The sequence below is a fragment of the Callithrix jacchus genome, chromosome 16 (assembly GCF_049354715.1).
Source record: "Callithrix jacchus isolate 240 chromosome 16, calJac240_pri, whole genome shotgun sequence".
Taxonomy (NCBI): domain Eukaryota; kingdom Metazoa; phylum Chordata; class Mammalia; order Primates; family Cebidae; genus Callithrix; species Callithrix jacchus.
Window position 1 is genome coordinate 54,595,483 of NC_133517.1, and position 70,289 is coordinate 54,665,771.

Below are 70,289 nucleotides of genomic sequence, written 5' to 3' on the forward strand. Positions count from 1 at the left end.
TTCCTGGAAGGCATGTAATGTTTTGTAAAAGCCTCAGGATAGAATTATGGCTGAAGACAGCCTAATCCCCTTTACTTTTAGTTGATAAAGAAAAGCAAATAACAAAGGAATGCAAGGGAATTTACCTAAATAGCTTGTTTACTCATACAGTCCTAAGACCTAACCTTCAATCTTTTGTGGACTGGATGGCTTTTTTGGGGGGAAGGCAGCCAGATTTATCAACCCACAAACAGTGTTTGATTTAGGCCTCAGAACCTGGCCTTTAATCTTTACACTCTAGTGGTGTTGACTCAAAGCTTTTGTCATTTAATGTATGCTGAATAAAGGCCACAGAGTCGGGGCCAGTGGCTGCTAACTCTTACAGCACCCTCCTCCAGTGTCTGTGAGTGGCCATGGACACCCCAGCCCACTTTCTCATGGTGTTCTATGCCTGAGTGAATTTATTCATCTGCTGTGGGGTCGGGGTGCCCCATGTGAGGAAACTTGTCAGTGGTGTCCCCTCTGAGGCTTCGCTATGATGAATCATGACAGAACCTCTGAAAACAAAGGAAAACGTGACCGTGTGGTTGGTAAGTCACGGGAGCCTGTTTGGGATATCCAAGTTTGGAGGGATTGTTCAGGTGAGGGCTTCAGCATGGGACAGCACGACGAAGGTGGTATGTAGAAGTACGGAAACGGCTGCTTAAAGCTAATGGAGGCTTGGCTTCCTTCACAGGCTCAATTAGGGACCTAATGCAAATTGTTGCTTCACTGAATCCACGGTTCCCAGCAGAAGGCATGTTAGCCCCAGAGCTCTGGGGACAGGTGGGAAGAGCTCTCCAGCAAAATTATGCACGAGGGCAATGGGACCCATTATCATCTTGAACGCTATGAGTGTTCGTGAGGGTGGGTCTAGTCCCACGCTACACAGAAGAGCCTAAGAAGGGGAAGGAGGGAGAATCAACACCTACCTTACCACCCCAGAGGCCCTCAGCCCCACTGTCACTGGGCCAAAATAGCAAGGAGGAAGTGAAGTTTTCGCCAGAGCCCCCTCCTCCAGTAAACAGAGAAAGGACAAGGGAGGCACTGCAGCTACGGGCCCCTGTCTTAGGCATGCGGCGTTAGAAAGGAGGGCTCCTGGCCTGCCCGGTAATGCAAGATCGACAGGGCAATCCCGCACATGAACCCGTTTCCTTTAACGCTTATGAAGAGCTAGAAAACGCATTAAAGAAAACGGAGCCACCAGCCCATTTACAAAAGGAAGGATCGAAGCCTTGGCAGGCGGCTTCCACGTGGCCCCATGGGACTGGTCAGTGCTAGCTGAAACCACTCTGGAGCCCAGCTTTCTCCAGAAGGCAGAATGTGATGAGTTGTGCGAGCAACAAGCCAACCAGAATCAGGTGGCTGGGCAAGACAGAAGAGCTCCGGGAGAGGGGCCCCCACGTCCCTGTGCAGCAACTGCTAGATTCTGATCCCCAGGCCTTTGCTCGAGTGTCTCTGTGTGCTCTCAGGGCTTGGGACTGAATTCCCGAAAGCAGAGGTCAGCAGGGATCTTTTGTAAATGTTCCACAAGGGCCTCAGGAGCCATTTGCCGAGCTTATTAACCCAGGCAATTAAGAGACAGACTAGTCATGCCCAGGCTGCTGATATCTTACTGTTGCAATGGGCTTGTGAAAAAGCTAAGGTGGATTGCCAGCAAGCAAGGCGGGCAATCAGAGGAAAGGCAGCCACAGTAGGGGGCTTATAGGAGCACGCCAGCTGGTGGGACCTGAGACACACAAGGCCAACATGCTGGCGATGGCATTAAGGCCCGCAGCTGTTAACGCCTTTGGGTGAGTGGCCACGGCCACCCTAGCCCTCTCTTCCACTGTATTCTGTGTCTGAGTGAATTTACTCATCCCTCGTGGGGTTGGGGTCTGTCGGTCCGACCCTGACATGAGAGAATGTACTTTTTAGGAAAAGCACCCAGGAAGTGCAGTTGATGAGATAAGTATAACATCGACTGAAAAAGTCAATTGGCAATTCTATGTTTCTAAATATCCACGGTCCCCTGAAGTTGACTGCCTGTGTACGTGCACTTAGAAAGTTACCTGTTCAGGAAACATTTTCTCTTTAGTTTCAAACACGGTATTTGATTAAACCTGTGGGATGTACTGAGTACTTCCTGGGCCAGTGCTGTTTCCTGTGCAGAGAGTCTCTTTTGTTTTGTTCTTCGGTGTTCACGTGGCACCTAGCTCAGCACGTCAAGTAGTTGGCAACGGAAAACAAACACAGAATGAACATTCTGGATGCGGCACTTCCTAGTTACAACAGATTCATAAGTAACGAGCTCACCATCCTCATTTTGATTCAGCTTTGACATGAAAACTACCTAGTTCCCTGTTTTCCGGACAGCATTGCTTACTGTGGGCATTTCTGCAGTGGATGCGTTTTCCAAAGCACTGAGTTACAGTGTGTGTTTGGATTTGCTTCAGAGTCCTGTGTTAAGAGATAAGAAACTGTTTGCATAAAGCATCAGCCGCCTGCTCTAATTAGATACAACACAGCATTGTACTCCATTGAATATTTGTGCTCTGAAGGAGTTTGCGCTGATCTGATCGTGCTGGCAGATGTACGGAATTGTTACTGTGGAACGGTTTGTTTTTCTCTTAGTCTCCTTATTTAATTAAGGTCACTGCTGCTGGATTCTCTTCAGGCTTTAAATATTCCTTAGTAGCCATTGCCCTGCGAAACTAGAAAAGAAAATTGGGCTGGTTCGCAGACGTTTTTAAAGGATGACTGTTGTTCAGGCTTAACCCTTGGCGTGTGAACAGAGAACTGAAACTGACGGTAGGCTCATGGGAGCGCTGTCTTTGCTGAAATGAAAACTACTTCTACAAAGTTTCATTTTCTGTATACTGGATATATTAATATGCTGATACTAAGATTTGAGGGCTGTAATTGCTCTGTTTGTACTGTTGATCCCATATACTTAAAACATCTGACACTGTATTATTCTAAAAAACAAAGAGAAAAAAAGAACAATCCAGAGAGAAATAATGCTTTAAAGAAGCAAAGTCTTTTAACCCCTGAGCATGACTCATATCTTCATTCACTTAGATCTTGACCAAGTGCAGTAACTTTTTGGTGGGTGCTTCCTTTACATCTCCCCCCCTGGTATTCGATGTTCATAACGTCTTGTATATGTGGTTTACATACACTAAAAATTTTCATTTCGTTCATTGTTAGTGGCTGGCACGCAGAAATGCAATTAATTTCTGTGTACTGATCTGTACCCAGCAAGTCCTCTGAACTCTCTTGCCAGTTCTGATTTCATATGAGGGTAGCTCTGTCCCACATCATTCTTCTGAGGAGCCCGACAGCTGCTGGGCGAATTTAAGCCTTTCATTGTAGAGGAGGCTAAGAGCTGTTCTCCCACAACTGGCTTCATGCTTGGTGGATCTGCCTGCTTTGCTGGAATGTTCTAGAACTCCACAGTTTGCTGCTCACAGCCTGCCCCACGTATTGCCATGGTGCCCACCCTGCGACCCTCCTCAAGCTCCTCCTTTTTGGCACAGCAGCAACTGTGCCTGGGCTTAGCCTCCAGGGGCCTTCCCAAATGCCTGCTCTGAGAAGGCCTCTCCTTCAGAGGGTGAAAAGAGGCCTGCTTAGACTGTGCAGTGCCCGCGAGGAGGCACTCCTGACGGGTGCTGCCTTCAGGGGTAGGACATGTCTTGAGTCAGCAGCCAACAGACAGTGCTAGCTGGTGAGAGTGCAGAGCCTGGGGCAGAGGTGGGGCTGCCTGTCCTCCCGGGGTCGCTGTGCAGCATCGCTGAGGCCTGGGGCCGGGTGGGATTGGGAGTCAAAATGCATGTTGGTCATGCTGCCTTTCATTCAACTTGGCACCAAGACCACCCGTGGCTATTTGGGGCTCCTCAAGACAGATAGACAAAGGCGGCACTGTCTGAGCCGGGGTATTTCCTAACACTCATGGGGACGGGGGCTGCAGCTCACACTGGGACACCCTCTCCCACACTCCTTTGCCCAACAGTCCCGGGCAAGTGTGGGAAAAGAAAGCCCACAATGCAGTGGTTTTGTCAGAGGCTCTACTGTGAAAGGAATAAACCTTGGCCTGAAACACTGAGCTGATGGGAAAAGGTGAGCTGAGAACTCCTCACGGCCCCTGCTCACGGAGATAGACATGTATCTGACTGCCTCCTTTGGGAGGCTAATCAGAAACTCAGAGGAGTGCAACCCTGGCTCTCACCTACTGCAACCTGGAAGCCTCTTCTTGCCTCAGGTCTTCCTGCCTCTGCTGCGTGCTGTCCCAGATGGAACTGACGTACTTCTTACACGTATTGCTTGATGTCTCACGTCTCCTTAGAATGTATAGAGCCAAGCTGTGTCCCGACCACCTTGGCAGATGTCAGGACTTCCTGAGGCGGTGTCACTGGCGCGTCCTCAACCTTGGCAAAATAAACCTAAATGAACTGGGACCTGTCTCGAATTTTTGGGGTTCACACTGCAAAGGGGCCGGGGGGCAGGCGGGGGTGGACCCTGGTCCCATGCACACCCGTGGAATTTGAGCTGTTGAACTTGGGCAGATCCTAAGAACGGCTGCACTGGGTTTCAACTCGACACCGGGCCTGATCACCAACCTCCTGGAGAGACAGCTGCACGGAGCAGGCTGGCCATCCGCCAGGACCGCCGCAAGCCACTTACCAGCCACCATCAGTCGTGGCTGTGCTGACACCTTCCAGGCGTGCCCACACGCAGAAAACCTGCCTATGCCCAGACCAACCTCACCTGGATGGAACGCAGTTCAGCCGCTCACTGATTCCCTCTCCAAAATCGCCACTTCTAAGATCCTGATTAAAATACCTTTTCTTTTTATTCTGCTCTACAGTGTTGATTTTCTTTGTTTTTAGTTGACAACAGCAGGTGGAGACACCTATGTAGGACAGCCACCCGGGACTGTGACACTGCGGGAAGGAGATCCAGGCAGGTGGAGGGGGACATGGGGAAGGAGCAGAGGGCGGCCCTGGCGCATCTGCCGGCACTCAGCTCAGAGCAGACGTGAAGCCTGTGGCTTCTGTGGAAGGGGCTTTCTCCCTTCTCCTCTCTTGTATGTGGCTGTGGTCATCGCTCTGGACTTTCTGTGGTGGGGGCCTGGACTTTCTGTTGCCCTGCGGAAGCCAAGATGAGGCTGAGGTCAGGTCTTTACCCCAGGCCCTGGTGTGCTGCGCTCCTCAGAGCCTCGTCCTGCTCCTGAAGGCTGAGGCCCGCCCTGGGGCTGGCAACTACCCTTCCTTCGGTGGCTCTCACTTTGCTTGGGGCTCCTAGCTCCTGTCAACCCCTGGGTGCTGCAGGTCACTTGTAAGCTCCTTGTAAGGCTGCCTGCACCTGCTCCTGGGATACCCACCTGTTTCTGGCCAGCGGCATCCTTTAGGATGCCCTCTTTCCCTCATTTCAGGAAGAAGCCTCCAAAGCAACCCCTCTCCCCATGTGCCTTAGGGCTCTCCCCGCCACGAGGCATCTAACTCCATGCATTGGCTCATGCTCCATCTCCCCCACAGTGTCCCTTCCACAGGGGCAGGGCTCGGCTCACTCTTTCCTTCATAGCTCCACCTGCCAGGTCTGGCCCATAAGTGCTGTGTGCACACGCACTAGGCAGCGAAGGAGTCACCCAATGCCTTCTGAGGTGTGAGCGCTTGCAAGAGACCCAGAGCCCAGGAGGAGTCAAGAACCATCTCCAGCCAGGCCCTGGTGAGCCCCAGAGCCAGGGTCAGCTCAGTGTGCTTTGGGGTTTGTCTCCAGGAAGGGACGTGGCTTGTCCTCTGACAGTAGCACCCCCCACAAGGCCACTGCTGGTGCCAAGAAATGAAGACGAGAAAGAGATTGGCAGCACAACTCCTTCTGGGTTAGAAAAGTGGGTGATAATTACAGAGTGGATTCACCAATGGAGGAAATACAGCTTGTGGTCTCAGGGTCACAAGAGGTGAAGACCGAGTGGGTTGTGGTGTGAGGTTGGCCACAGGGGACATAGATCTGCCGGGAGCAGTGCAGACACAGGACACAGAACCCAGGCCACGGGACATGGGGCATGGACATGGGATATCCAGAGGAACTGGAGCCAATGCAGGGTAGGGGTGTCCCTGGGCCTGTCCCAGAGCACTTGGGAGGCTGCCATCCTTGTACTTTGTGGGAAGTAGAAAAGTTCCTCTTCAAAGTTTCTGTTAAGAAAGGAAAAAAAAAAATGTTTTTTTCCAGCTCCACTCTGCCTCCTCTGTGACACTGTGTAGGCCACTCACAGCTATGGTCTTCATTTCCTGTCTCCTTGCATTTATGGCTAAAGTTGCACTATTGCAGAGAATTTTTCTATTTGGGTTTTTTTTGTTTAAGAAAAATTCATAAGTGTTAAAAATAATAGTTTGTTTTAAACACCTTCTTCAAAGCCTTCTTGCTTTTTGCTAGTAGCTCTTTGTGAAGCCCTATCCTTTGTAGCTGTGAGACATGCCGTGCTTACAGGCACGTAGTACATTCTATGTCCTTGTACTTTAATTGAGATACCTGTGCTGGACGTGCTCATAGGCGTGTCCCAGCTCTCCATTGCTTTAACCTGTTTAGAAAAGTTTTAAGTTGTTAGCCAATCGGGTTTTAGTTTAGATTGTGAGGTCTGGCTCCCACCAATGGGGATCAGACACAGCAGTAAGGACGACCCCAAATGCATAAGGAATAAATGTGTCTGTTTTCCTTTGTTCCTTGTTCTCTCGTGGCAAGATTGCTAATGGGGGTCTCCTTTCCACAGGAAGTAAAAGGAATTACTTTCCTGAGAGATCCTTTGTCCCGGAACTAATTTTTTCTTTGCAACTCCAAAAAGAAAAATTTTACATACAACATACTTGAAGATGGTGAGGATGAAATGCTAACCCTTCAATTAGCGAAGACTTTTTATAATTAAAATGCACAGTGAGAATGAGTGTGAGATGAAAGACTCTCCTTCGAACAGGGATGAGAATATAAATTGGTAAAGTTTGCTTGGAAAGTGATTTGGCAAGGCATGTCGGGGAGGCGGGAAAACAATCTTATCCTTTGTCCCAGTACTTGTGTCAATTAAATAAAATAAATCAGCCTTTTAAGGAATTAAAGTTTGTTTTCTTCAGAAGTCTCACTGAGGACCAGAGCCTGAGGCCTCCAGACCGGGAGCCCTCTGGAGAGGTTCTGCGATACGGCTGCACACAGTCTCATCCCACGGCTGGAATACAGTGGGGCTCAGTGTGTGTGAAATCACATCACACTTGTGCAGAAGTCACACTGAAGCAGAGTCACATGCAAGTCCGGGTGTAAGGGTGCATCTGGTTACCGACCCCAGAAGCACGGCCACTAACCCTGGCAGGTGTCCTCCTAGGCCCAAGAAAAGGCAAGGACTATGGTTGTTTCTGTTTTAAGGACTGTAGTGACTCAGGCAGAGACACAGGGGACCTGGTGCTCATCCTGTCCTGTTTCCAAAGTGTCCCTGTGGAGAGCCGCATGTGGCAGCCGCAGAGTCGGGGTTCCGTGAGGTTAGGGTGTGGGCAGAAGTGAGCACACATGGCTGCCGTGTTCATGGCTTCGCCTCCCAGCTGCAAGCCAAGGCTATTCTCTTCGGGAGGCGGGCTGCTCCTGAGGGCAGCGTCACCGACCCATCCAGGGCTTATCTAGCATGGCACCTCCCTCTTAGGAGGCAGTGTGCTAGCTACTCGGACGACTTCATTAAGAAAATTCTCTGCCACAGTGCAACTTCAGCCATAAATGCAAGGAGACAAGACATGAAGACCCTAAGCAGTGAGTGACCTACACAGTTTCACAGAGAGGAGGTGGGGTGGAGCTGGAGGCCGGGACACAGTGGGCGGGAGGCTGCACTCTTCAGGACGGTGGTCAGGCAGGGTCCCTGGAAAAGTTGCATTTGGGCAAAGACAGAAAAGGGTGTGAGGAATTGGTCATGGGGGAATTAGGTGCAGAGCATCCTGGAGAGGAAGAGAGAGTGGCCCTGCCGAATGTATCTGGAATGTTCCAGAACTGCGGAGGTGGGGGCTGGGTGTGAGGTGGTGCAGGTGTTGGTTGTCCCTGAAGAGAGGCCACCGTGGGCCTCGGAGGAAGGAGGGACAGGAGCTGTCTTCTGTCTCCAGAGCACCACTGTTGGGCCGCCAGGTGGGTACAGGGAGGTGATGGAGGAGGTTGTGACTTAACCCAGGGGCCAGCAGCTGCCAGGTGAGCAGTGGCTGTCTCCTGACACATGGAAGAAAAGTCAGCAGGAGTTTTCATTAACACTTCGGGAAAAGTAGGGGGTGGCTGAGGAAGCAACAGCCAGGGCGAGCCAACAATGGGACCTTCCACAGCGGAGCAGCTGAAGCGTCACCTTGAAGTGTTGTTTCCCACAAATATGGGTCATAGGGAAAATGGATTTGGAAATAAATGCTCGGTGCCATGAAGAAAAATCAGCCCTGAGACAAAGGATCTTCCAGCAACGCGGTCTTTACCTCCTGGGCTGCAGGAAGGGGACCTTGATAGCCATCTTGCCACCAGAGTACCATGAACAAAGGGAAACAGACACATTTGTTCCTTATGCATCTGGGGTCGTCCTTACTGCTGTGTCTGATCTCCATTGGCTGGAGCCAGACCTCACAATCTAAACTGAAACCCTATTGGCTAACAACTTACAACTTTTCTAAACAGGTGAAAGCAGTGGAGAGCTGGGACAGGCCTGTGAGCACATCCAGCACAGATATCCTGGTTAAAGCACAAGGAAGTAGAGTGTACTACATGCCTGTAACATGGCAGGTCTAACAGCTACATAGGATAGGGCTTCACAAAGAGTTATTAGCACACTTGTGATTTAACAAGAATGGAAACTTTAAAAAGGAACTTTTCTACTTCCCACAGCCTTTGCGTCTGTTCCATAGGGAGTGTGGGTGCACACACATACACTATGAATGCACACAGACCAGATGAACATGCTACCCAGGAGGGAGGGAGGCACCAGACCCCAGCCGGGGTGGGGGTGAGACGGCTGTGAAAGGAAATTACATTTTGGGACCCTAAACTCATTTAGCCAAAGGGAAAAGTCAAGCCGGGGACTGGGCCATGCACACCTGCCTTCCACTTTTTGATTCCTAAATAAGATGGCTGTGGGAGGAAAGCTACCCGCCTCCCCCGTATTTTATCCACAAGGAAATTCCTGGTGAGCTGTGAAAATGTCACTGCTGGCAATGCAAACTGATAGCTTCTCTTTACAGGTGTAGCCGCCCCCGACACAAATGCACATCTTCCCGCTCCCCACCTTATTTTGTCCGTGTTGTCTTATGTAAAAGGCAGACCCCACATTTTTCCTCTGCCCTTTTTGTTTATGCGAAGACGATGTGCTTCTCAATAGCCTGCCCTTTCTCCTTCAACTGTGGACCTCTCAAAATCATCTCCCCAGTGTGTCCTGAACTCCGGCAAATCTCCTAAGATGATTGAAACTTGTCTCATCAGCAGGTGGATACCTGCTGTCCTCCGGAGCCTTCCAGATTCTAGCTGCATCCTACCGGACAAAAAGAGTCAAACTCTAAAACATTTTAAGAGGTTTATTCTGAGCCAAATATGAGCAACCATGGCCTGTGACACAGCCCTCAGGAGGTCCTGAGAACATGTGCCCAAGGTGGTCGGGGTACAGCTCGGTTCTATATATTTTAGGGAGGCATGGGACATCACTCAAATACATTGAAGAAATACACTGGCTTGGTTCTGAAAGGTGGACAATTCAAAGTGGCAGGGGCACAGGGTGGCGGGAGGCATTTCCAGGCTATAGGTAAATATAAACATTTTCTGGTTGACAATTGGTTGCGTTTATCTGAAGACCTGGGATCAATGGAAAGGCATGTTCAGGTTAAGAGAAAGGATTGTGCAGAGGAATATCTCAGATAGTGGACTTCAGAGGTAGGGCAGGTTGTAAAATGTTTCTTATCAAACCTAAAAGGTTGCCTGGCTTTTAGTTCATTATCTCCTGAATCTGGAAAGAAAGGAGGGAAAAGAAAGGGGGAAGGGGATCCTCCATAGAACGCAGATTTTTCCCACAAGAGACTTTGCAGGGCAATTTCAAGGTATAGCAAGGAATATATTTTGGGATAAGACATTTTTATTTTTTCCCTTGTTTTGCCAGAGTCAGATTGAAAAGTAAGTCACAATATACAGGGTTAAATAAAACCCATCTGGGCTGGGCACGGTGGCTCACGCTTGTAATCCCAGCACTTTGGGAGGCCGAGGTGGAGTTCGAGACCAGCCTGCCCAACATGGTAATGGATACAATGAGTTCTAAATTTCTTCTGAAAGAATCAGTATGTCATTGTGTTCAGTATTTGTCCTCCGTTTTAAAGTTTAATTTCCTGTATTTCAGTAACCAACCTTCTCCACCAGTTCTAATCAGTGGCTTACATCTGTTCCCCAGCCCCCGGCTCCGTCCCGCTTCAGTCACCTGCTTTGACCTAGGTCACCCTGGCTACCTGCTCTACCTGCCTGTAACCGTCCTTCCCGCCAAACCACCCACCGTGCCACTGCTGCTAGGACCCCTGCTCTCTAAAATAGCCCATCGGGAGTAGTCTAGCTTGTGTGGTCTAAGCCCAGACACAGCGGTAGGGGAATAGGTTCCCCTCCTCCCCCCTGTCCAAACGTGCAGTCACCACCACTGCATCCGTGCACCGCACCCTTCTGTGGAAGTAAACGGCCTTGCTCAGAGGATTTGTCTTCAAGTGCTATTTCTTTTGTGGCATCGAAATTTTACTTATAACAATGGAGAAACCCCATCTCTACTAAAAATACAGAAAATTAGCCAGGCAAGGTGGCAGGTGCCTGTAATCCCAGCTACTCGGGAGACTGAGGAGAATCACTTGAACTTGGGAGGCGGAGGTTGCAGTGAGCAAAGGTCATGCCATTGCACTCCAGCCTTGGCGACAGAGCAAGACTCCATCTCAAAAACAAAAAACAAAAGAATGAAAAAAAACCATCTGATGAGAATTTATGGTTTGTAGGGCGGGGCCTCGGAGGAGGGAGGGTAGGTGGGAGCAGCAGGAGGAGCAGACCCCAGGGAGCTTCCTCTCCAGGTGCCAGAGCCCTGCCGGAGGGGAAACGACAGGGCTGGAGCTGGTGGGGTCTCCCTGATAGGAAACCGCCCCAGAGCCCAGGGAGGGCTCCTGGCCTCCAAAGCCAAGGCTAGGAAACTGAACTGGACCCCTGAGCACAGCGCAGAGCCACAGGGGACGCTGGCAAGGGCAGGGACATCCGTGTAACAAATGCTCTATTTTTGGCATTGAACAAAGTCTACCGGAGGCCACTGTTTTAGACTGAGCTCCTGCCCAGGGCCCAGGGACCAGACCCAACAAGGAAGGAGTGAGTCACTCAGGACAATGGAGCAACGGAGCTGAACCTGAGAAGAGCGTTTCCAGCAAACAGGAGATTCCGGTCAGCAATGAAAAACCGCCTCGATTTTTAACCCTGTAAGGGCAGTAACAGAAATAACTGCGCTTTTTGTTCTGTCTGCTGTCCTCAGCCCCCTCCTATGTAAGGCCAGCTTCCCCTGCTCAGCTCCTATCTTGCAGAGGGAGGGGCTGCCTGATTCTAGAATGCCAAAGAAATGCCACTTAGAATTTAAATGTGGGGTAATTTTGCCTTTTGACACTGGTAATGCTGAGGAGGGAGACCCTTAATCCTCTTCAGCTTCTCGGAGTCGTCCCCCTAGACTTCTACGATGCATCTGGAAAGGAGAAGTTAGAAGTCAGCTGGATTAAGGGTAAGAGCTGGCTGCTGAGCACAGTTGCATCTACAGATCACAGGTATGGTGTGGAGGAATCTTCCCGGAAGGCCTTGTTTTCACTGAAACACAATCGGACTCCACCTGTCACCTACCCCATGCCTATTCATGGGTCGAGAGCCGTTCACACGTCATTTCTAGAGCTGTAAGCCTTCAAAAGGGCCAGGGTTTTCTTTGCTGGGGAGCTCTGGTGTTAGGCGGCTGTGCTCGCGGCTGAATAAATCGCCCCTTCCCTCCCAGTTCGGCTCTGAGAGGTTTGTTTTGAGGCCTTTCCTGCTCCAATGGTAACGCGCTTCCATCTCTGGGCGTCTGCTTCACTTCCCAGGTGAGCTCACAGGTTTCTAAGTTTCAAACCACACTGAGACCCGGGCACAGTCATCCCCACGTTTCCCAGGAGACTGAGGACCAGAGGGAAGCCGCTGGCCCTCCTGGGATCTGGGACTGGGCCCAGCGCTCCCTCTGCTCTGGGTTTAGGCTGAGGTCAGAGGCAGCCCTGACCTCCTGCGCGGTGGGGACAGTGGTCCTGCTGGTTTCCTCTGCCCTGACCGCAGGTGGTTTCCGGGAGCAGAGGGAGGGAGCTGGTTAAGCCCTAGGCCTGGGGCAGAGGGGAGGAGCCCAGCGCGCTGAGTTTCAATTTCCTGAAGCCTGGGGGAGGGAGGCTGGGTGGTGAGAGATGCAATGGGGGAGGCCCTGCAGGGGAGGGGAGGGAGAGGAAGGGGAGGGAAGGAGCGGAGGCCCATCCCAGGGCTCTGGATCTGGGCCGCCTTGCCCATCCACAGCCTCTGCCCCCCCTTGACACCCCGCCCTCCGAGGGGCCTCGCAAGGGTGGCCAGCCTGTGGGTCCCGGACCTTCTCACACCTTGTCTGGTGGTGGAAACTCCGCAGCCACACCAGGCCTGGGTCTGTGGTGCCTCCACCCCTCCGCCCCCTCAGTCAACCTCCAGCAAGTCTTCCTGGGGGGCCGAGCCCCGAGGAGTTCGAGACCCTCCAGGCTGCTTCTGGCCCTCAGCTGGGGCTGAGCTTGATCCTGGCTGGAATGAGCACAGGCTGGGCTGCCTGGGGAAGGCCTTCCCATCTCTGAACCCCACCCTGGGGAATTTGCTGGGAACCCTTGAAGGCCACAGGCCAGAACGCCGAGGGTTAATAGCCGGTCAAAGTCCCTGGGCTGAACGCCCTTACTGTCCAGACAGCAGGCTCCGTGAGGGGGTTGCGGGGAGGAGGGCTGGGCTGAGGGCTGTTCTGGGCAACCACCCTGCTCTCCTCTAGTACTCAGCGGGGGGCAGCCACCCAGAAGGGGCTGGACTCACAGCAGGGCCCAGAGGAGGGGGCCCAGGCTGAGCAGGTGACCCACCCCCACTGCCTGTCCCTCCCCCTCACTGCCTCTCCCTCCCCCCACTGCCCCCCACGATCTCCCCCTCTACTGCCCTCTCTACTGCCTCCCCCCACTGCTTCCTCCTCCTGCTTCACTGTCCCCCTACTCCCCTACACTGCCACCCCCAACTGCCTCCTCCTCCCCCTCCACTGTCTCCCCCTCCCCCTCCCCATCCCCCAGCACTGCTTCCCCCTCCACTGCACTCTGCTCCCCCTTTCCCCTCCTCCTCTCTCTGCCTCCCCCTGGCTTCCCTCTGGTCCCCACCCCTTCCTTCTGAACTGGAACTGGGGCCCTTCTCTTCGGAGGCCAGTCTCACTTCCTCCCTCACCACCCCACTTCCTTTTGTTAGCACCTCCCCACCCAGGTCCCAGTCCAGTGAAACTGAATCAAACAGCCACAGAATTCACATCCTTTTCAAGTACGTGCAACATTTACACATATTGATCCTATAATGAGCCATAAAAAAGTGTCCACAAAGTTTAAAGAACTGAAATGATACAAAGCGGCTTCTGTACTCACAATGTAATTGTACTAGAAATAATTAACAAAAGCACAGACAGTCTTGCTCTTTTTGGAAATAAGGAAACAATAACTCTTTGTGAATGGCCCATGGATCACCTAAGAAATTAAAAGAAAAATCAGAAAACAAAAAGGAAATGATGAGAAATGGGCTCCCTGTCAGAGTTCACAGGTGCATTAGGGCAGTCCTGGAGGTGACTGCAGACCTCGCGTATTAGAGCAGAAGACGCTGGACTTTAATGAACTAAGTGTGCAGCACAAGAAGTTACAGCGTGAGCGGGAAAGTGCAAAGCGTAAGAGTGGAAATTAAAGAGAAGTTAATGATATGTAAAATATGTGTGCGTCAGATAAGATCAATAAATGAGCTGTTTCCCTGGAGTAGAGGGTACCGTGGAGAAGTCTGGTGAGACTAGCGTCAAAGCAAAGTGAAGTGGCCTGAGAAGGACTCCGTACTTCTGCACCTGAGTCCTGGTGGATGAACTGTAACCTGGCTTCATAGCCGGAATCGAAAACCCAACTTAGGAGTATTCACCTGTAACAATAACCGAATCTCGGTCAATCCCAGTGGCCGGACTCCAACCACTCACAGACTGCTGAGTGTTCCAGCTGTTCAAATCAGGCAGCACCAACTCTAACCCGCCATCTGTGCCGTCCCTCACTGCCGCTTCTGTACCTCATTTCCCTTTTCTGTCTATAAATCTTCTTCCAGCACGTGGCTGCACTGGGGTCTCTGCGAATCTGCTGTGATTCTGAGGGCTGCCGGATCTGCAGACCATTCATTGCTCAAACTTCTTTACATTTAATTTGGCTGAAGTTTTTCTTTTAACGCTAGTAAAGAGAAAAAAATGTAAAATAACTAGTATTGGCAATGGAAAAAAATCAAGGTCAACAGAGATTGTAAATGTGAGAAAATCTTACAACTTGATGCCAAAAAATTGGAAATTCGGCTAAATTGAATAAATTACTAATAAAAAGCTCACAAAAACTGACACAAGAAAAAAGTTTTCCATTTTTTTGTATGTCTACAAATAGCTCTGATTTTAGAAAACATTTTACTCTGAAATATTGACAGAAGAAAAACTGAAGCTGAATAACCTTTAATTGAGCAATGAACGATTTGAGAATCCAGCAACCTTCCAACCAGAGTAGACTCGGAGACTCCCTGGCAGCCGCAGGTGGAAGATTTATGGACAGAAAAAGGAAGTGACCTACAGAAACGGAACCGAGGCACAAGAATGCTCGAGGGCCGCATCTCGGCGTTTGCCTTATTTTAACATGGTTGGAACAGTTGGCTACATATGATTGGTCAGAACTCAGTGATTGGCGCAGTGCCAGCTATGGTCTGTCTACACTTCCACCTACTATAGTTCATGATGTACAGAAAAACCTTTAGGCCACACTTCAAATATGTAAGGAGGTGGCTCTAGGCTAAACTTGATTTGACGATTTCCGTGCAATCTCAGGTGTTACAGGAAAGGGGCCCCAATCCAGACCCCAAGAGCGGGTTCTTGGATCTAGAGCAAGAAAGAATTTGGGGTGAGTCCACAGTGCAAAATGAAAGCAAGTTTATGAAGAAAGTCAATGAATAAAGAATGGCTACTCCATAGACAGAGCAGCCCCGAGGGCCGCTGGCGGCCCATGTTTATGGTTATTTCTTGATGATATGCTAAGCAAGGGGTGGATTATTCATGCCTCCCCTTTTTTTAGACCATGCAGGGCAACTTCCTGACATTTCCGTGGCATTGGTAAACTGTCATGGCGCCGGTGGAGCACAGCAGTGAGGACAGCCGGAGGTCACTCTGGTGGCCACCTTGGTTTTGGTGAGTTTTGGCTGCTCCTTCACTGCAGCCTGTTTTATCAGCAAGGTCTTTATGACCTGTATTTTGTGATGACCTCGTATCTCATCCCGTGACTTAGCATGCCTTAACCATCTGGGAATGCAATAGGTTTTAGCCTCATTTTACCCAGCTCCTATTCAATATGGAGTTTCTCTGGTCCACATGCCGTTGGTGTTTCCCCCCTCCCTTTTATAAGAGAACCCTTAATCCTATTGCAGAGGGGCAGAGATCCATCTTCTGTACCTTGTTCAGGCTGAATAGGGGTGACGATATTCTTTCCTAACTATGAGGGTTTCTTGCCTTCAGGGTAGAGAGGAGCTCAGTCAGAAAGCAGCAGTATATGGTAAGGTTCATTCATAACTCTTGAGTTTTGACAGAAGGTGACATCTGCAAGATTAATAAGTGTTTAAGAAAGCATTCAGTAAGCTTGTCCTGTATTTCCATACAAAGAGTATAACAACAATATATTCCACAAGAGTGAAGCAAAATAAGTGAAGTCGTTCCAAGCAGACTTAGTCAGGAGGCATTTAATGAACTGGGCAACTGTTGGAACTAAGCTGGTAGGGGTTGTTAGCTGGTTGTAGTGTGCCCAGAATCAGAACCCTGATCCAGATTTTCCCATTGCGCATCCTTCTTGTTTCTGAGCAGCAGCCAGAGGTCACTTGTTGGTTCACAGGAGTAATCAGGGTTAGCCTAAATTGCAGAAACAAACTTAAAAACAACGCATGAAACTAGAATTTAATAACAAGTGCACCATAGTTCTTGAAACATAATATTTCTCCCCCCAGTTTCCCATTTTTACTAAAGATAAATTATGGTAAGACCAATTTTGCTTTATTATACTTGGCCTGATTATTTGTATAAAGTGCAGCAAGAACAATTATTTTTCACATAAGCTCTTTTTAAATTGGCTTTGATGGAACAGTGTTTCATAGGGACTCTCAGATAAGACGTTTTTAAAGGTGACTCCAGTCATGGGTTTGTACCTTTAAATACCTATGAGTTGGGTAAATGCTTTTCCTCCTGGGGCCGAGACAACTTGGGGCTCCTGGACCTGTCAGAAGGTGACATTGTCTACTCAGCACAGGTTGGAAACCCCGCACAGGGACTATTGCAGGCAAGGTAGGAGGCCAGTTATTGGCTCTATAAGTCAAGTTTCATTTCCTAATGAAAACACACTATTCCAGTCAAAGCCTTGACAAAATAACCAATTTCTCCAATTTTTGTCCTGGTACAAAAGAAAACCGATTCTTATTGCACCTATGCAAATGACTATTTGCCATAAGTTAAGAATACTCACAATCAGCTTCCAAATTCTGGAGAAATCAGGTATAAACAAATATGCTCCAAATCTTGTTTATAGGAGGATACATACTCAACTGTTAAAAGCTGTAAATAGCTCAAAATAAAAGTTTCCTTGACTTTGAAAAACAAAACAAAGGGTCAGCAATGTTTTAAGCAAAATTTAAAAGATTACTTTTAAACTAAAAGTAACCTTTACTACTTTTAGTGGGGCATGGTGGCACGTGCCTGTAATCCCAGCTACTCAGGAGTCTGAGGCAGGAGAATCACCTGAACCAGGGAGGCAGAGGTAGCAGTGAGCTGAGATCACACCACTAGCCTGGGCGACAGAGTGAGACTCCGTCCCAGAAAACAAACAAATAACAAAACAACAACAACAAAAACAACACATCCGTGTTAGAGTTCTATAATTGATTGTAAGCCACCTCTTAAAGAGGATTAAAACAAGGTAACAACTGACTGTGGCTGACAAAACGTTTTAGGGCAGCCATCCTTAAATGACTGACAAGGAAATTTTTTACCTCTGTGGGATACAATGATTTTACTTAACAATTATAATTATTGCTGATAATGTACACTAAGTCATATCAGAACTATAGGAGTTTCCCATAACTTTGGAATATATACCAGTAACACTTTATTCAAATACTTCCCAGAGAAAACCAAACACCATTGTATACAGGACAAAGCTTCCTGTAGGATTTTTGCATCCAATAAGCCAAATGTCACTGCTGCGTTAGTGCATTACTGATGTCAAACCCAATTCTTAATAAAGCCTGATAAACAAATCTGTCCAATCTTAATCAGTTTGACCATAAGGTAAGATTGTCATAAACCTTTTATAACCCTTTACAAGTTTTTGTTAAAGAGCAGATTATAAGCAGATTTTTGCTCTAAGGAAAACCTGTTGTGCTTTTATTTCAATGTTTAATTTATAGAAAAACTGAATAATACCACAATACACCTTTAATTTAACCAATGTCCACACACAGAATCTGTCTCTCTCTCTTTCCTTTTTTGTTTTTTAGATGAAGTCTTGTTCTGTCACCAGGCTGGAGTGCAGTGGTGCGACCTTGGCTCACTGAAACCTCCACCTCCTGGTTCAAGCTATTCTCCTGCCTCAGCCTCCCAAGTAGCTGGGATTACAGGTGTGCACCACCATGCCCAGCTAATTCTTGTGTTTTTAGTAGAGGCGGGGCTTCACCATGCTGACCAGGATGGTGTTGATCTCTTGACCTTGTGATCCTCCCACTTTAGCCTCCCAAAGTGCTGGGATTACAGGTGTGAGCCACCGTGCCCACCCGAATCTCTTTTACAATTAATTTTTTATAAACTTTCCACAACTCTTCAAACCTTTAGCTTTATTATATCTAATTTATGACAATTTTTTGTCCCTTTAGGCAAAAAAAAGTTCACATTCCCATGCCTTCTTGTAATTTTTTACCAAAAGTACATTCTATATTCCTTACATACCTTACAGGTAAAACTGTTTTTTCAATAGCCTCAATTCCATGTTACAATGTTTACTTTTATCGACTTTGACTTTTGGTGAAAACCCTGGTGAGTAAGCAATTTTAATTGTGTACTCGGTGTGGAGGCTGCCCTAGGGCACACCAGGCAGAAGAGCAGCTGAGGACGGACTCTGCGCGTAGCCAGGGGTGTGGTTAGCTCCACCCGGCCCAGGACTCACCTTACGGGAAGCAGGCAAATTGTACAGCACGAGTCACAGTCACATTTTATGAAGCATTAGGAAGCCTTGAATTGCACAGCATTTCTTGCATAAATTCCCTTTCACGCATTCCTTAACAGCGCGCACAGACCATCCCTTTCACACATTCCTTTACAGCTTACACAGACCCTCTGAGACATTCTTAGGCTTTGTGACTTGCTCCAAGCATCCCTCCTTTTACATACCAGTCCTTTTACTTTAGGACAATAATTTAGGTCCTTTCTTATATCAAATTTCCTTCCAATCTTTGGACAGCTAGGGAACTCGGTGATTCCGCATGTCCCCAGGCCTTATCTAGAATCTAATGGCTTTAATATGAGTAAATTGAACAATTTTTAAAAGTTGAAGAAGCAGTGTACGACCTTAAAGCATTTAGCCAACTTAATACCTGACCTGCGTGATTCAGAATGTTTTTAGTCTATCGACAGTTCATTAACAATTAACAATTATTAAAGCTGTTTGTGTTTCCCAAGGATTGCTAAAGTTACATGAACTAAAATACATTTCAGTTTTTATTTTGCTTTCAAAATATTTGATGTAAGTGCTTACTTTTGTTGAAACCAATTAATTAGTTTTTAATGTAAACATGACACACAACACATATGTAGCTACACAGAAAGGCAGAGTATTACTGCAGAAGCTCTAAGATTTTTAATTTGCCAGTTTTTAAGTTTTTTAAATTGAATTACTGGCTTTAGGGCGGAGCCCTTGGAAGAAAAGGGCCAGGAAGGGGGTCTCTGGTGCCTCCTGTTTTTCCCAGGGAGTGCAGGCTATTAGAATTTGAATAGCCACTTTTAATTAAACTGATTTTAACCATAGCACTCTTTATAAAGTCTTTATAGAATTTCTTATGCCCAATGGATGATATTTCTGGGTTTTGAACTTACCAAAGGTAACCTCCCAGGTGCTTAGAGAAAGGAAAATTTAAGACAGTCTGCAGAGATGAGAATAGACAGGTCACCCAGATATTAAACCAGAAATGAGTTACTTCCTATGGGAGAATCGAACCAGGACCACCACTGTGAAAGTAGAAACCTCGGCTCCTCAGCTACAGCAGGGGCGAGCCTCCATTTCTCTTCCCAGCAGGAGTCTAGAGTTAAAAGCTTACAAAGGCTTTTAACCGTTTAATATGATTTTTAGAGCTCACTGTGACAGGAACCCTGAGCTCCTGTTTCCTGAAGGCAAAGACCGGAAGTAAGTACACCACACGGTGACAAGATCAAGCTCTGGAGGACACAGAACGAGGTGGAGACTTTGTTCAGGTTTGGGGTCTGTTCCAGGGACCTGCAGCCAAGTTTGTCACTGACCGGCTGGCTGGGTCATCCTGGAAAGGAGGGTTACAGGTTTTCTAAGCCTGTGTTCTAGCCTAAAGTGCTCCTTGACACGGAAAATCAAATTCGTAGCACAAAATGCACCAGCTTAAGACTAGCCTTAGAATTCTTTTTTGCTCTAATCAAAACTTTACAGATGAGATAAACACTGACTATTTTTTCCCCATTCATTTAACCATTTGCACAGAGGGAGAAGCCAGAAATCTGACTGGCAAGAAATTCTTACCCTTTTGCCAGCACACCAGGCTTCTGGGGTCCCTTTCCCTGAGCGGCCCTAGTGACCCGCTTGCCACACACGGGTCTGGGGGCCAAGCTGCATCATAAAGGAAAATTGTCTTTTTTCGTTCTGGCCGGGGCAAAATACACGCCATAAAACATAGATATTAGGCATGCTGCGTAGCACCCAGCGTCAAACTGGCTTCAATTTGCCCCCAGATGGGCCCCTCATCTTTAATCCAGCCTCTGACTTGAGTTTCAGCACAAAGTCTCTGGGCAAGATGGTCGCCCTGAGAAATGGAAAGAAAGGGAAGGAGGGAGAGAAATGCGTTGCCCGTGGCCTGGCCGGGTGGGGAAGGCGAAGAGCTCACGGCGGCCAGAGACGGACCCTCCCACTGCAGGGACACTGAAAAGTTCAGGCAGCCGCTTTTTGGCAGCAAAGGGGTCTTTTCCAGCCGTCTCATCAGCTCTCAAGTTTCTCCTTTTAGGGAGAAAAAAGCCCCCATGTCGCAGGACCCTGCACATGCCTAATGCTGTCTCCCACAGCCGACAGCAGAGAGGGCAAGGCCGATTAATGCAAAGAGAGTAGCAGTGACCATCCCACAGGGCCCAGCCTGTTCTTAGCCGAGAGGGACTTTATCCAGAGGGCCTCTAACCCCCTAAATCTTAGAAGGGACTCTAACCCTCCTAGGCTGGGCCTCTAACCCAAGCTCAGTCACCCATCCTTGCTTTGTGTTAAGAGGGGCCTCTAACCCACTGTCTGAGGAGGGACTCGAACTTCCCTATCCCGTTCTTTACCCAGGTGCCTGCCTCTTACCGCAGCCATCCGATCAGTGCCGCAGCTGTTTCCTTTGGGTCGGGGTCTCCTCTGCATTGTCCCTTTTGTGGTTCTCCGGAAAGATGTTACCAGACCCCACCGCTTACTCGAAGTTAACCTTTGGGTTGGGAGTTTCTGCACTAGAGTCCCTTCCATGGTGGTCAGAAAGACGTTACAGGAAAGAGGTCCCGACCCAGACCCCAAGAGAGGGCTCTCGGACCTCGAGCAAGGAAGAATTCAGGGTGAGCCCACAGTGTCAAGTGAAAGCAAGTTTGTGAAGAAAGCAAAAGAACCAAAGAATGGCCACTCCATAGACAGGGCAGCCCCGAGGGCCGCTGGCGGCCCTTTTATGGTTATCGCTTGATAATATGCTAAACAAGGGGTGGATTCTTCATGCCGCCCCTTTTAGACCATGCAGGGCAACTTCCTGACATTGCCGTGGCATCTGTAAATGGTCATGGCACCGGTGGAGCGCAGCAGTGAGGACGGCCGGAGGTCAGTCTTGTGGCCACCTTGGTTTTGGTGGATTTTGGCTGCTCCTTCACTGCACCCTGTTTTATCAGCAAGGTCTTCATGGCCTGTAGTTCCGCCGGCCTCCCAGCTCATCCTGTGACTTAGAATGCCCTCACCGTCTGGCTTGTAGGTTTTAGCCTCATTTTACCCAGCTCCTATTCAAGATGGAGTTGCTCTGGTTCACATGCCTCTGACATAGGAAGTTGCAAAGACTGTAGAGAGATCCTAGTTCTCCCAGTGGTTACACCTTCCATTCTGCAGTACAACGTGACAATCAGGAAACCAACCTCGATTCAATGTGCCCTGAATTCCAGGAACTCTGCACCTGTGGACTGCTGCAGCCACCACCCGTGGGCTATGCAGAGCCCCTTCTGTCACCGCAGAACCTCCCCTGTGCTACGCCTTCGTGGACATGGCTGCCCTCCGCCGCACACCCCCAACTCTGGCAACTTCCCACTGTCCTCCATCACCACAGTTCTGTCAGGTTGGGAAGGTCACTGACACGGAGCCACAGTTTGTGCTATTTGAGACACTTTTCCCTCGGCATAAGCCTCCTGAGACCCGGTGAGTTTTGTCTTTGTGCTGTAGTTCTTCACCGCAGGGCTGGATCACACTTTGATGAATCATTTGCCCTTTTAAGAACAAATGAATTGTTTCCTTCTGTGGGTACTACAAATAAAGTTGCAATAAACAATCATGTCCATTTTTTAGGTGTGTACGTAAGTTTTAATTTCTCTTGGATAAAGTCCCAGGATTGTAATTGCTGGACTTTATGGTGAATCATATCCTTCTTTTTTTTGAGACGAAGTTTTGCTCTGTTGCCCAGGCTGGAGTGTAATGGCATGATCTCAGCTCACTGCAACCTCTGCCTCCTGGGTTCAAGTGATTCTCCTGCCTCAGCCTCCTGAGTAACTGGGATTACAGGCACCCACCACCGCAGCTGGCTAGGTTTTGTATTTTTAGTGCAGACTGGGCTTCATCATGTTGGCCAGGCTGGTCTGGAATCCCTGACCTCAAGTGATCCGCCCACCTTGGCCTCCCAAAGTGCTGGGATTACAGGTGTGAGCCACCGTGCCCGGCCTTTTGTTTTTAAAGAAAATGCCAAGCTGTTTTCCAGAGTAGTTGTACCAGCGATGAATGGGTCATCCAGTCTCTCCACTTCGCCAGCAGCATCCGATACGGGCGCTGCTTTATTTTGGCCGTTCTGCTAAGTGTGCAGGAGCGTCGTGTCGCAGCTCAGCTTGCCCTTCCCTAACAGCTGACTGCGCTGGACATCTCTTCCCGGGCGTGTTCTCCATAGTTCCTCTTCAGGGAAAAGTTTTCTCATGTTTCTTTTTCTGACAATTTTCTAACTGAATTGTTTGAGTTTTTTTTTTAACTCTTGAGTTTAGAATACAGAGCATGCTATGGTCTGAATACCTGTCCTCCCCAAACTCCTGCTGAAACTTAATCTCCATTGAGGCCGTGTGGAATTGTTTGAGTTTTTTTTTTTTAACTCTTGAGTTTAGAATACATACAGAGCATGCTGTGGTCTGAATACCTGTCCTCCCCAAAACTCCTGCTGAAACTTAATCTCCACTGGGGCTGTGTGGAGAGGTGGCACCTTTACCAGGTGGTTGGATCACAAGGAGTCTGCTCTCATGAATGGATTAACCCATTTGTGGGTTAATGGATTGATAGATTAATGGGTTAATGACTTAATGAGATATCGTGGGAATGGGACTGGTGGCTTCATAAGAAGGGGAAGAGAAAACAGCTAGCCTGGGAGCGCACCCAGCTCCCTCATCCTGAGACGTCCTGTGCTACCTCTGGACCCTAAGGAGAGTCCCCACCAGCCGGAGGTCCTCACCATATGCAGCCCTTAGACAGCTCAGCCTCCATAACCGTAAGAAAGGAATTATTTCTCTTTGTAAATTACCCTGTTTCAGGTATTCTGTTATAAACAACAGAAAACAGATGAAGACAGAGCTAGATTCTGGGTATAGTTCTTTGCCAGATATGCGGTTTGCAAATATTTCAATAGTTCAGCATTTTACATTGAAATCTATGAACCGTTTGAGTTAATTTTTGTATACGTCGTTTAGGTTGAGGTCACCTATGGATATCCAGTTCAGTACAATCGTCGAAGCAACTCTCCTTCCTCCATGAAGTTGCTTTTTACCTCTGCCAAGTACCCCCTGGCTGCCTCGTGTGGGCTGTTGTGAGGCTCTCTGTTCCGTTCCAGCCGTCGATGTGTCTGTTCCTGACGGGACCACAGTCTTCATTATGGAAGCCACACAGAAAGTCTTGAAACTGGATAGAACAATTTCTTCCATTTTAAAAAAAGTTGCTCTAACGATTCTGGTTCCTTTGCCTTTTCATCCACATTTTAGAATAATCTCGTGCGTATCTGGAAAAGCTCTTGCTGGGTTTTTGGTAGGCGTTGCATGAAGAGTATGTCGCGATGGGGGAGCCGACGTCTTTACGCAGCTGGGCCTTCCCATTCACTCAGTCAAGACCTCCATCGGTCTCGGTTTTTCTTTTGCTCATTTCAACAGCATTTTGCAAGTTTCGGTGTCCAGACACTGCACACGTTCTTTTATGTTTACGCTTCAGCCTTCACTGCTATTTCCTCATATAAAACAGAGTTGAGTTTTGTGTGTTAATCTTGTATCCTGTGACGCTGCTAGACTTGCTAGTTCTGAGAATTTTTTCTGTGGATTCATTGAAGCAGCAGGTCTGCCCGCACGCCCCCCACGCCTGCTCTCCCGCGGAAATTGTGGAAAACGGGCTGATTTGTCGCAGTGTTGTTGGAAAGGGCCACAGACAGAAAACCGCCAAAATGCCCGTCGGTAGGACGATCGTTAAATAAATTACCCTCAGCCCCGCGACGGGCAGCAGTGGAAGTAAGTTCTCCAAGCTGTGCTTTAACTGACCCACGTACATAACGGGTGAAACTGGGAGCAAAACTGAAAACAAGTTAGACTCCATATGCTGATGTGATTGCATTCCCGTAAAGGAACCTGGAACCGGTAAGAAGTCAGTAGGCTGGACCACTGGTGGCAGCTGTCCGAGAGTGCCTTTATTCCACCATTCGGAGCGTTAAGTCACCTGAGACAGGAAGGACGGAAGCCCCTGCCTGCAGGCCAGGCCCCCGCAGCCCTCCCACGGCCTGTCCCTTCTCTGCATACAGCCTGCCCTGCAGTCCTGGCCCCTCCCTATTCCACCTCCTGTGGGGACCAGCGGTTCCCACTCCACCGGAAACGTGGCCCTTCCCAGCTGTACTGAAGCCTCCTTGCTGCTGCGTGGAAGACCCAGACCAAAAAAATCAAAGGAGCACCTGGCTGGCTTCTGGAATGTTCCAGAGCTCTCTGAACGTGACTTCTTTCTGAGATGGTCCCCAGAGCTCTTGGGGGCCCACAGCTTCCCTCTTGGAGTTTTGGGGGTGGCACCCCGCAAGTTCCCACCCCAGACTCCTGGGTCAGGCCTACTCCCTGACGGCAGCCCACACGGGGTGAAGGTGCAGGCAGGGCAGGGGCCTGGTACCACCCTCGGACCCTGGTCAGAGGTCACAGGTGGGGCTTTCACCTGTGGCACCTTCCAGGTGGGGAATTCCTCCTGAGGCCTGGCCTCAGGATGACACCTGCTCTCAGGAATGGTCTCTTGACCTGGGATGAGGGATGGTGTTCCCTCCTCTGGGAGCTCCTGGATCAGGGATATGGGTCAATGAAAATGAAACAAACACTGTCTTCTATTTTTTTCCCCAAAAATACAGGTTTGCTGCCCATGTGACTGTAAAACATGAACCAGATGAACCTTCCTTTGTTAAAGTCCCCAGTGGCCTCTGCCTGTTCCCACAGCCTTGCCTATGTCTGCTCTCCTTCAAAGGCCTGAAGTCATCCTGTGGCCTTGGCACTAGCAGGGGAGTGAGACGCGGCTGTGCGCAGGGAGGTCGGTTCAGCCCCCCACAGAGGAAAAGCAAACCCCTGGGCCCCCGGACCTGGGCCTGAGGCAAAGGAGGCTCGGGCTGGGCGGGGCCGTCGGGGACTGGCCCAGGGAGAAGCCTGTGGGGTGGGGAGTGCGCCAGACGCAAAGCCAGAGTCCCACAGAGTCCCAGGGCTCTCTCTGCCTGTGTTAGAGTCTAACCTGCCCATTGAGGGGCTTTCAAGCCCTCTCCTGTGAGGGTGTAAGGACAGGGGTCCCTGATGGCCTCCCAGAGCCCTGCAGCATCAGACAGGGTGCCCAGGCAAAGCTGAATTTCATATGAACAACAAATAATCTTTAGTGCAATCATGTCTCATGCAATATTTTAGAAATTCAAAAGTAATGCGGAGCGTCCTCTTTCTTCACTTTTGGCAACTGTCTCTCTGCCTCTGCACCTGGGACAGGCCCACGGCCCGTCCAGTGAGTGGCGAAGGAGTCCCTCAGGGTCCCCCTGCCAGCTGCCGCTCCTGAGCATCACAGAGTGTCACCTTGCAGCTGGAGCTCTCTGCTGTGCTCTGGGGTGCACAGCACAGTTGGGCCACTGTGGGGATGGTGTGGCCACATCTACCCAAGACCAGCAGGTGCCTTCCGTGTCCAGCAATTCCGCCCCTAGGTCCACAGCCAGGGGAGGTGCAAGTGTGTGTCCACAAAGAGACTTTTGTGTGTTCATTCCCACTCTGGAAATGACACAGCTGCCCATTGACAGAAGACAAGATAGATAAATAAGTTGTGGATATTCATCAAATGCAATATCCTCAGCAACAGAAAAAGAACACAGCGCTGGCACGCACCCCAGAGCAGATGCAGCCCACAGGACGCTGAGCCTGCGGGGAGTGCACCCTGTGCAATTCCCTCGATACAAATTCAGGAGCAGAGAGGACCATTAGCCAGCAGTGGAAGTGAGACGGTGGCTGCTTCAGGTGGCGGAGGCACCAGGGACTTAGGACGGATCGCATAGGTGGATTCCCAGGCAAGAATTCAGGGAACTGCACACCCGAGGTGAGCGTGCTGCAGGTGCCACGCTGCTCAGGTGCGATGCGTCCCTTTAAAGTAGCTATAAACACACACCGCAGCAGCAGCAACAACAACGCCTCTAACAATGCACAGAGACAGAGAGAGGCCGGATGTGCGACACAACAACAACAACAACAACACACCCAAAACACACACAGTGACAGAGAGAGGCAGGATGTGTGACAGAACAACACACCCAAAACACACACAGAGACAGAGAGAGGCCGGATGTGTGACACAACAACACACCCAAAACACACACAGAGACAGAGGCCGGATGTGCGACACAACAACACACCCAAAACACACACAGGGACAGAGAGAGGCCGGATGTGTGACACAACAACACACCCAAAACACACACAGAGACAGAGAGAGGCCGGATGTGTGACACAACAACAACGACAACACACCCAAAACACACACAGAGGCAGAGGGAGGCCGGATGTGCGACACAACAACAACAACAACACACCCAAAACACACACAGAGACAGAGAGAGGCCGGATGTGTGACACAACAACAACAACAACACACCCAAAACACACACAGTGACAGAGAGAGGTAGGATGTGTGACAGAACAACACACCCAAAACACACACAGAGACAGAGGGAGGCCGGATGTGTGACACAACAACACACCCAAAACACACACAGAGACAGAGAGAGGCCGGATGTGTGACACAACAACAACGACAACACACCCAAAACACACACAGAGGCAGAGGGAGGCCGGATGTGCGACACAACAACAACAACAACACACCCAAAACACACACAGAGACAGAGAGAGGTAGGATGTGTGACAGAACAACACACCCAAAACACACACAGAGACAGAGGGAGGCCGGATGTGTGACACAACAACACACCCAAAACACACACAGAGACAGAGAGAGGCCGGATGTGTGACACAACAACAACGACAACACACCCAAAACACACACAGAGGCAGAGGGAGGCCGGATGTGCGACACAACAACAACAACAACACACCCAAAACACACACAGAGACAGAGAGAGGCCGGATGTGTGACACAACAACAACAACAACACACCCAAAACACACACAGTGACAGAGAGAGGTAGGATGTGTGACAGAACAACACACCCAAAACACACACAGAGACAGAGGGAGGCCGGATGTGTGACACAACAACACACCCAAAACACACACAGAGACAGAGGGAGGCCGGATGTGTGACACAACAACACACCCAAAACACACACAGAGACAGAGAGAGGCCGGATGTGCGACACAACAACACACCCAAAACACACACAGAGACAGAGAGAGGCCAGATATGTGACACAACAATACACCCAAAACACACACAGAGGCAGAGAGAGGCCGGATGTGTGACACAACAACAACAACAACACACCCAAAACACACACAGAGACACAGAGACAACCGGGGATAGGCAGGGCACTGGTCAGAAGGGAGGTGGGGGGTCCCGAGTCTGGGCAGAGGCAGCAGAGTGTGCAGGGGACAGCTGGGTCATGGGGTGCATTCAGGGCCAATTCATCCCCTGGAGGCTGTGGGGCTGTGGCACCAGAGGGTCCTGGCAGACAGTGGGCCCATGGTGAGATGCCAAGGGGATGCGGCTTGGAGCCGGAGAAAATTACAGCTGCTTTGGTTCAAGGTAGTTGGGCTGCATCCCGGAGGGAACGATTCAGGGACTTGGCTTGGGAGGCAGAGCAGGAGGACACGATGGCTGAGGGAAGTGACAGGGACTGGGGGTGACAGGAAGGGAACGGGCTTACCAGGGGGTGGAGGGAGAGTGAGAAGAGAGGGAAGGAGAGGTGAGGACGGGAGGAGAGAGCAGGCAGGTGCAAAGGCAAAGACAGAAGAGTCTACAGGAGGTCTTGGAGACAAACATAATCATAGCAACAAACACATCTTTATCACTGACTGAGCCAGGCTCTGTTCTTAGGACTTTGTAATATCCCATTGTTCCTCACAACTGCCCGTCAAAATAGAGACACTGTGGTTTTATCTCCATTTTGCAGATGAGGAGACAGAGGCAGAGAAAGCACACAGGCATTGGGTACTTGTGCCGCGGCTGACACCACGTCCTGCTTCTCAGCCTCTGCACGCCCTTTCTTTTCTAGGCAATGGGGCTGGACTGTGGAGAAGACAGTTAGAGCTCCAGGAAGGTCAGGGCTGCCTGGATGGGTGACTGGGAGTCACGGGGAACCTGGGGGATGGTGGCTCCCACGAAGGAGACAAGAGAGGAGCTTCCTAGCTGTGCAGGAGAAGCTGAGGCATACAGTGTGCTGCTGTGGCTTCAGGGCCCGTGGGCAGTGGTCTGGTGGCTGCCTCTCACTCCCCACCCCTGTCCACCCCCTCAGCCACAGGGAGAGGGACAGATTCTACTGCCGTGTCAATGGCTCCACTGCCTGGCCTGACTCTTCAGTGGCACTGCCAGGGTCCAGAGTCCTCTGGGTGTGCGCTCACACCTGGGTGCATAGCTGGGAGCCTGAGAATTAGGTGGCGTGCAGCCAGGCCTACTCAGCTCAGGGCCCAGCTGGTCTTGTGGAGAGGCTGTGACTCACTGGCCACTGGGGTGACTCAGGGGCCAAGGCTGTGCATTGCCATCACCGCCATGAAAACTCTTACGCTGGTCAGCCACGCTGTTGGAAGACTCCAGTGCGTCAGGCTGAAAGCACTCACCTGGACTTCAGGCACTCTGGATTCAGATTTTACTCTGCAGTCAGAGCAAAGGAATGAGGGCTTCAAAGAAGGCAGCATGACTAGAGTTTGATGTTATGTAGTGGGAAATGGAGCACCAGTGAAGGCTGTTAGCCAGGAGTGGCCTGAGCAAGTGTGGCTTGTAGGGTCGGCGTCTGCAGCCGGGGAACGGTGGTGCAGAGCAATGGAAGTAGGTGGCATCACTGGCCGGGGCAAGACCTGCACTGAGATGAGGCAGCAGGAAGAGTATACGGGGGAGATTCTGGATGGGAAGAACTTGAGAGACCAACTGGATGTACAGAGAAGGAGACAAGGAATCAAAGGGTTGCAGGGATGTTTGGCTAATGGGGGTGTTCTTGCTTGTACAGGACGTGGGGATGCAGGTTTTGGTAAGGACAGTCTCCGGGCAAAGAGAGCAGCTAAGTGGGCAAGTCTTCAGGACATACATCCCAGCTCTAACGGTTCTAATCCCAGCTCTGCCACTTTCTAGCTGTGTGACCTTGGGCAAGACATTTAACTTCTCTGTGCCTCAACATCATCCTTATCTGTCATTTGGGTCTCACAATAGCACCTACCTCTTAAGGAATGTGGGAGGCATTTAAAGGCATAAGTAGCCTTCGAATAGAGTCAGACAAAGGAGCATTATGGATGGAAGCTGTCTGACAGTGTCTCCAGGGAAAGGCATACAAAAGGAAAAGGGGCTCAGGTTGCTGGGAAGAGTGTCCTGGGTTGAGGCAGAAGGCAAAAGAAAGTGTATAAAGGTGGCAAATGGGTGGATTCTGACAAGGTCACAGAGCTAGAAGGGGACAGAAATAATGCAGGTCTGGAGACATCACACAGCCAGAAGGGATGGAAGTACGGATGGACTTGGGAGTCCACGATTCTGGGGAAGTCATTCATGTCGTTTCTAGGCTCAGCACATTGAGGCAGTTGTCAAATCCCCACATTCCCTTCATGTGAGTCCTGTGACTCCTGCTCCACTAATGAGGTGAGTGAGGCACACAGATGACTCATGTGGCTATGGTCATGCAGTAAGGGCTGGAGCTAAGAGTCAGGCCCAACTGTGTAGGATTCAGAAGGTTAGGCCTGTAGTCACAGCTTGTGACTGACTCATGGCAGGAAAAACTTCAACACACTCCTCCATTTCCTTCACCACCACTACTGCTAGCAAAACCACCACCGCCACTGTTATCCCCACCAATAGCACCATCATCAGCACCATCATTATCCCATATCACCATACCCATCACCATCATCATCATCATAACCACCACCACCACCACCACCATCACCACCACCACCCCATCGCCATCATCATAACCACCACCACCACCACCACCATCACTACCACCACTATCACCACCACCACCCCATCACCATCATCACCAACACCATCACTGCCATCACCATCACCACCACCACCATCACCATCATTACCCCCACAATCACCACCACCACCACCACCACCACTATCACCACCACCTCATCACCATCATCATAACCACCACCATCACCGCCATCACCACCATCACCACCACCGCTATCACCCCCACCATCACCAACACCATCACTACCACCACTATCACCACCACCACCCATCACCATCATCACCAACACCATCACTGCCATCACCACCACCACCACCACCATCACTACCACCACCATCACTACCACCAGCACCACCACCATCACTACCACCACCATCATCACCCCCACCATCACCAACACCATCACTACCACCACTGTCACCACCACCACCTCATTACCATCATCATAACCACCACCATCACTGTCATCACCATCACCACCACCACCACCACTATCACCATCATCATCACCCCCACCATCACCAACACCATCACTACCACCACTATCACCACCACCTCATCACCATCATCATAACCACCACCATCACTACCACCACCATCATCACCACCATCACTATCACCATCATCATCATCCCCACAATCACCACCACCACTATCACCATGATTATCACCCCCATCACCACCACCACCACTACCACCACTACCACCACCATCACCACCATCATCACCACCACCACCACCACCATAACCACCACTGTCAGCACCGTCACTACCATCACTGCCACCACCAACTTTACTGTCACCACCACCATTACCACCATCATCATCACAATCATCACCACCACCATTATCACCATTACCATCACCACCATTACTATTGTCACCATCCCCACCAACAGCCCCACCATCCTCGTTGTTCATTTTGTGTCACTGAAACAGAATGTTACAGACAGGGAAATTTGCAACAAGAAAAAGAAAGAAAGAGATAAATGTATTTCTCACAGTTCGAGAACTGGGAAGTCCAATATTGAGGTGTCAGCACTGGTGAGGGTCTTCCCTCAGTAAGTCCTCCCTATGGTGAAGGCAGAAGGAGAGAGCAGGAGAGGGCAGAACTTGCTTCTGTAACAAACCCACCCTCATGATAATGACACTAGTCCATTGATGAGTGTAGAGGTCTCACAACCTGAACACCTCCAGTTAGGTTTCCAACACACGAACGTTGAGGGACACATTCACACCATAGCATTCTGCCCTGACCGCCCGCCAAATTCATATTCTTCTCACAAAGTCAAATACATTGATTCCAGCCCAACAGTCTCCAAAGTCTCATCTTGTTCCAGCATCAACGCAAAGTCCAAAGTCCAAAGTCCAAAGCCTCATTTCAGTTGACATAGATGAGACTCAAGGCATGATTTATCCTGAGGCAAGTTCCTTCCTAGCTGTGGGCCTGTGAAGTCCAAAGAAGTGCTTCCAAAATACAGTGAGATGGCATAAAATAGACATTCCCATTCCAAAAGGGAAAACTATGTGAGAAGAAAGGACTAGTAGCACACAAGCAAATCTAAAATCCAGCATGACAGGAGTTAAGTCTGAAGACTCTAGAATGATCTTTCACTCTGGACATCACCTCCTGGGCATGCACGGGGGGCTGGGCAGCCTTGCCCTCGTGGCTTTGCAGGACTCAGCCCATTCAGCAGCCCTTTTGGGTTGGAGTCTCATGGCTGTGGGGAGCCCAGGCTTGCACTACACACTGTAGCTCCGCAGTTCTGGCATCCGGAGGTGGCAGCCCCAGTCTTATGGCTCCACCAGGCAATTATTCTGGTGAGGGCTACCTGGTGGCTTCATTCTCATGGCTCCACTGGGCACTGCTCCAGTGGGGACTCTCTGTAGCAGCTTTGCTCCTGTGGCAAGTCCCTGCCCGGCACCCAGGCTGTCCATGAGATCCTTTGAAATCTAGGTGGAGGCCGCCATGGCTCTGCAGTTTGTGCACTGCACATTCCTGCAGACCTAGCACCATGTGGGCACCACCAAGGTTTAAGGCCTGTTCCTTCTGAATTGGTGGGTTGAGCTATGCTTAACCTTGTTTGAGCAGAGGTGGAGTGGCTGAGGGGTACTGCACCAGAATTTGGGGAGCAGAGTCCTGATGCACAGAGCATCCCATGGGCACCTTTCTGGAAAGCTTGACCTCAGGGTCCTAGCTTGCCTCAAAGACCTCTAAAATGCCTTTGAGGCCATTTAATTTTTCCACATGGCCAGCCTGAGAGTTTTCTAAATGTTTCCATTCTGCTTCTCTTCTAATTACACAGCCCACCGTAAATCACTGGTGTCTTCTCAGTTTACTTTTAGCCACCTAAAGAGCACCTTGAATGCTTTGCTCCTACTTAGGTATTTCTTCTGCTCAGTATCCCAGTTCATTGCTTTTAAGTTCTGCCTTCCGCAAAGGACACAGACACAATTCTGCCAAATTCTTTGCAGCTGTAAAACCAGGATGGCCTTTACATCAGTGTCTCATACCGTGTTCTTCATTTCCATCTGAGACCTCATCAGAATAGCCTTTGCTGTCCATCTTTCTACCAACGCTCTAATCACGACCATTTCAGTCGTCTCTGTGAAGATCTGGGGTCTCCCTGCTGCTCTTGACTTCTGGGTCCTCACCAGAACTGCCCTTACTGCTTCATTCACAACACGTGAGGCTTTTACAGCCTCCTCCAGGTTATTCTAGACTCCCTCCAATTCCAAAACTACTTCCACATTTTCAGGTATTTGTTATACTAACAGTCCCACTCCTCCTTGACACCCATTTTCTGTCTTAGTTTGTGTTGCTATAACCACAGAGTCAGTAATTTGTGAATAAATTTATTTCTCACACTCTGGAGTCTGAAAAGCCCAAAATCAAGGTGCTGGCATCTGGCAAGGGCCTTCTTGGTGCATCATCCATGGCAGAAGAGCAAGAGAGTGTGAGACAGAGAGCAAAAGGGGGCTGAACTTGCTTTTATAACAAGTCCACTCTCATGATAACGAACTTACTTGTGATGACCAGGTTCGTGCATTCATGAGGGTGGAGGGCTCATGACCTAAACACTTGCCAGTCCCATCTCCTAATACTGATGCATTGGGGATTAAGTTTCCAACACACAAGCTTCAGGGAACACATTCAAATCATAGTACCCATTAACACCATCATTATCACTACCACCACCACCACCAGCATTATCACCACCATCACCATTACCACCATCACCTCCACTACCACCACCATCATTAACACCAATATGACTACCAATACCATTACCATTACCACCATCACCACCACCACCATCACCATTACCATTACCATCACCTCCACACCATCAACATCACCTCCACTACCACCACCTCCATCAACACCAATATGACTATCACTACCATCACCACCACCATCACCATTACCATCACCTCCACTACCACCACCATCATTAACACCAATATGACCATCACTACCATCACCATTACCACCATCACCATCACCTCCACACCATCACCTCCACTACCACCACCATCATTAACACCAATATGACTACCACTACCATTACCATTACCACTTTCACCACCACCAGCACCACCATTACCATTATCCCACCAGAACCATCAGCATTATAAACATTACTACCTTCACCATCTATACCATTGTCACCGCCTCTGGTATGGAGCAAGAGCCACCATTTGCAGAGTTGTTATCAGGAATAAATAAATTCATATAAGACACTTAGATATGGTTTGCTTGTTTATGGCTACCTCCAAGCTGAAGTAGCTTCCCTTACCTGGAGTTTCTTCCCCTCTCTTTTCCATATGCCCAAATTTCAGTCATCTCGTTTCAATTTTAAAACCTTGTTCTGGGAAGATGTCAGAGTAGAAATCACCAGAACTCTGTCTCCCCACCTAGACAGCAAGTGTAGCAGTCAAATCTGTCTGTAGCTATTTTGGAGCTCTGGTTTCTGCGGAAGGCTTGCAAGTTTCAGGCCCAGGCTTGGCTGGTTAATTTTGGTCAATTTTCTCTCTTGGCACCATGGCAGCTACCCATCCCTCAACTTGTACCCCTGGGGCATACAGCCTTACATGTGTTCCTGGAGCAGCTTCCACACAGCCGCCTGTGGGAGTCAGAGTGGGCAAGAAGAATGCTGATCTCTAAAATAGAAGATCTGTGTTTTGATTGCTCGTTGCTGCTTCTGAGCTTGGAGGTGCAGACACAGGGGTGGACAGCTGCTGTTACATCCCACTCCCAACTGTTGTGAGCCTTCTTCCGCAGGCTGAGTGAGCTTCCAGATTTAAAGAGCCAAGGTTCGTTCTGTTTTCTTTCTTTCCTTCTTTCTTTCTCTCTCTCTCTTTCTTTCTTTCTCTCTCTCTTTCTCTTTCTTTCTTTCTTTTTCTTTCTCTCTCTCTCTTTCTTTCTTTTCTTTTCTTTCTTCTCCTTTTTGGAGCCAGTCATTGAAAGACTAGGACATTCAAAAGCAATCATGTAAACAGGAGAATATAAAAAGTTACCATGCACACCCAGGGAGAGGCAGAGGCTCAGAAAAGACCTGAGAAGATCTTAAATTGACACCACAGAATGATCCCCAGCACATTAAAATGAAAAAAAGAACCTCCCAAAGCCCTGGGGAAGGGGGAGTATTATTTCCAGAGTGACCACATTTTAGATTGAAATATCCAATTTTCAACAAGAAAGATCAGAAGTCACTCAAAGAAACAAGTAGACGTGGTCCCATTTAAATGGAAAAGAAAAAGAATCGACCAACAGAAACCTCCTCTGAAAAATGCCAGGAAGCAAATACGCCAGACACAGCTTTTAAAACCAAAACCACCTCGTTAAAGATACTCAAAGAACCAAAGAGAGATGCGGAGGCAATACCAAAAAAATTAGGTATTAACTAAATGGAAATATCCATCAAGAGACAGAAAACCTACAAGGAAACCAAAAACAAATTCTGGAGCTGAAAAGTATAATAACTGAGATGTCAATGTCTGCTAGAGACTCAAATGTAGATTTGAAAAGGCAGAAGAAAGAGTCAGCAAGCTTCACAACAGGGCAATTGAAATTACTGAACCTGATGAACAAAGATTGAGGAAACGTGAACAGAGCCCAGGGGACCTGTGGGGCATCATCACGTGGGCCAATATATGAATCCAATGTAGGAGTCCATGAAGGATCGGAGAAAGGGCAGAGAGATTATTTAAAGAAATAATGAATAAAAACTTCCCAAATTTGGTAAAAAATGAATATAAACATCCAAGATGCTAAATGAGCTCTAAGACAAACTCAGAGGAACCCATGTCGTAACACGTTACAATCAAACTTCTGAAAGTAAAGTCAGAATCTTGAAAAGAGCAAGAGAGAAGCCTCTGAATACAAACAAATAATCCTCAGTAAAATTACCTGCAGATTTCTCTCACTGGACACTTTGGGAGTCAGAAGGCCGTGAGCTGACATAATCAAAGTACTCAAAGAAAGAAAATCCCCATCAACCAAGAATCTCATCTCCAGAAAAACAACTATCCTTATAAAGTGTGGCAGAAATTAAGACATTTCCTGATAAAGAAAAGCTGAGGAAAGTCAATGCCGTTAGATGTGCCGTGCAGGAAAAGCTTAGGGGAGTCCTGTGGGTTTAAGTGGAGGGACAGTGGACGGTGACTGAGGCTGCATGAGGAAATGAAGGTCTCATTAAAGGCAGACGCACAGGCTAAATGAAACCTAATATTGTAACAATGACATGAACTCCCATTTTTGTTTTCTACATTATTTAAGAAACTAATACACTTGAAACAACCCCCACAATTTCTAGCCTCCAGACTACTGCTGTGGTTTGAATGTGTCCCCAGGGTTCATGTGTTGGAACCTTAAGCCCCAGTGCAAAGTGGTGAGAGGCGGAATTTTAAAGAAGCAATTAGGTCACGGGGGCTCTGCCCTCATGAGTGATTAATGGACTAATGGCATTACCACAAACCTGGTGCTGTCCTCCAAACCTCACGTGAATATTTGATCCCAATGTTGGAGGTGGGGATCTCACGGGAGGCACTGGGTCATGGGGGTGAAAGCCTCGTGAATGGCTTCATCCTGTTCTTGAAGCAATGAATGGGTTATTGCTCTATTGGTTCCTGCAAACATTCCCCCAGGAGCTGGCATCTCTCCTCTCTCTTTCTCAGGTCCTCTCTCACCCTGTTATTTCTGCACATGCCGGCTCCTCTTTCCCGTCTGCCGTGGGTGGCGGCAGCCTGAAGCCCTCACCAGATGCAGATGTTGGCACCATGCTTCTTGTACAGTCCCCAGAACCATCAGCCTGATAAACCCCCAGTTATTCTTGAGAGCAACACAGATGAGCTAAGGGTTGGTCGCCGTGGGAGTGGGTTCCTGACAGAAGGATGAGTTTGTCCCCCTTCCCTCCCTCTCACCCTCTCTTTGCCCTTCAGTCATGTGACGGTGCATCAAGAAGACTCTTGCAGAAGCTGGACCCGTGATCGATGGACTTCCCATGCCCCAGAATCATGAGCCACATACATTTCTGTTCACTGTAAATGACCCATTCTGTGGTATTGTTATAGCAGCTTCTGAAACTTCGATGACTTGTGGCCTTTTTCCATCGTCAAAGTGGGTCACTCCAGTGTCTGTTCTGCCTCCACCTCACTGTCTTTGCCTCCTCTGACGCTCCTGCCTCCCTCTTGTAAAACCCTGTGATTACATTGAAGACCCACCTGGTTAACCCCCACCCCTCTCCCCTTCTCCAGATCCCACCTGCACAGTCCCCTCTGCTGTGTGGGCTAACATAGCCGCAGGTTCCTGGGGTGGGAGTGTGAACATCCTTGGGGCTGTTTACCTGTGGGACACAGAATAAAGTTCTGACCCACTGTTTAGCTCACCTGGAGAGACCAGCCTTAGTAACGAAAAAGACAACAAACAAACTTTCCTGGGGCCGGGATGTCAATGACTAGTCAAGGTGTTGCCAGCTTCCTTATCATGGGTGTGCTATTCCCAGCCTGACTCCTGTTCCCTTTCCAGCTCACCCAGAGGGAGGTAAACACAGTGCGGACAGGGTGGCCAGGGAGCCCCAGGTGCCCTGTCTGGGAAGCGGGATCGTGATCAGTCCCTGTCCTGAGGTGGCTGTGGGGATTCAGGACGATGAGTGTGGATGGTCCGCCCAGAGCACAGCTGCCCTTCCTGACCCTTGGTCCTACGTGGGTGGCTGGGGCACAGAAGAACAAAATCTGGGATGTAGAGGGACCCACTGTGCCTGGCCTTAGGCCAACATCTGGGCAGGTTACTGCCACATCTCATGGGGTTCTCCAGGGTTGTTCCTGGGAATCCCGGCCAATGAGTAAGCCTGTGGCAGGCTGGAGAAGGGTGAGGCCACAGGTCTGTGCCATGGGGCTGGAGATCCCCATCATAGGGGTCCCCAGGAGGGGGGCAGCTGGTTCCCCTGCAAAGGGAGAGCCATGCAAGAGCCCATAGCTCCAGTAGAAGCCCATCCCATGTCTGTCAGGAAGACCCCCAGGCTGGCTGGAAGACTCGGTGCCCCTCTGCAGAGGGCAGCCCCCACCTAGCAGTCCCCACCTGGCAGCCCTCACCTGGCAGTCCTCACCTGGCAGCCCCCACTTGGCAGCCCTCACCTGGCAGTCCTCACCTGGCAGCCCCCACCTGGCAGTCCTCACCTGGCAGCCCCCACCTGGCAGCCCCCACCTGGCAGTCCTCACCTGGCAGCCCCCATCTGGCAGTCCTCACCTGGCAGCCCCCACCTGGCAGCCCCCACCTGGCAGTCCTCACCTGGCAGCCCCTACCTGGCAGCCCCCACCTGGCAGTCCTCACCTGGCAGCCCTCACCTGGCAGTCCTCACCTGGCAGCCCCCACCTGGCAGTCCTCACCTGGCAGTCCTCACCTGGCAGCCCCCACCTGGCAGCCCTCACCTGGCAGCCCCCACCTGGCAGCCCCCACCTGGCAGTCCTCACCTGGCAGCCCCCACCTGTCAGCCCCCACCTGGCAGTCCTCACCTGGCAGCCCCCACCTGGCAGCCCCCACCTGGCAGTCCTCACCTGGCAGCCCCCACCTGGCAGTCCTCACCTGGCAGTCCTCACCTGGCAGCCCTCACCTGGCAGTCCTCACCTGGCAGCCCTCACCTGGCAGTCCTCACCTGGCAGTCCTCACCTGGCAGCCCTCACCTGGCAGTCCTCACCTGGCAGTCCTCACCTGGCAGTCCCCACCTGGCAGTCCTCACCTGGCAGTCCTCACCTGGCAGTCCTCACCTGGCAGCCCCCACCTGGCAGCCCCCACCTGGCAGTCCTCACCTGGCAGCCCTCACCTGGCAGCCCTCACCTGGCAGTCCTCATCTGGCAGCCCCCACCTGGCAGTCCTCACCTGGCAGTCCTCACCTGGCAGTCCTCATCTGGCAGCCCCCACCTGGCAGTCCTCACCTGGCAGTCCTCACCTGGCAGCCCCCACCTGGCAGTCCTCACCTGGCAGTCCTCACCTGGCAGCCCCCACCTGGCAGCCCCCACCTGGCAGTCCTCACCTGGCAGCCCTCACCTGGCAGCCCCCACCTGGCAGTCCTCACCTGGCAGCCCCCACCTGTCAGCCCCCACCTGGCAGTCCTCACCTGGCAGCCCTCACCTGGCAGTCCTCACCTGGCAGTCCCCACCTGGCAGTCCTCACCTGGCAGCCCTCACCTGGCAGCCCCCACCTGGCAGCCCCCACCTGGCAGTCCTCACCTGGCAGTCCTCACCTGGCAGCCCCCACCTGGCAGTCCTCACCTGGCAGCCCCCACCTGTCAGCCCCCACCTGGCAGTCCTCACCTGGCAGCCTTCACCTGGCAGTCCTCACCTGGCAGTCCCCACCTGGCAGTCCTCACCTGGCAGCCCTCACCTGGCAGTCCTCACCTGGCAGTCCTCACCTGGCAGTCCTCATCTGGCAGTCCTCACCTGGCAGCCCCCACCTGGCAGTCCTCACCTGGCAGCCCCCACCTGTCAGCCCCCACCTGGCAGTCCCCACCTGGCAGTCCCCACCTGGCAGCCCTCACCTGGCAGTCCTCACCTGGCAGTCCTCATCTGGCAGTCCTCATCTGGCAGTCCTCACCTGGCAGCCCCCACCTGGCAGTCCTCACCTGGCAGTCCCCACCTGGCAGTCCCCACCTGGCAGTCCCCACCTGGCAGCCCTCACCTGGCAGTCCTCACCTGGCAGTCCCCACCTGGCAGTCCTCACCTGGCAGCCCCCACCTGGCAGTCCTCACCTGGCAGCCCCCACCTGGCAGCCCCCACCTGGCAGCCCCCACCTGGCAGCCCCCACCTGGCAGTCCTCACCTGGCAGCCCCCACCTGGCAGCCCCCACCTGGCAGTCCTCACCTGGCAGTCCCCACCTGGCAGTCCTCACCTGGCAGCCCTCACCTGGCAGTCCTCATCTGGCAGCCCCCACCTGGCAGTCCTCACCTGGCAGCCCTCACCTGGCAGCCCTCACCTGGCAGTCCTCATCTGGCAGCCCCCACCTGGCAGTCCTCACCTGGCAGTCCCCACCTGGCAGTCCTCATCTGGCAGCCCCCACCTGGCAGTCCTCACCTGGCAGTCCTCACCTGGCAGTCCTCACCTGGCAGCCCCCACCTGGCAGTCCTCACCTGGCAGCCCTCACCTGGCAGCCCCCACCTGGCAGTCCTCACCTGGCAGCCCCCACCTGGCAGCCCCCACCTGGCAGTCCTCACCTGGCAGTCCCCACCTGGCAGCCCCCACCTGGCAGTCCTCACCTGGCAGTCCTCACCTGGCAGCCCCCACCTGGCAGTCCTCACCTGGCAGTCCTCACCTGGCAGTCCCCACCTGGCAGTCCTCACCTGGCAGCCCCCACCTGGCAGCCCCCACCTGGCAGTCCTCATCTGGCAGCCCCCACCTGGCAGCCCCCACCTGGCAGTCCTCACCTGGCAGCCCTCACCTGGCAGCCCTCACCTGGCAGTCCTCATCTGGCAGCCCCCACCTGGCAGTCCTCACCTGGCAGTCCTCACCTGGCAGTCCTCATCTGGCAGCCCCCACCTGGCAGTCCTCACCTGGCAGTCCTCACCTGGCAGCCCCCACCTGGCAGTCCTCACCTGGCAGTCCTCACCTGGCAGCCCCCACCTGGCAGCCCCCACCTGGCAGTCCTCACCTGGCAGCCCTCACCTGGCAGCCCCCACCTGGCAGTCCTCACCTGGCAGCCCCCACCTGTCAGCCCCCACCTGGCAGTCCTCACCTGGCAGCCCTCACCTGGCAGTCCTCACCTGGCAGTCCCCACCTGGCAGTCCCCACCTGGCAGTCCTCACCTGGCAGCCCTCACCTGGCAGTCCTCACCTGGCAGTCCCCACCTGGCAGTCCCCACCTGGCAGTCCTCACCTGGCAGCCCCCACCTGGCAGCCCCCACCTGGCAGTCCTCACCTGGCAGCCCTCACCTGGCAGCCCTCACCTGGCAGTCCTCATCTGGCAGCCCCCACCTGGCAGTCCTCACCTGGCAGTCCTCACCTGGCAGTCCTCATCTGGCAGCCCCCACCTGGCAGTCCTCACCTGGCAGTCCTCACCTGGCAGCCCCCACCTGGCAGTCCTCACCTGGCAGTCCTCACCTGGCAGCCCCCACCTGGCAGCCCCCACCTGGCAGTCCTCACCTGGCAGCCCTCACCTGGCAGCCCTCACCTGGCAGTCCTCACCTGGCAGTCCTCATCTGGCAGCCCCCACCTGGCAGTCCTCACCTGGCAGTCCTCATCTGGCAGCCCCCACCTGGCAGCCCCCACCTGGCAGTCCTCACCTGGCAGCCCCCACCTGGCAGCCCCCACCTGGCAGTCCTCACCTGGCAGCCCCCACCTGGCAGTCCTCATCTGGCAGTCCTCATCTGGCAGTCCTCACCTGGCAGCCCCCACCTGGCAGTCCTCACCTGGCAGTCCTCACCTGGGAACCCCCACCTGGCAGTCCTCACCTGACAGCCCTCACCTGGCAGTCCTCACCTGGCAGTCCTCACCTGGCAGCCCTCACCTGGCAGTCCTCACCTGGCAGCCCTCACCTGGCCAGCCATTTCCCACCTTGGGCCTTCAGTTTCTTTGTCCATAAAATGGGGCTAAAGCTCACACCTGGAATCCTGGTAGTCAGGAGGAAAGGACAACTTCCTGGCACTTTAAATCGTGAATATTTACTCATTTAATGGAAGCAGAGTGCTACTGGCCCAGATGTGATCAGTGGTCGCCTGGCTGCATGGAGTCCAGGTGTGGGTTTTGATCCCATCTTAGGAACAAGGATACCTGCCCCCATGGGGCTCTCGGTGATCACCTGTCAGGCCCACATCCGAGCACGGGGAAATGACCCCTTTCTTTCTCTCCCTGTGTTAGGGGCAGAATTGGGTTCCTCCAAATTCCTGTTTTGGAGTTCCGACCCCAGTTCCTCAGAGCGAGACTGCCTGGGGATAGGGTTTTTAGAGAGGTGATTAAGTTAAAATGAGATTATGCAGGGGTCCCTCACCTAACCTGATTGGTGTCTTTACACTGGGGCCTGTTGGAGGTTGAGGGGCTAGAGGAGGGAGAACAGCGGGTGGGGAGATTGGGGAAGGATAACATTAGAAGAAATACCCAGTGTAGATGACAGGGTGGTGGATGCAGCAAACAACCATGGCACATGTGCACCTATGTAACAAACCTGCACGTTCTGCACATGTACCCCAGAACTGAAAGTATAATAAAAATAAAAGAAAGAAAGAAAGAAAGAAAGAAAGAAAGAAAGAAAGAAAGAAAGAAAGAAAGAAAGAAAATGGATATTGGAAATAGATGCTCAGTGCCACAAAAGAAAGAATAGCACTGAAAACAACACACTTTTTACTTCCTGGGCTGCAGGAAGGGCACCCTCACTAGCCACTGTGCCACTGGAGTACAGAGAGTAAAGGAAAACACACAAATTTCTCTCTTATGCGTCTGGGGTCGTCCTCACTGCCGTGTCTGATCTCCGTTGGCTGGAGCCAGACCTCACAATCTAAACTGAAACCCGATTGGCTAACAACTTACAACTTTTCTAAACAGTAAAAGCAATGGAGACCAGGGACAGGCCTGCGAGCACATCCCGCACAGATATCCTGGTTAAAGCACAAGGACATAGAGTGTACTACGTGCCTGTAACATGGCAGGTCTATCAGCTACATAGGATAGGGCTTCACAAAGAGTTATTAGCACACTTAGATTTATTCTTTAACAAGAAAGGAAACTTTAAAAGGGAACTTTCTACCTCCCACAATAAGAAGAGGGGATGAGGACACAGACGTGTCCAGGGATGACCGCATGAGGATGCAGGAGAAAATGCCATCCCCATGCCAAGGAGCGAGGCCTCAGGAGGAACCAGCCCTGCTGCCACCTTGATCTTGAACTTCCCAGCTCCAGAGCTGTGAGCTGCACACTGCTGCCATTCTGGCACCTGGCCTATGGCCTTTGTGATGGTGGCGAGCCGAGGACACCCATGGGTGATGCATCCCAGGGAGAAGCAGACAGCAGTGCTGCTGACCCCTGCATACCGTGGTGGGGAGGTGTGTAGGCAGGGGGCTGGTGAAGGGGGCACTGAGTGTCTCTCCAGGGCACGGCGTGCCAGGCCCGGGCATCGGGGAGCTTAGGAGCAGGGTGTGCCCCGGAAGTATTTACTACTCCAACCACACCTCAGGTGATATCACACGTTGGGCTGGGGTCAGGAGACAGTGAGGGACACATCTGCCCCACCCCAGCCACAGCTGGAGAAGGCCCTATAAAGGCTGGCTGGCCTGATCCAGGCCAGACAGCTCGAGCTCTGGACGGGGCCACACCTGCACACCTGTCCCCCCTAGCTATGAGGACCTACCTGTCTTGCCTGCTGCCTCTGCTGCTGGTGTGCTCAGGTAGGCTGATGCACATCATTGCTGTGGGTCCCCTGAGTCCCTGGGGATGCGGGAAGCCACCCTGACAGCCTGGGCTGGCCTAGCTGGACAGGCCCCTCTGGTTAGGCACCCATGCTGGCCAGAAGGGAAAGCTGGGGTACAGAGGGCAGGACTCACCAGAGGCCCCACAGGAGGTGCAGCCTGTACCTCAGCAAGCGCAGGATCACAGCCTGGACCTTTGGCCCCATTTCCAGCCCCAGGGCTGCCTGCCCCCTCTGTCTTCCTGACTCACTAGAGGCACCGTTGCTTCTGCCTGGTCCTGCAGAGGGTTGCCCCCACTGGTCTGGTGGGCCTTGCAGGGTTCCTGGGGTGCTGGGGATTGCCTGGTAGCCTGGACCTCTCAGAGCTTTGGTTCCCCGCCCCAGGTGATTTCTCGCCCCAGGAAAGCAGAGACAACTCCTTTATCTGAGCCTGTGTGTGCTCCACGGAGCGTAGCACTGGAAAGGACTGGTGTCCTCACAGGTGGGTGGGTGGAGGACGGGGTGCAGGGCTTGGTAAGCTGGCGCTTTCCCACAAGCAGAGTCCATGTGCCTCGCGGTTGTGATGTGGGAGGCTGGGCCAGGACCAGGGCTTGGGCTCTGACCACCAGCTGTGCCTCCCCCAGCCCAGGCCCTGAGCTGCCATGAGTGCTCTGCCACAGGGAACTGTTTCCAGCCCACAGTCTGCCGAGATGGCTCCCGCTACTGCCTGACCACCTGGACCAGTGAGTGCCTCCCTCTGGGTGGGCAGGCGGGCAGGGCAGTGTGCCTGGGCCTCAGCAGGAGGGCGGGGAGTAGCAGGGAGATCAAAGGGGCTGGGGAGACTGGCTTTTAATCAGAGCTCATGTTTGCAAGCAGTGCCTCAGACGAATGCCACAACTGCTGGCCCTCCATCCCCTCCCTCCAAAATGAGAATGGCACGTTGCCTCCATCCTAAGGTCCTTAGAGCGTAGGAGATATTCCACATGAAATGCCCCCCACAGTGGTGGCACATAGGAAATGCTTGATTTAAATCCTTGTAATTCCTGAACAGAGGTTACAGGATGCTCAGAAAGGAAGAGGGAGAAAAGTGGGAGAGTGTCTAAGATCTGGTATCTTCTCACACACTAAGCCTGACCCTGGTCACATACTGAGCCCTGGGCCCTGCTCATACACTAAGCCCTGGTCCTGGTCACACACTGAGCCCTGGTCCCTGTCCCACACTGAGCCCTGGTCCCTGTCCCACACTGAGCCCTGGTCCCTGTCCCACACTGAACCCTAGTCCTGGTCACACTCTGAGCCCTGACCCTGGTTACACACTGAGCCCTGACCCTGACCACACACTGAGCTCTGGTCCTGGTCACACACTCAGTTTGGTCCTCATCACACAGTGAGCCCTGGTCCCTCTCACACACTGAGCCCTGGTCCTTGTCACACAGTGAACCCTGGTCCCTGTCACACACTGAGCCCTGGTCCCGGTCACCAGTGACTGGGTCCCTGTCGCACAGTGAACCCTGGTTCCTGTCACACATTGAGCCTTGGTCCTGGTCCCATACTGAGCCCTGGTCCCTGTCACACACTGAGCCCTGGCTGCACTTGCCTCTTGCTGTCCATCCTTGTAAGGTGGGAGAACAATGAGGAAAAGTCAGGCAGGCCTTTGCCCGCCGAGGGGCAGGAGTGAATTTCACGGGCCTCAAAAACAGCCCTCTGCCCTCTGTTTTCCATCTCCCCCAGATCATGAAACGATTGTTATAAAATCATGTGCTTACACCTGCCCTGGCTACCAAGAGAGCCTGGCTGCCTCCAGGGCCCTTTGCTGCAACACGGATCTCTGCAACAGCACAGTGAGCCTCAGAGTCAGCTGGGGGCTGCTGGTGCTCAGCATCTGCCTTGCCTGCCTCAACAGATAGCAGTGGGCTCAGCCCTGGGAATGCTCAAGAAGGGATTGGGAGTCTGCCGCGGACTTGCTTTGCGACCTTAGGCAGGGCACTTGCCATTTCTGGGCCGCACCTTCAACTGGAAGGATTCCAGGAGCGAATGGACATGCGTGTAGGCTTTGCAGGGGACAGTGGGGCTGCATCTGCTCACGGCCTTTGCCGCTGTCCAGGGTGCTGCATGGTGATTGCTGCCGGGAGAGGTGGCCACCTGCTGGCCTCTCCGGGATAGCGCAGTTAGGTGGCCACAGCTGTAAACCTGTTAAGGACGCCAGGTGCCAAGTCAGGCACCTCTGGTCGCCCAGACAGTTGCCTTCCAGCCTTCATCTTCACCTGCATTCTAAGGCTGGGTCCTCCTGAGAACCTGGGATCATGCCGACATGTGTTGCTCTAAGTTGGGTCCCAAGACTGTGGGCAAATAGAAACCCTGTGGCGGGCCCTCCTGGTCTGTGTGCAGGGGAGGAGCAGCTGCCCACATGGGGACAGGGGCACCCCAGCACCGTGTGGGTGAGCCCTGGTGGCAGCAGGGCTGATGTGGGAAATGCCAGGCTGCTGAGCACCCCCAGCTCCCCCAGGACATGGTGTCCCCAGGGTCTGCACCCTGGGGGATGCCCTCCTGGAGGCAGATGCACTAACCCCAAACAGAATCTCAGCTCCTATGAACTCCAGTCCACTCTGGACTTGCAGAGCACTGCAGAACAGGAAGACCAAGGGCCAGGCTTTGTCCAGCTGGGAGGCTGGGCACTACTCCCCAATGACCCCCACCACTGCCTGCAAGCCCAAGCCTCTGGTCTCAGTCAGTGTGTTAATTTGCACATCCTTTAATTAAAAAAAACTCACGAGAGTCGTCACTGCCTGTTCCTTGAGTGTGTTAATTGGCTTTCTCCTTAGAGACCCGAAACCCTAAGACAGCGCACCCCCACCCCCAGGCTCTTCCGTGGAGCCCCCCAGACAGGCATTTGTGAACAGAGAAGACTTCACCGAAGCTTCCCTGGAGGGCTTTCCCATACCCTCTCTCCCAGAGGAGGAGCACACAGGTGGCTTCCCCAGTGTTTCCCAGAGCTGGGGCGGGGCTGGGTGGGGTCACCTTCCTCACAAAGCCAGGCTCTTCCACAGCTGCAGCCCAGGGGCAGGGCAGAACACGGCTGACTGCACCCCGCTACAGGCTGGTGTGGCCTGTGTCCTCAGCACCCCAGTTGTCCCTCAAGCACACAAGGGCTCCTGAGATGAAACAGTCCCTCTTACCAGCAGGCTTCTGGGACACAGTTGGCCTCAGCCTGGACTTTCTGCTGAGACACTCACTTCAAGCGCCCAGCAGTGGCTGTTCCTGAGTTGAGTGTTTGCTGCTGGTCGAGGACCCTGTGGGTGCAGATGTTGGTCAGTATCGTGGCTGAGGGGATTACTGACTTCTTTCTCTGGCAGGAGCCCTCCCACCTGCAGGGGACCCTATGAACTGCATCCCCAGAACAGGTTTCTTATGGAAATGGTTCCATAGCTGAATCCCCAGGGATGGAGGGAGTCATCAAAAGGGGCTCCAGTGGGAGTCTCAGCTCTCCTTCTGCACAGTCCCCACCCACCCAGTCTCTGCAGTGGGGCCAGGTGCAGCCTCAGACAGCTCTAATGACCAGTGCCCTCTCCCTGGGTCTGGAATGGCACTTGGTGAGCATCTCATATGCTGTGGGGTCCTTGAAGCCTGTGTGCCCAGCACCCAGATTGGGGGAGGAGTGGTTGGGAGGACAGAGTGAGTGTATGGGCTTTGGCTGGGTGCTGGGGAGTGCAGTCACTGTGAGGACCAGCAGGGGGGACCTGCCACTCTCCTCATGCCCACAAGGCTGTAGGCTGCCCTCAGCCCCAGGGGCCGGGCACAGGAAGAAGTGGGGTATCTCACACACCCTGATTCCAGCTGCCAGCTTCCAGGGTCCACCCCTCCACGCAGGCTGCCCCAGTCATGGCAGTGTGGGCTGACCAAGGACCTTGGGCCTCCGCCACCCTCCCGGCATCCATGTGGTTCCACAGAGAGGCAAATTCTGATCTCAACGAAGACACTCCCAAGGGATGGTCTCCGGGGGGCCCTGGGGGGCTGCAGACTTTAACACTGGGCAACTTTACCACACTTAAAAGCAAACTGGGTGCAGTCAGCGTTGCTGGCTCAGCGTTCTCTAATAAATAGTTTTAATTCAAATTCAAAGTGAGCTGAGATTGCACCGCTGCACTTCAGCCTGGAACAAGAACAAAACTCTGCCTCAAAAAGAAGTCCCACTTCCTATTATTTTTTGCACACGACAATTGCGACAGCCACTTCCTGCCCATTTTTAAATTCTTTCCTGAGTTTGTCTGTTTTTGTGTTTTTCCCATTTGTTTTCTCCTTTTTAAATTGTAAAAGCCGCCTTTGAGAAAATGAACAATTACTTCTTTATTAAATGTAATAAGCCCTTGTCATACATTTTTCAGCTTTCCGTATGCTTTTAAATCCCTTATGCAGAAGGTTGACATTTGTTTCATCAAATCTATCAAGCCTTTCGTTTCCTGCCTAGAACGGCCTTGCCCCAAATAGAAGCAAGTTCGCATGAAGCTGAGTAATTTTCCACTGAACTCTTTGATCCCTCTGGGTCCTGATAACATTCAGTTGCCACAGGCTGGGGGTGGGGGGTGGGGTGGAGGGAAGCCTGGGTGGGGGGGCCCTGGCCTCCATGTCATGCTTCCTCCCTCAGTCCCAGCCTGTCACGTGCACGAGGTCCAGCAGGGACCAGGCCTGGACAGGGTGCGGCGGTGTGCATCTGTCTCCCGGATGGTGCTGCCATCTGTGCCTGGCCAGGGCCTGTGCTCCCTCCTCCGTGGTCCGGGCGATGGGGCTTGGGGTGGAAGAGTACAGTGGCCCCCTCCTGCCCGCTCTCACAGCCTCCTCCCTGAGCTGACCTCTGGCCAAAGGTGTTTGCTGAAACCAAGGCGGGAGGCTGTGGCCTTGGGGTGAAAGGCCTCAGAAGCCTCCGGGTGGGCGAAGGGAGACACTGAAAACCACGTGCTCAGGAGAGATCTCACCTGCCCCAGGGCTGTCATGGTGGCTCACTGGGTGCTTCTGGTGACCTGTCCTTGTTTTCCTGGGGGAAAGTTGACTGCCAGCCCCACCTGTGGGGGCAAGGACTGCACCTTCCCTGGGAAGCAGCGCTCAACGGTCTGCCGACGTGGTGCCTCCTGGCCTGCCACAACTGCTCAAGCTGAAAGCGTCAGGGCCCCTGTGGGACACAGTTCTCTTCTGCTGCCTTGGACGCAGAGATCCAGGCTCTCCAGCCTTTGGACTCCAGGACTTTTACACCAGTGGCCCCTGGCTTCTTGGGTTTTCAATCTATAGTGAGAGTTAGCGCTGTCCCCTCCCATCCTGCAGTGGGTGCTGAGGCTTTCGACTTCCCATAGTCTCCAGCTTGCAGACAGCCCGTCCTGGGACTTCTCAGCCTCCGTAATCATGTGGCCAGTCCCCTGTTAACCCTCTCATACACCCAGCTCCAGATCGTACTGGTTCTGTCTCTCTGGGGAGCCCTGCCTGACACCGGTGTAGGCTTCTTGGTGTTGTGGAAGGTGAATACTGTTCCTTCCTCCTGTGTTTCTTACAGCAGGATGGAAGAGATCTGTGGCATTGTTCCCTGGCAAAAAAGGATGCGAAAGCATATGAAGCTACTTAACAGTGAAAGATAAAAGTTTAAAAAGCTCATTATCACTGGTGCAGCGAAAGCAGAAAATGGCTTAACTGCAACAGTCAAACAATAGTGAGACCTTCAAACAGACAGCATATACTCACAAAACACACAGCGTGTACTAGAAAAACAGGCAGCATATACTAGAAAAATAGACAGCATGTACTAGAAAAACAGGCTGACAGCATATACTAGAAAAACAGGCTGACAGCATATACTAGAAAAACAGGCTGCCAGCATATACTAGAAAAGCAGACAGCATATACTAGAAAAACAGACAGACAGCATATACTAGAAAAAAAGACAGCATATACTACAAAAATGGACAGCATATACTAGAAAAACAGGCTGACAGCATATACTAGAAAAACAGGCAGCATATACTAGAAAAACAGACAGCATATACTAGAAAAACAGACAGCATATACTTGCAAAATCTGTAGACCACAACCACTATCCAAATGCAAGGGCAGTAACTGTTTGGAAGAGCATAGGAGTGAAACTCAGGTGAAAAATACAAGCAGTCTCCCAAGTCACATGGTCCAATCAGGCCCGACTTCGGCCGTCCACACACAGCACCAGGCTTGCTTCATCGGAGAATGAAATGAATTCCACACGCTCAGCGAGCTTCGGAACCAGTCATTCACTGTGTGTCATTGGGGTTCCTCCAGCATCACAAACACGCTGCAGGGTGAAATACTCTTGATTAGGGATTGGCCTGCTAAAGAGGATAGACTTAAATTCACCGCTATGTCTAACAAAGAAAAACTAGCGCATGCTTCACTGCTGTGGAGACGAGAAATTGTAGAAATAAAAGGACAAGACACGGATATCGAGAAAAGAGAGTTTGGGCCCGGGGTCCACTGCTTGCCACTTTTTTTGAGTTGCAAATCTGGGGGCGGGAAAGGTAGGGCATGGCCTTGGTGGTCGGTGACGGCGGGCAGGGCAGATGGGGCGTGGTAGTGATAGGGTCAAGTACATGGCGTGTCAAACAGGTCAGGAATTTGCCGTAGCCGAGATGAGGTGAGAGGCATAATGCGTCAGCAGTTTTCCCACACGTGTCAAAGACATTAAATTAGCGTTACTTTTACTGATTAATTCTTACAAGAAAAAAGCAGCCAGGTGCGGAAGCAGGGCGTGAGAGTGGACCTGGAACGTGACGGCTGAAGCACAGCGTCACACAGAGACAGTTGAGCCCCTGGAGGTCTGCGGCCTCCTGACAGCGTCAGGCCCATCACAAGAGCGTGGAGAAGCGGAGTTTTCCCCTAACTTCCCCAGGAAGGAGACGTCTCGGCCATCTTGGACATCTCCTCCCCTAGCTGGCTAAACAGTGGGGCTTTCCCAGCGCTGGCGCTACCGCACGGCCGAGGCACCCTCCAGGAGCCCTTACGCGGGCGTCACAGAGGGTTTAGAGCAGTTTGCCTTAGTGTCACTCATTTCACGATGTCACCCCAGGTTCACAGTTCCGACCTGAGAGGCATTGGTAAAGGAATTAAGATCACCCACGAATGACTAAGATCACCCACGAATGACTAAGATCACCCACGAATGACTAATATCACCTATGAATAACTAAGATCACCTATGAATGACTAAGATCACCCACGAATGACTAAGATCACCTACGAATGACTAAGATCACCTATGAATGACTAAGATCACCCACGAATGACTAAGATCACCTATGAATAAGATCACCCACGAATGACTAAGATCACCTATGAATAAGATCACCCACGAATGACTAATATCACCTATGAATAACTAAGATCACCTACGAATGACTAAGATCACCCACGAATGACTAGGATCACCCAAGAATGACTAAGATCACCTACGAATGACTAAGATCACCCACGAATGACTAAGATCACCTATGAATAGCTAATAACTACGGCTATATTTCTAGTTACTTTCTTCTTCATTATATGTATGGAAATAGGCTGAGGCACTTATGGGGTCTTTTCCCTACAAATTAGTGATCTGACTGTGGAAGAGGATAGGCTTATGTTCAGCACTGTATCTAACGCAGAAAAACTGGCGCATGCTTCACTTCGGCTAATGACGGCACTTTCAAAACTGTGCCCACTTTTTTTTTTTCAACTATATACTATTCAAGTCCCTGTTGGATCTGGAAGTTTTTTTTTTTTTGAGACGAAGTTTTGCTCCTGTTACCCAGGCTGGAGTGCAATGGCACGATCTCGGCTCACTGCAACCTCCGCCTCCTGGGTTCAGGCAATTCTCCTGCCTCAGCCTCCCGAGTAGCTGGGATTACAGGCACGCGCCACCACGCCCATCTAATTTTTTGTATTTTTAGTAGAGACAGGGTTTCCCCATGTTGACCAGGATAGTCTCAATCTCTTCACTTCGTGATCCACCCGCATCGGCCTCCCAAAGTGCTGGGATCACAGGCTTGAGCCACCGCGCCCAGCCTGGAAGTTCTTAAACTGTATCTCTTCATTTGTTTCAATGACAGGAAAAGGTGAAGCACTTTATAAACGCTTATTTGGAGATTTGGTGGACTTTGTGGAAGAGAACAGATTTCAGCGGACTCCCCAAACCGTAGTGGTAGATTGGGAACCAGCGGCGACCAAGCTCTTACAAGTGAATTTCAAGGTGCTGCCATTAGGTTTGTTTTTTCGATTCAGCGCGACGCATTTGGCAGAGAATGGGAGCACTCAGCTAGGGCCAGAGTGACACATGCTATAAACGAAAAGTAAAATTCTAAGTCCCCCAGCTGACTGAATGGCCCCCCTGTTGGCCAAGGGGATCTTAAAGAAACTAAGTAAGGCATGGCTGGAGGGCGGGGGATCCGACGGGGCGTGCCACTATACCCTCCTCTTTCTGGAGTTTAGGCAGAACTGGCCAGCATTCTCATTCAAACAGAGACCTTAAGACTGACAAAAAACTATGTAGCAGTAGGATACCAAACTCCAACCTGACCCTGGTGTAGCAGCACATGACAGACAGCAGGCCCCGAAGGAAGGCAAAGTGTTTTACCCTCAAAGGTATTTATTTGATGCATTTTGAAATGGCCCTGCAAAGCTGTGCCTGGCAGGGGAAATTTGCATTCTGCAGAGAATTTCTTTCCCTTACTAAGCATTTTCTACAGAGTCTGACACCGTTAAAGGTCCAATAAGAGACATTTACCATCGGGGCTCCCTGGAGCCCACTACCTGAGGGCTTCATCTATGTAATAAGAGCCTTGGCTTCCACAACCTCCCTTATCTTAACTCAAGCATTCCTTTAGCTGAATGCAATTCTTCAGACAAAGCGTAACTCCCTCAGCCAACTGCCATTCAGAAGACCCTTGAATCCACCGACCACCTGGGAGCCCCAGTTCTGAGATGCCCTGTCTTCTTAGGCTGACCCAATGTCCACAAAATGTATAAAACGAAGCTGTTAGCCACCTTGGGCACGTGTTCTTGGGTCCCTAAGGCTGTGTCACAGGCCATGGTCTCACATTTGGCTCAGAATAAATCTCTTCAAATGTACGGAGCCTGGCTTTGATCCTCAGCGGCATTCATATACTTTGCTTTTTGACCTCCTTCTTTCTGAGGACAGTCTGTCTGCTCACAATGGTCATAGCTCTGCGGCTGCCGCTAGTGTGCCTGTTTATGCTTGCGGAAACGCGGACGTTATTGCCTGTTGCATTGTGGAAGGGGCTGATGAAAAGTTCTGTCACGTTTTCATGTTTCTCAGGTAAGTCCCCCTTACAAATGTGAATACATATTTTTTAAATGATGTCAGTTTTTCCCAGAATTATGTTGTTGAGGTTTTGATCTCTTGGGATTATGGCATTTGGGTTGTGTCCTCTGGGATTATGGCCGACTTCCAGTCAGCACGGAGCGGACGCAGCAGTCACCTGGGAGTGGAGCTGCCTCGGGAGACGGATCTCTCCAACACCAAATAAAGCAGGGAAGACCCGGCGGTAATTTGTCGAAAGCCCAGCTCATTTAACAAAGGAAGGTTCTGCCTTTATAACGGCTTACTCTTTAGATGTTACACATGGAAGAATCTTAGGTTCATAGTTTTAGGAATCACGTATGAAAGGGTTCCGGTTTACAGTTTAGGGCTCACAGGTGAAAAGGTTTCTGGTTTGATCTTGTTTTAAGTAAAAATAGTGTCTTCCAGAGAGTTTCCCCAAGACCAAGGGTGTTATTTTCAGGAAGGAGATTCAGGAGGCGCCAGCTGGCCTGCTCTCTCTTCTATTGAGATGCACAGTGGATGACAGAGGGGGAGGGAATCCCAGATGCCTGGGTCTCCCTCCTCAGTGTGGCAGAGACCACTATCTTCATGAGAAGGTGGCTTGAGTGCTAAGGCGGGAAGGATGTAGGGTGGATACAAGCAAAGTTAGAAATCGGATTTAAACCCCCACTTTAGCCGTAACTACAACTACAGCTTTGGTGAACGTGTGGCCCTTCAACAGCGTGGGAGATGAGGGGGAAGCTTGGCCCTTTAACCCCGGGCATGAGGGGGAGAAGTGTCCCTTGCACAGATCAGGATGGAGGCCCTCACGTTGCTTCAGGGCTCAGGTCACCCCACCAATGAGGAGCGCCAAGCTGAGCCGTTAATACAAAAAGTGGCCCTGGACAGGTGACGGTCTCTGGAAAGCTGGAAAAGCAAACAGCAAGGCCCAGCAGGGAAGGCACAGCCCCAAGCAGCCCCTGCATGAAAGCCACGTCCAGGGTCCCGACTTCCAGTCTTCTGAAGGCAGTAGGAGCTCTACATTTAAAGAAGTGAAGGCAGAAAGTGGGTGACTAATGAACAGTCAGAGTCAATGATCAGATTGTCCTGGAGGGTTTTTAAAAAGAGCTGATGAAACACTAAGGGTCGGAGGCACACAGGGTTCCCAGCAGGGCTAGTGAAGTGGAATTCTCCCACAGACACTGCAGCAAAGCGCTCCCTGAACCCAGGGGATCGCAGCCCTGGGGTGACAGTGCGATGGCCGGCATTCCAGCACCAGTGCGGAAGCCAGAGACCGTGGCTGAGGGGTTGTGCAGTCACTGCTGTGACAGGACACCACTGTGCATGTGGCTCCCGTGGGGAAGAAGCACCTCTCATGGACACTCGGGAGTGAGAATTCCGAATCAAGTCAGTCTCCTTCCCGCCAGGCCGAGGTGGGGTAGGGCCAGGCCAGGAGAGGCACCTGTGGCTTCTCCCAGTTCCGTTGGCCAACCTCAGACACATGGCAGCACAAACCGCAAGGCAGGCTGGAAATGTAGCCGGTTCACATGCCGGGAAGAAGAGGACGTGTGTGGATGGGCAACAAACCTCGCCTTTCACATCTAACATCTTCACAATGCCGAAATCAAAGCTCTGCCGGCCGGGCGTGGTGGCTCATTCCTGTAATCCCAGCACTTTAAGCAGCCGAGGTGAGCGGATCACCTGAGGTCAGGAGTTTGAGACCAGCCTGGCCAACATGGTAAAACCCTATCTCTATTTAAAATACAAAAATTAGCTGGGCATGGTGGTGTGCACCTGTAATCCCAGCTACTAGCTACTCAGGAGGCTAAGGCAGGAGAATTCCTTGAACCTGGGAGGCGAAGGTTGCAGTGAGCTGAGATCATGCCACAGCACGCCAGCCTGGGTGACAGTGAGACTTTGTTTCAATAAATAAATGGATAAATAAATAACAGCACTGCCTACCTGGAAACAAACACTCAGCACAACTCTCCTTGAAGATTTAGGTTAAAATAAAGACAATTTTAGACCTGGAGATCTGAAAGAGATCTCTACCAACAGAAGCTTTCTCAAAGACATTTTAAGGAATGACCTCCATAGACAATGGAATTCACCGTGCCAATACATTTCCAATGCAAAATGCTGAGCAAAGAAAACACATGACGAAGAGGAGACAAACGTGAACCCTGATCACAGTGAGAACATCCAGTGTACGCTGTTAAAAACCAAAAGGGAACTTCAGTACTGGACAGTTACAACACAGCAATCAAAAGAGGGTGACCAGAGTTAAGCAGCTCGAGAGTCTCTATTTTTTTATGGGAAGATACTGAATGGTAACGTTATACTTCAAGTTACACAATTTACTTTCCATGTTTATTTATTTTTGAGATGGGGTCTCGCTCCGTCATCCCGCCTGGAGTGCAGCGGGAATCGCGGCTCATTATAGCCTCAAACTCCCGGGCTCAGGCAGTTCTCCTGCCTCAGTCTCCTGAGTAGCTGGGACCACAGGCACGCGCCACCATGCCTGGCTAACAAAATTTACTTTAAAATGTCCAAGGCAACCATGAAAATGATGGACATGAGTATATGTCTTCCAAAGTGGGAGAGAAAAAGAGGGAACCTAAAATTTACTTTAAAATGTCCAAGGTGGGCCGGGCGCGGTGGCTCAAGCCTGTAATCCCAGCACTTTGGGAGGCCGAGGTGGGTGGATCACGAGGTCAAGAGATCGAGACCATCCTGGTCAACATGGTGAAACCCCGTCTCTACTAAAAATACAAAAACTTAGCTGGGCATGGTGGCGCGTGCCTGTAATCGCAGCTACTCAGGAGGCTGAGGCAGGAGAATTGCCTGAACCCAGGAGGCGGAGGTTGCGGTGAGCCGAGATCGCGCCATTGCACTGCAGCCTGGGTAACAAGAGCAAAACTCCGTCTCAAAAAAAAGAAATGTCCAAGGTAACCATGAAAATGATGGACATGAGTATATGTCTTCCAAAGAGGGAGAGAAAAAGAGAGAACCTAAAAATGGATGACTGGGGATAAACCGAAAGCAGAAACAAAGTGAGCCACTCCGTGTGCATGAATGATCACATAACCACTGAGGGGCTGGCGTTGAGAGTCAGAAGACAGAGACTGTCAAACCGAACAGAGCAACAACAGCAACAAAATATCTCGACAGGGTGTTTCAATGAGAAACGTCTAAAACACAACTTACAGAAAGTTTGAAAGTCACAGAATGAAAAAAAAACCTCCAGGCAAACACAGAAGGAAGCCCCTGCCTCTGATGCTGGCGCCGGAGATGCACGACCATTTCCGTGGGTCAAATGAGGGCCCCACGGGGAGAAAGCCAGCCTGCGTTCCTCTGCAACCCGGTCAATCAACTGGCTTCAGGGAGAGGGACTGGAGAGAAGGTGGGCACGGATGCAGGACTCATCCAGCTTCGGGAGGATTCTCAGGGACCAGGTGGAATCGAGACACAACAGGCCAGGTTCAAGGGAACTGTAGGAGGGGTCTCCACAGAAACACCCCTGAGATTGCGGCTCAGTTCTAAGCACGTGTCTGGCTTGGAGAGCAGTCATCAGCTTATGACATGGGTTCAAGTTAAATCTTTGATGTCTCCCCACAGGCTGACCCCTCTCCAAGTGATTGGGAAGCTAGGAGGCAAAAGGAGAGGCACAGGGGGAGGAGGAGACACGCCACACACCACAGGCTCACACACACAAAGCATGCACACCTCCCACTGCTGGTTGCCAGCCCGACGCCAGACCAAGGTTAAGGCAGTGAGCTGTGCATTTCCAAAAGTGGAGAATGACTGGCTAGGTGGAGATGAAGTGGCTGCAGTACAGACTCAGCAGGGGCAGGAGGGGAGTCTGGGGGCGAATCAGGGACAGCAAAGGCACGGAGGAGGGAGGATGGCTCCAGCCCCTGCACAGCTCCTGCCGTCTATCTCCATGCATATAGGAATTGAGCGGGGAGGGCCACGGGTGCTGAAGCAGGCGGGGTCTGTGCACGGTGGCTTGTGGTTAGGGATGGCCATGCATTTGCTCCCTCAGAACACGGACTGAAGGTGGATCCCAAGTCACCCTCTTGGGATGTGCCGGGCCACCTTCACGGCCTAGGGGGGAAGATGTCTGTAGGTGCACACTGTGCCCCCCAAGGAGTCCCCGTGCTCCCCGCCAGACTTGGGGCAGTGCCCACAGTCCTGACTCCTTGTAGACATGGCAGGAAGTCTTCTGATGCCCTCTGCATTGGGATTGTCCTTTGCTTGTCTGCTCTGGGCCCTGCTGCATGTCCTTCCCGGTCCTCACAACCACGGATGACGTGGCAAGCACCCTCTCATCTGCTGCCCCATGCCATGGGGGTGAGGGAGGCCCAGGCCCATTGATCAGCACTGCTGGGATCAAGTCTGTTGGACTAACCAGGTTGCCTACACGTTGCTGTGCCACACCACTGGCATGGGGCTCCAGACCTGGCATCATGCTGCCTTTTCTTAGACACTATCTCAGCCTGGTTCACAGGAATCCCTGAAGGCAGGGGGCTGGTCTGCCCCGAAGAGGGAGCCCCTCTTCCTCCACAGAACACCTTGGCGGTGTCCAGTCTATTCGAGGACAGCTTGCCCTGGCCTTGCCCTATGAGTACTGCCCTGGGATCTTCCCCAGGTGGCTCTAGAACCCCTATACCAGGGAAGAAATCAGGGTGGGGGCTCCTGGACTGCCAGAGTGCCTTCTGTTTGCCCTCTCTGCTGCCTTGGGGCTTTGCTGGGCCCTCACCCTGCAGCTGAGATAGAGGAACTGTCCCAGGTCAGCCTTGTCGACCATTTTGTCCCCAGGAGGCAGACTCCAGCGGGGAGTGACCAGACCTACAGGAAGGGAGAAGGGCCCGGAGGTGACATGGGGAGGGAGGCTTGGGACCTGCACCTCATCACTGCGTCAGCACAGTGGCATGACTGAGGCCCACAGGAAGTAAGTTCTGGGACTGACATCCTGGTCTCAAAGTCAGGGCATCTGGGAAGCCAGAGAGTCCAGAGCAAGACAAGGGTGCTGACGCTGGCACCTCCACGCTTCAGTTGCACCCACAGTTCCCTCTGGATAGGAGGGACCTTCTGGGGTCCACTGTAGCCCCAGCCTCCTTGTGGGTGGGCTGAGGAGGGATGGGCAATGCTGGCTCATGGCCACAGGCTCAGAAACCCCCAAAACAGATGAGAACAGACCCAGCTGATGGGAGGGGTGCACACAGGCAGGGACGGCAGGAGGACTAGGTGGCATCCCGGGGAGATTGCACCACCACACCAAGGACATGCTGGGAAGCCGCTGGAATGTTCTGCCCAAGGACAGCTCTGACAGGATGTGGGAGGTGCAGGGGGACACACAGCACATCACAGCTGCTACAGGCGCTCAGGCCTCTGAGAGTCCCAAAGAAGAACGGGGAGTGGGGAACTGCCACAGTAAATGAGCATAACACGCAGATCCCAGCCCTTCCCTGCTAAAACCCTCCCAGCACCTCGTCTGGCTCCCCACAGACCCCAGCCCAGGCCTCGCGCCACCTTGCTGTCCACTCCTGTGTCCCGGAATGGAAGCTTCTTTTCCCAACTGCACTGGCGGCTGCCTCCAGCTTCCCTTTCAGCTCTGCCCCCCAGTGAATTCCCCACTCAGCCTTGTGGTGCCCGCCACGGCCCCTCCTGCAGTTGGAAGGACTTGACTCGGGTGTTACAAACGTAAACGGACGAGGCCACAGCCTACACGCTCCCGAAACCAACCACCCGTAAGCACCCCACCAAATGCAAGCCGTCTTCAGGTCCCCACAGCCTGGCTCCAGTCACCAGAAAAACACACAAGGGGCCTCTGGACATCCCTGTAGCGTGACCCAGAGGAGGAGCCAACTGGAGCTCCCAAGCTCTGCAGCCCTGACAGCCCCCAAGCTCTGCAGCCCTGACAAGAATGCTGAGGGGTGACCGCCAGTCAGGGGACGGACCACGCACCTGCTCCTCTCCTGCTTTCTGGACAACACAGTGACTGTGGCCAGGCGGCATCGCCCATGTGGCTGGAAGTCTCCCGCCATGACCAGCCCTCTCTGCCCGTGGGATGGGGCAAGCTGAAAGCTTTCCTAACTCCATCCTGCTTCATCTGACGCAGGCAAGACGATGGGATCCAAACAGACGCTTTCCTGCTTGTGGGAGCTTTGCCTGGGGACTCTGCAGTGCTGTGTGGGGTGACAAACACCTCCCTGGGCCTGTGCGGTCCTGGGGACACAGCTGTGTGAGCAGTGAGCATGAAAGGGCCCCTTCCTCTAGGCTGGCCCCAGGCCACGGCCACCGCAGGGCAGTTCAGCCCTCGGGTGTTACAACCCTGGGCTGATCACATCAAGCCCTGGCCCAATGTGGCGGTGCAGGCTCCAAGCTGCGTCATGGTGCCTGGAGCTGCCATTCCCAGGGCATTGGGAACCCTGTCATCCTCTCCCATGGCCAGGTGCCCTGCCCCAGTAGACTTGGAGTGAGTGCCTCTCCAAGGGAGGATGGACAGGTAGTGCCAGGTACTGCTGATCTGTCCTCTCAAGGGAAGGCGGGGCCCCTGAGTGTCAGCATCAGCAGGGAGGCAGGGGGCAAGAGGCCAAGTGTGTTCCCCTACCCAGGGGTCTAGGCGGAGGGTCCCTGGGGCTTTGGTGGGTCCCCCTGGAGTGTCCAGGCTCTGGCTTCGGAAGGTTGGAGTCAGTAGCAAGAGGAGCTGAGGCAGAGCTCATCAGAGCAGATCTCAGGATTTCCTGGTCGTTGAAACTGGAGAAGGCCGCAGTGGAGTGGAAGCCGCTCTGGGGCAGCAGGAAGGGGGCAGCCTCCCTGGGGCTGGGGCTGCCAGGCCTCAGCATGGGCCTTGGAGCTCAGGCCTTGGAGGGCAGATCTGAAGGGTGCTGAGGAGCAAGGGCTCTGTGGTCCCTCCCACCCACTGGTGGATGTGAGGCAGGGGACGGCACACTCTGGGCCTCAGTTTCCTCCAGTGGAAATGGGGACGGTGACCACAATGCCCCCTTCCTAGAATTGCTGCAGGCTTCTGTGAGACAACACGAGACCAAACCACAGATCCCCCTGCAAGGTTCGGTGCCTGGCATGTGTCTGCTGGAGGGAGCTCATGGGACCAGGGGACCCTGAGAGCGGCCCCCAACTTAGGCCTCATAGGCTCCTTATGGCTCCATTAATCTGAACCACCGACAACACGTTTTAGGATGGAAAAGGGGGATGTGAGCCACTGGGCAGGGCCCCTGCCTGGGTGAGGGTGGAACCAGGCAAGCTGCTGCCTGTCTTTCAGCCTGGTGTGGCTCCCAGCACCCGGCCTCTCATGGTCTCCTGGGTAATCCCAGCTCCTTAGCTGGACCAGTGAGGTCAGCCAAGACTGGGCCTGGGACATATTTCCATCTCCTTCTACACACGTTGTGCCCCTGGGGACTCACTGAATTGCCCAGGGAGGACTGAGCCCCTGACTTCGAGGGGCTCCTGTGGGCTCATGTTCCCGCTCCATGTGCCCAGCACAGGGCTTGGGGAAGAAGAGGCAAAAATGCCAGTGGGGTAATTCAGGAGGTGCCACCCCCCATCCTTCCCTCCTGCACGGGACCTTGCTCGGAGATGAGTCATCCAAGGTCCAACCTTTGCGGCCAGTTCAGCATGTTAAGAACTTGAAGTTGTTAATTCAGCCTAACAAGAAGTAAAAAAGAAAAAAACACCTCAAATCAGCAACTCTTCTTAGAACCCTAAGGGAAGTGAGACCACACAGCAAACTGACCCCCAACCTCCACCGCCAAGACTGGAGAGAAAGACAGGTGTATATGGAGAACTGTCACTCACGAAGGGCAGGCTCCGTGGGGTCAGTGCCAGAACAGGAAATCTGGAGCAGTCCCGGAAGAGCCTCTGAGCACAGTGTGCGCAAGTGTAAGAGCTAAGATCTGTTGGGAGCCCGAGCACGAGGGCCACTTGCGTGAGCTTCGCCTCCAGGAGCTCTATGAGGTGCTCACCACAAAGATAAAAACAGAATTCTCTTCTGTGTCAGGCAGCAAGAGAAGAAGAATGGCCATCGTGAAACAAGCCAGGGCATCCTGTTCTTCAAAACCCCAGCCTTTAGGAGATACTGTCTTGCCAGAGCCTAATCTACTGGGTTTTTTCAGACCTGAACTATCTGGGAGAAGGGAAACACCCACACCCAGCCTCTCTAGCCTGCCACATGTGGGAAGGGTCACACACAGCCCCAGCCCCTACTAGTCATCCTGTCTCATTTAAGTCAAGGAAACACTGAGAAGCCCTTGTAATGTCCACGGGTTGGGGGCACAGGCTCAATGAAGACCTACCCACAGGAGCATGGAACACTTCCCTCCCCACACACCGTACCCCCGCATCACTACAGGACTCTTTACAGCAGTTTCTTTTATGCAGTATATTATGTGTGGCATTCAGCACAAAATTCTAAGGCAGGCTAAAAGGCAAAAGGCACAGTTTGAAGCAATGGAGGAAAGATTAGAACCAGACTCAGACGTGGCAGGGACCTGGAGTTATCGGCTGGGAATTTTAAACAACTGTGATGAATACGCTAAGGACCCTCATGGAAAAGTATACAACAGGCAAGAATAGATGGGGAATGTGGACATCGAGACGGGAATTCCCAGGACAAGTGAAAAACACCTTCTGGAGATCAGACACACTGTGACAGAAACAGAGAGAGCCTTAGCTAGTCTTACTAGTAGACTGAGCACAGCTGAGGAGAGAATCTCGGAGCCTGAGAATACAGCTGGAAAGAAAAGAGAAGAAAGACTGAAGGAAATGGAACAGAATATCTGAGGCCTGTGAAACAATTGCCAATGGTGTAACATGCACATAGTGGGAACACTGGGAGGAGGAGAGAAAGAAAGGAACAGAAGAAATATTTCAATCAAAAATTATTAACATCAGACACTGTGAGAAGTAGAAAACTTCTTCTTCAAAGCTTCCTTTCTTGTTAAGGAGTAAATCCTTCTTGCTTTTTGCTAGTAACTCTTTGTTAAGCCCTATCCTATGTAGCTGTTAGACATGTAATGCTCACAGGCACGTAGCACATTCTATGTCCTTGTACTTTAACCGAGATACTGTGCTGGACGTGCTCACAGGCATGTCCCAGCTCGCAGCCTATGCCCCTTCCTTATTTGGACTTCCTTTTTGTTCTCCATTGCTTTTACCTGTTTAGAAAAGTTTTAAGTTGTTGGCCAATCAGGTTTTAGTTTAGATTGTGAGGTCTGGCTCCAACCAATTAGGATCAGACACAGCAGTAAGGACGACCCCAAATGTATAAGGGATGAATATGTCTGCTTTTCCTCTGTTCATTGCACTCTTGCGGCAAGATGGTTGAAGAGGATACCCTTTCTGCAGGAAGTAAAGATTGCCTTGCTGAGAGATCCTTTGTCTTAGTGCTGATTTTTCCTTGTGGCACCGAGCATCTGTTTCCAACAGACACCAAACCACAGATTCAAGAAGCTCAGAGAACACCCCAAGCAGGATAAACTCAGAAAACAAAACAAAGCAAATATACACACCTAGGCATATCATAGTCAAACTTCAGAAAAATCCAAGATGGAAAAGAAACCAGGGGTTGAGTGAGGGACACCTTATTTACACAGGAGCAACGCTGAGAATAATGCCTGACTTACCCTCATAAACCATGCAAACAAGAAGACAGTGGAGTGAAACATCTAAAGTGTTAGAAGACAAAAGAAAATACACTAACCTAGAATTCTGCATCCTGTGAAATTATCCTTCAAAAGTGAAAAGAAATTTCATTTCAGGTAAATGAAAATTTGAGGGAATTCATTGCCAATAGAACGGCCTTGCCAGAAATGTTTTTCAGAAGTTCTGCAGAGAGAAAGAAGATGATATAGGTCAGCAACCCTGATCTACATAAAGACAGGAAGAGCATGTCAGAAGGAATTGGTAAAGAGAAAAGGAAGCCTTTTATTTTTTCTTAATCTTGATTTATCTAAGAATGTGCTAAAAGAAAATAACAACGATGACAGAGAGGCCGGCCGTGGAGGCTCACGTCTGAAATCCAGCACTCTGAGAGGCTGAGGCAGGTGGACCACCGGAGGTTGGGAGTTCGAGACCAGCCTGGCCAACATGGTGAAATCCCGTCTCTACTAAAAATACAAAAATTAGCTGGGCGTGGTGGTGGATGCCTGTAATCCCAGGTACTTGGGAGGCTGAGGCAGGAGAATTGCTTGAACATACGAGGCAGAGTTGCAGTGAGCCGAGATCACACCACTGCACTCCAGCCTGGGCAACAGACTGAAACTCTGTCTCAGAAAATAAAATAATAAAATAAAACCCAGAATGTGTATTTGATGGTCATGGTTATGTATATGTGAAATGAAGGACGGCAGTGGGACAACAGACAGGTGGGTGGAGTTAAGAATATCTCATGTGAAATGAAGGACGGCAGTGGGACAACAGACAGGTGGGTGGAGTTAAGAATATCTCATTATGTGAAATGAAGGACGGCAGTGGTACAACAGACAGGTGGGTGGAGTTAAGAATATCTCATTATGTGAAATGAAGGACGGCAGTGGTACAACAGACAGGTGGGTGGAGTTAAGAATATCTAATTATTTACTGATTTTGAGACGGGGTCTCGCTCTGCCACCCAGGCTGGACTGCGATGGTGTAATCTGGACTCACTGCAGCTTTGCCTCTCGGGTTCAAGCCGTCCTCCTGCCTCAGCTTGTTGAGTAGCTGGGATTACAGGCACGCGCCACCACACCTGGGTAATTCTGTATTTTTAGTAGAGATGGGGTTTCACCATGTTGGCCAAGCTGGTCTCAAACTCCTGACCTCAAGTGATCTGCCCGTCACAGCCTCCCAAAGGGCTGGGATGACAGGTGTGAGCCGCTGCGCCCAGCCTAAGGATATCTTATTATCAAAGGGCTTGAGTTCCCTCTGAAGCCACATGAAATATGAAAGTCAACTTGGATGGGACGTAACTATATATTGCAAACTCTAGGGCAACCACTGAAGAAGTGAGACCCAGCCTCTCAAAAAAAAACAAGGAAATGAGCTATCAAGCCATGAAAAGAAATGGAGGAACCTTAAATGCATATTAATTACTAACTCAGATAAGTCACTTCGAAAAGGCTACAAACTGTGTCATTCCAACTACACAACGTTTTGGAAAAGGTGAAAGCGTGGAGACAATAAGAAACCAGAGATGCCAGAGGCTGGGGCGGGGCAGGAGGGGTGAACCTGCGATTGCAGGCTTTCTGGTCCTCTCCTGAGGCAGGGAAAACACTCACAGGCTGCTGCAAGGAGGGATACAAGTCACGTACATTTGTCAAAACCCACAGAATGTTCGTCACCAGGAGGAGACCCCACCTCAGTCCAGGACCCTGGCTGATAACAAACTATCCAGGTTCCTCAGATGTGGCCAGCACACTCCTGCGGTGGAGGAGGTGCCTGTGCCAGGTCACGGGGTAGGTACATGGACATTTTCTGCAGGTTTTGATCAATTTTGCAATGAACTAAATCTGTGGTATAAAAATAAATTCTATTAAAAGAATCCAAGGCCCCCTCTCATCTCTCGATAAGATAAAGTTTGCTCCTCTCAGTCCTGGAGAAAGAAGAGGCCACACCCCACCACATTCCACCCCCATGGACCCCCAGTCCGGACCCCATGCCTTTTCTCAGCATCCTCAGACCAGCAGGACTCGCAGTGATGGGGAATCAGGCACCTGACTTCTTCATCCACCTTTGACTGGGGGCCTCCAGCCTTGACCTTCGCTCTCAGTTTTCCAGGACGGTCCAGAGCCAGTTCTCCCATGACGTGATCCGTTTCCAGGGCAGGTTCCAGGGCGAGATAAAAGGATTGGGGCTGAACAGGGTGGAGGGAGCATTGGAATGGCACTCTGGGCAAAGGCAGAGGTGTGCATGGCAGTGCCTTGGCTGTCCCTGCAAGGGGCACGGGCACTGGGCACCAGAGCCGCTCAGGCCCCCAGGACGGTGCTGCCCTTTGAAGCCATGCCCCAGCGTCCAGGCAACAGGTGGCTAAGGCTGCTGCAGATCTGGAGGGAGCAGGGTTATGAGCATCTGCACCTGGAGCTGCACCAGACCTTCCAGGAGCTAGGGCCCATTTTCAGGTAAAGCCCTCCCTGGCCCTTGCTGGGAACACCCAGATCATTGCCCCTGCTGCCCAGGACCCTGCCAGGCACACAGCACTGCCATTCCCAGCTGGTCCTGGGGCTCTGCATCCTTTGGAGGATGGAGAGGAAGGGCAGCGTGTCCTGGTCTGTGGCTGTGTCAGTGCAGGCAATGGTGTGGAGCAAACCCCAGCTTGCTGCAGAGAGGGCAGGACTCAGAGACACTAAGGTAGAGAGGTTCCAGGGAGCCAGCAGGAGGGCTTCAGCTGTGAAGCCACTAATCCAGGAGCGGGGAGGGTGACAGCAGACTGCTGGATGGGGACTGCAGGGTGGGGCCAGGGAGGACATGACCCCATCCAGCAGAGCCTTGTGCTTGGCCCCACAGGTCCGAGTTGGGAGGACCACGCACGGTGTGGGTGATGCTGCCGGAAGATGTGGAGAGGCTGCAGCAGGTGGACAGCCTGCACCCCCGCCGGATGAGCCTGGAGCCCTGGGTGGCCTACAGACAACATCGTGGGCACAAATGTGGCGTGTTCTTGCTGTGAGGGGCGAGCCGGGAGCTGGGAGCTGGGGGAAGGGTGGGCAGCCTGGGAAGTGAGAGAGGCAGGAGCTGAAAGTGTCTGCCCTGGGCCCGTGTGGCAGGTGGTGAGAGTGAGCACCCAGCTCGGAGGACGGCCATCCCCTGGGGTCACATCTGTCCTGCAGCTGGGGAAGCCGGGGGTGGAGAAATGGGCATGGACACCTCCGCAGAGGAGAGGACACAGAGCAATGAGCCCTTCTGTGTAGGGAGAACCTGCTCTGCACCGACCTTGGCGACTGCTTTCTCTTGCGCCTGGGGACTTTCTTTCCACAGTCAGGAAACTGAGGCGCCAAGAAGGGGGCTCCCACTGGCCCAGCTCACAGGCTATGTGTGCTGAGCCTGGTGTCCACCAGGGCTGCAGCCTCTCCATAGGGTGCCCTTGGCTTCTGCAGTCCTGGCAAACCTTGGTGATGGGGACAGTTCTGGCCAGGAGGCAGGTGGGGACACAGGTGGCTGGTGGCTCCCTTGCTCTCAGAAGCAAGGCATGAGGTGGGGCGGTTGATGGCACTGGGGAGATGTTTCCTGGGCCATGGAGAGGGTGGTGCCTTGTCAGGTGGGCAGGAAGAGGCTGGTGCTTGGAGTCGGTCACCTGCAGGGAAGTTGCCATTAGAACAAGGGGAGGACTGGACCAGGATGTCACAGCGGCGACAGCCCCCATTCCATGGCAGGAAGGGAATGCTCTTGGGAATAGTGGGGTTTAGGTAAAAGGGCACCCATGGGTGGGGGTCTTTACTGATGCTGGCCTACAGACCACATCTGGTAGGGAGTCAGGACCCAGGAAGCAAGTCCAGGAGGCTGGATGCGCATATGGGAAGGAAGGGGAGCGCTCCTGTGTGTGTGCTTGTCTTGCATCTGTGCACATGCCTGTGTGTTTCTCTGTATCTGCATTGGCACATGCATTGTGTGTACATGCCTGAGTGTGTGCATGTGTGATGTGTGGTATGAGTGCACCAGTGTCTCTCTGTGTACATTGGCAGGTGCTGGCATGGGTGTAGTGTCTGCACACGTGCACATGTGTCTCTTCACATGTGTGTTGAGGTCTTACACAGGCACATGTGTACATGTGTCTCTTCACATGTGTGTCGAGGTCCTGCATGGACACACAGGTGTACATGTGTCTCTTCACACACGTGTGTTGAGGTCCTGCATGGGCACACAGGTGTACATGTGTCTCTTCACACACGTGTGTTGAGGTCCTGCATGGGCACACATGGACATGTGTCTCTTCACACACGTGTGTTGAGGTCCTGCATGGGCATACATGTACATGTGTCTCTTCACACACGTGTGTTGAGGTCCTGCATGGGCACACGCGTACATGTGTCTCCACACATGTGTGTTGAGGTCCTGCATGGGCACACGTGTACATGTGCATCTTCTGCCTCTCATCACTGTCAACACCTGACAGCAGCCAGCTGGACATGAATAAAGGAGTTTTGCAGGAATGTGGCTGAGAGGGGAACACTCTCCCCACCATTCCCTGGGGACTTCCATGGAGCCCCCACCACTGTGAGGGCATGGGATGAGGTGGTGCCAGTCTTGGGACGTCAGGTCCCAGGAATGACCTCAGTTACCCCCTCAGAACCTGTGGGCAGAAGCTACCATCTCATCCCCTGTTTAGAACTGAGTGGCCTTTGCCCAGCACCTGCAGGCCACTCTGAGAAAAGGCTACAGCTGGAACAGAAGCAGGCAGCATCCTGCAGGGCCCCCAGTCAGCTCCCTGGACGCCGATTCCATCTGGGGACAAGGGGGATGGGATGCGGGTCGGGCCTGTGTCTTGCCGGGCGGCATCACAAGCTCTGCCCTGGCCTCTGTAGGAACGGGCCTGAATGGCGCTTCAACCGATTGCGGCTGAACCCCGATGTGCTGTCACCCAAGGCTCTGCAGAGGTTCCTCCCGATGGTGGATTCGGTGGCCAGGGACTTCTCCCAGGCCCTCAGGAACAAGGTGCTGCAGAACACCCGGGGCAGCCTGACCCTGGACATCCAATCCAGCATCTTCCACTACACCATAGAAGGTGTGGACCAGGTGGGAAGGTCCAGCCTCAGAGACCATGGAGTGGCCAGGGACGGGAAAGGGGAGCTGGAGGGAGCGGGGGAGGCAGCCAGGAGGCTGGGGCTGCCTTGGGCTCACAATGCCTCCTTCCCACAGCCAGCAATTTAGCCCTTTTTGGAGAGCGGCTGGGCCTGGTTGGCCACAGCCCCAGCTCTGCCAGCCTGAGCTTCCTCCATGCCCTGGAGGTCATGCTCAAATCCACCGTCCAGCTCATGTTCATGCCCAGGAGCCTGTCTCGCTGGACCAGCCCCAAGGTGTGGAAGGAGCACTTTGAAGCCTGGGACTGCATCTTCCAGTATGGTGAGGCCAGGGACCTGGCCAGGACTACGGGGCAGGGATGCCATGAGGGCCCAGTTTCTCCCTCTGCACTGCCCAGAGGGGAGTGAAGCCCAAAGGGAGGGGCTGGGAATTCCGCATCATCCTGCCAGGGAGATTGGGAGCAAGGCTGGGCTGGGCTGGACTGATCTTGGGAATCCAGCGGCCTTCCCCTCACTGGACAGGAGACAACTGTATCCAGAAAATCTATCAGGAACTGGCCTTCAGCCGCCCTCAACACTACACGGGCATCGTGGCAGAGCTCCTGTTGAATGCGGAACTGTCACTAGATGCCATCAAGGCCAACTCGATGGAACTCACTGCAGGGAGCGTGGACACGGTCAGGCCGGCAATCAGCCCCACCCACAGAGTGACGCCAAGCTTCCCTCCCGGGCAGTGCCCGCCAATGCCACACGGCACCCACATGCCCCATCCCCAGGCTATGGGCCCCGCATTTCTGTTGCCCATAGCCTTCTCCCTCCATTTGTCAAGGGTTGAGATTTGCATGGGAAGGGGAATGTGAGCTACCCCTCAGGAGACAGAGTTTGCAGTTACCTGTGTGGGGAACCATGCTCCAGGCCGGGAGGAAGGTGGATGAGGCCTGGGACACATAGTAGTGCAGTCCCCATTGGAAAGCTCTGGGTGTGCGAGGAGAAGGAGGGTAGAGAGGCAACTGGAGGCCTGCATAGGGCACCCTTCCCAGGGTACCTGTCATCTGGGGCCAGAGCTGGGTACCCATGGGAGGGCAGGGTTGTGGAGAAGGTGGCAGCACTAGCTCCAGCCTGTGCGGAGGGGCCTGTGGGTGCCCTATGGAGAGAACCCGATGGAAATAGAGGGAGCTGGAGCTGCAGAACTCCCCAGATGATGCTGAGGTTCAGCTCCCTGCCTGAATGGTGGCTGTGAGAAACCCCTGAAGAGGCTGCAGGGGACCTGGGCCTTGGTTGGGATAGGGGTCACCTTTCTCTGAAGAAGTCAGGGAAACTGGTCCAAGTGGTCATCAGGGTTTCAGATCTGGGGTTCGAGGGCAGTGTCGTGCTCAGGGCATGCATGTCCCCGCTCCGCAGAGGGGGCTGTCCTGGGAGGGGTGTCTCGGGGGCTGAGTCCTGTGCAAGGTGTGACTCTGCAGCCATGGCTTCTGCAGACGGTGTTTCCCTTGCTGATGACGCTCTTTGAGCTGGCTCGGAACCCCAACGTGCAACAGGCTCTGCGCCAGGAGAGCCTGGCCGCCGCAGCCAGCATCAGTGAACATCCCCAGAAGGCAATCACCGAGCTGCCCCTGCTGCGGGCGGCTATCAAGGAGAGCTTGAGGTGGGTGCTGGCTGAGCCCTCCCTCTGGCCCCGGCCCCCTACTGGAGAGCAGCCGCCACTGGGGGGTGGCAGACAGAAGCTGGGGCTGATAAGCAGCGTCGCCCAGCAGCCCATTCCCCTGCACCTGCTCTTCCTCTCCCTCAAGAACAGGGACCTCTTCTTCCTCTGGAATCCCTCTTCAACACCCTGGGGATTAATGTGGGGCGTGTGCTTCTGGGCGTGGGGCTGCTCAGATTAGGGGAGGTTTGGCCGGGCTCAGTAGGTGCACGAAGCTCTTCCTCACGACCTGGGCTTCCCATGGGCTGGGCACATTCAGGAGTCTTGGGTAGGAAGGCAGCAGAGGGCACGGGACGCCCTGTCCAGCTGAGGGCTCTTTTAATGGATGCCCCCACCTCCAGGCTCTACCCTGTGGGCCCCTTTGTGGAGCGAGTGGTGAGCTCAGACTTGGTGCTGCAGAACTACCACATCCCCGCTGGGGTGAGTGAGCCCCACACCCCTTCAGCTGAGAACCTCCCTCCCCAGTCTTTTCCTGATCCCTGCTCTGCACCTCTGCAGACACTGGTGCAGGTTTTCCTCTACTCGCTGGGTCGCAATGCCGCCTTGTTCCCAAGCCCTGAGCGCTACAACCCCCAGCGCTGGCTAGACATGAAGGGCTCTGGCAGGAACTTCCACCACGTGCCCTTTGGCTTTGGTATGCGCCAGTGCCTGGGAAGGCGCCTGGCAGAGACAGAGATGCTGCTGCTGCTGCACCACGTGAGCAGATGGGGCGTGGTGGGGGCGGGGCCTGGGCAGCAGAGGCGGGGCCTGGGCCCCGGGGGCAAGGCTTTCATGGTGTGGTTGGGACCTGGGAACAGTGGATGGAGCCTTGGTTGGTTGAAGTAGGGCCTGACCAGGAAGGGTCTGTGCTGAGCAAGGCAGGGCAAGGTCTGGGTGAGGTTGCTTCTAAACAGTGAGGTGGGGACTAGGGGAGTGGGGTGGAGCCTGTACAGGATAATGAGCCTTGGGCAAGACCTGGGCAGGAGGTAGTCTGGGCCTGGGCTGTTAGGTGTGGCTGGTCAGGAATGGGACAGCTTGGGGCACAGGCCTTCAGCATAATCCTTGCACCTGGGAGGGTGGGAGGAGGCTGCCCCAGGTCCACGGGTTGTGGACCAGGCTAGATGGAAACCCGGCTTCTGTCCTAGGTGCTGAAACACTTCCAGGTGGAGACGCTAACCCAAGAGGACATAACGATGGCCTACAGCTTCATACTGAGGCCCAGCACGTATCCCCTCCTCACCTTCAGGGCTCTGCACCCAGGGTCCCAGCCTGGCCACCAGCC

At 52.4% G+C, this 70,289-nt stretch overlaps 2 protein-coding genes, 1 long non-coding RNA gene and 1 pseudogene across 4 annotated transcripts in view; 3 read left to right on the forward strand and 1 right to left on the reverse strand.

Moving 5' to 3' along the window:
- Positions 1–13,582: 13,582 nt before the first annotated feature.
- Positions 13,583–34,627, reverse strand: LOC144579840 (uncharacterized). Its single transcript, XR_013528290.1, has 2 exons — positions 34,221–34,627; positions 13,583–15,898 (listed from the first exon to the last, which is right to left on the reverse strand). It is a non-coding gene; the product is annotated as an uncharacterized LOC144579840 (long non-coding RNA).
- Positions 21,364–25,695, forward strand: LOC128929858 (uncharacterized; annotated as a pseudogene).
- Positions 34,628–43,186: 8,559 nt separating the features above from the next.
- Positions 43,187–46,275, forward strand: LOC128929844 (lymphocyte antigen 6D-like). 2 transcript variants are annotated; one of them, XR_008477035.2, is made up of 4 exons: positions 43,187–43,288; positions 43,693–43,789; positions 43,932–44,030; positions 45,019–46,275. XR_008477035.2 is itself a non-coding variant. In XM_054246396.2 (3 exons), the coding sequence occupies exons 1-3, from the start codon at positions 43,240–43,242 to the stop codon at positions 45,192–45,194; spliced, it is 324 nt and encodes a 107-aa protein (XP_054102371.1). In that variant the 5' UTR covers positions 43,187–43,239; the 3' UTR covers positions 45,195–46,275. The 2 variants fall into 2 exon arrangements, 1 of the variants encoding a protein (XP_054102371.1); XM_054246396.2 differs by lacking the exon at positions 43,693–43,789.
- Positions 46,276–64,461: 18,186 nt separating this feature from the next.
- The window catches only part of CYP11B2 (cytochrome P450 family 11 subfamily B member 2), an 8,776-nt gene continuing 2,948 nt past the window's right edge, over positions 64,462–70,289 (forward strand). Inside the window, exons 1-9 of the mRNA XM_008983140.5 lie at positions 64,462–64,713; positions 65,099–65,254; positions 67,111–67,310; positions 67,445–67,648; positions 67,849–68,003; positions 68,805–68,971; positions 69,370–69,448; positions 69,527–69,724; positions 70,153–70,289. The exon at positions 70,153–70,289 is cut by the window's right edge and continues 2,948 nt beyond it. Coding sequence (XP_008981388.1) covers positions 64,475–64,713; positions 65,099–65,254; positions 67,111–67,310; positions 67,445–67,648; positions 67,849–68,003; positions 68,805–68,971; positions 69,370–69,448; positions 69,527–69,724; positions 70,153–70,289 — 1,535 coding nt within the window. The 5' untranslated portion in view covers positions 64,462–64,474. The remainder of the gene's footprint in view (positions 64,714–65,098; positions 65,255–67,110; positions 67,311–67,444; positions 67,649–67,848; positions 68,004–68,804; positions 68,972–69,369; positions 69,449–69,526; positions 69,725–70,152) is intronic.

Bases quoted from the DNA above. Each gene is read 5' to 3' on its own strand.
- LOC128929844 (XM_054246396.2), top strand. From the start codon at position 43,240: ATGAGGACCTACCTGTCTTGCCTGCTGCCTCTGCTGCTGGTGTGCTCA. The intron at 43,289-43,931 runs GTAGGCTGATGC...TGCCTCCCCCAG, and splicing joins TCTGCTGCTGGTGTGCTCAG to CCCAGGCCCTGAGCTGCCAT. The intron at 44,031-45,018 runs GTGAGTGCCTCC...CATCTCCCCCAG, and splicing joins CTGCCTGACCACCTGGACCA to ATCATGAAACGATTGTTATA.